At 49.2% G+C, this 69,715-nt stretch overlaps 4 protein-coding genes and 3 long non-coding RNA genes across 7 annotated transcripts; 3 read left to right on the top strand and 4 right to left on the bottom strand.

Moving 5' to 3' along the window:
• Positions 1–10,129: 10,129 nt before the first annotated feature.
• LOC130188200 (collagen alpha-1(I) chain-like) lies at positions 10,130–29,896 on the top strand. The gene is made up of 49 exons (XM_056406409.1): positions 10,130–10,311; positions 12,202–12,393; positions 12,816–12,838; positions 13,244–13,279; positions 14,181–14,273; positions 15,731–15,802; positions 15,895–15,939; positions 16,538–16,591; positions 16,674–16,727; positions 16,830–16,883; positions 16,980–17,033; positions 17,127–17,180; positions 17,822–17,866; positions 17,953–18,006; positions 18,098–18,142; positions 18,281–18,334; positions 19,222–19,320; positions 19,449–19,493; positions 19,612–19,710; positions 19,997–20,050; positions 20,470–20,577; positions 21,525–21,578; positions 21,677–21,775; positions 21,857–21,910; positions 22,007–22,105; positions 22,227–22,280; positions 22,374–22,427; positions 22,525–22,632; positions 22,719–22,763; positions 23,035–23,133; positions 23,254–23,361; positions 23,486–23,647; positions 23,737–23,790; positions 23,908–24,015; positions 24,116–24,169; positions 24,448–24,501; positions 24,592–24,753; positions 24,988–25,095; positions 25,388–25,495; positions 25,594–25,647; positions 26,046–26,153; positions 26,289–26,342; positions 26,439–26,546; positions 26,638–26,691; positions 26,814–26,921; positions 27,064–27,343; positions 27,460–27,650; positions 27,780–28,022; positions 28,291–29,896. Exons 1-49 carry the CDS (start codon positions 10,230–10,232, stop codon positions 28,435–28,437), a joined length of 4,347 nt encoding a protein of 1,448 aa, XP_056262384.1. The 5' UTR covers positions 10,130–10,229; the 3' UTR covers positions 28,438–29,896.
• A 3,593-nt stretch (positions 29,897–33,489) lies between these two features.
• Positions 33,490–36,595, top strand: LOC130188767 (uncharacterized). The gene is made up of 2 exons (XR_008830648.1): positions 33,490–33,768; positions 35,631–36,595. It is a non-coding gene; the product is annotated as an uncharacterized LOC130188767 (long non-coding RNA).
• LOC130188768 (uncharacterized) lies at positions 36,309–37,648 on the bottom strand. Its single transcript, XR_008830649.1, has 2 exons — positions 37,022–37,648; positions 36,309–36,517 (listed from the first exon to the last, which is right to left on the bottom strand). It is a non-coding gene; the product is annotated as an uncharacterized LOC130188768 (long non-coding RNA).
• Positions 37,649–38,735: 1,087 nt separating this feature from the next.
• Positions 38,736–42,147, bottom strand: LOC130189228 (uncharacterized). Its single transcript, XR_008830731.1, has 4 exons — positions 41,970–42,147; positions 40,951–41,028; positions 40,570–40,668; positions 38,736–39,363 (listed from the first exon to the last, which is right to left on the bottom strand). It is a non-coding gene; the product is annotated as an uncharacterized LOC130189228 (long non-coding RNA).
• Positions 42,148–42,154: 7 nt separating this feature from the next.
• On the top strand, positions 42,155–46,087 carry LOC130189227 (trichohyalin-like). Its single transcript, XM_056407973.1, has one exon. It carries the CDS (start codon positions 44,172–44,174, stop codon positions 45,933–45,935), a length of 1,764 nt encoding a protein of 587 aa, XP_056263948.1. The 5' UTR covers positions 42,155–44,171; the 3' UTR covers positions 45,936–46,087.
• A 24-nt stretch (positions 46,088–46,111) lies between these two features.
• On the bottom strand, positions 46,112–51,275 carry LOC130188638 (uncharacterized). The gene is made up of 3 exons (XM_056407047.1): positions 51,262–51,275; positions 47,239–48,037; positions 46,112–47,149 (listed from the first exon to the last, which is right to left on the bottom strand). The coding sequence occupies exons 1-3, from the start codon at positions 51,273–51,275 to the stop codon at positions 46,112–46,114; spliced, it is 1,851 nt and encodes a 616-aa protein (XP_056263022.1).
• Positions 51,276–58,739: 7,464 nt separating this feature from the next.
• LOC130188637 (insulin-like growth factor-binding protein complex acid labile subunit) lies at positions 58,740–69,143 on the bottom strand. The gene is made up of 4 exons (XM_056407046.1): positions 69,005–69,143; positions 66,836–67,214; positions 61,247–61,392; positions 58,740–58,794 (listed from the first exon to the last, which is right to left on the bottom strand). Exons 2-4 carry the CDS (start codon positions 67,139–67,141, stop codon positions 58,740–58,742), a joined length of 507 nt encoding a protein of 168 aa, XP_056263021.1. The 5' UTR covers positions 67,142–67,214; positions 69,005–69,143.
• Positions 69,144–69,715: the final 572 nt, after the last annotated feature.

Raw genomic sequence — 69,715 nt, 5'->3', positions numbered from 1 at the left:
AAGTTGTTGATGTCATAATGCATGGCTAGACTGGATATATTGTATACCTGTTTAACACTTCATGACTAAAATGTTGTGTTCTAATTGTTCCATTACCCAGGTTTACCAATACTGGTATCGGTTTTATTAATAATTAATCCATTTTGTATTACTATTCATCATAATGATCATAATCACAACTCTAATTTTTAAGTTGTTGGTGTCATATTGTGACTGTTTGTATACCTGTTTAACACTTTTTTTTGGTATTCGTCAATAAAGCCTTCTGAATTGTCCTTGTATTCATTAGTGATTTGTTTCAAATATATAATACTTGATTAAACAAATTAGGTTTATGTAAAATGTCCCCTTAACTTTATATGTAATAATACATAAGGTTTATGTATGAATTTGCATCAATTTAATTTAATCAAATCTCATAAGGATTATTCAATTTATTCAGACTGACTCAATGGGATAGAAAAGCATAATGTTTAATTAGATGCTTTACATTGAACTTATGTAATGAAATTACATGGAAAATTTACATGTAATTGAAATACTTAAAGTCAAGGTTTTTTGGATAATTATTTTTTTGTGTGTGTGTGTGTGTGTGTGTTTAAGATGCTTATTAGCGAAGATGCTTATCAGGTAAGTATATACCCACCTTTAGTGATAATCTTCTGCATTTCTCCAAATGTCAGATGAATCACACAATAATTTGAAGTCCTTCTGTAAGACTTTAAACTGTAAAGATAATTAAATTAAAGTCGAGGTCGAAATTCCAAGAAAACAAGACATAATATTCAGAATACAGCGATTTAGATAGTGGCTAATTCGAGACTGTATGACTAAAGTCGTGATAATATAAACGTTTTGCCCTCAAAGGTCATAGGTCACGTTCTTTAAACCCAGTGTTATTAGGATCAGGCGACACCCACATTACGAGGATCATACTTTATTTAACTTTTCCATAACGCCAGAAGATCAACAGGTGTTGATTCAATACTCACAACATGTTCCTCAGTATTCAGCTTCAGTCCACATGTGTTGGTGTACGGGAATGTTCTGGACCAGGTCCAGGGACAGGTTAATGAGAGGAAGAGGACCGGCTTGGACCCACAAAACACCCTCAATGAAGTCTGCAGTAATGTTCTCATTCATGAAGTCCTGACCGAGGCCCTGGATGGGATGCGTACCGACTCCATCCACGCAGATGTTAAAATACATCCTGATATTAATAATAACAAGTATATAAACTACCTAAATACATTTACATGTTACAAAAGTCACAATAACACAAACACGGGTCTCCTGGGTGAAGGTCCTGTGGTCAAGGGCTCAGCGGTCAGAAGCGATCGCTTTATTAACGGGAGTTTACTCGCTGGACTGTTATTGTCATTCGCGCCTTATAGAGGGCGGGGCTTATCTCTGTGTCTTTACTCCGTGGAAACAGTCATCATCTCCTTCATCCGCCATGAAGAACTAACCACTAGTTCTGCTTCATACGTGTTGAGGACATCACACACACGTCTGGACATCTAACGCCCTCGTGTTTGGGTCCATAACATTAATATATATATATATTTATATATAAATATATATATATTTATATATATATGTATATTTATATATATATATATATATGTATATTTATATATATATATTTATGTATATATATTTATATATGTATATATCTATAAATATATATATGTATATTTATATATATACATATATATATATAGATGTGTATATATGTATATATATTAGTGCTGTGAAAAATAACGCATTAACTCAGTTAATTAAATTACAGGTTTAACTAGTTATTTATTTTTAACGCATTTAACGCATGCGCAGAATGAGCTTCCAATCCGTCTGTTGTTGGTCGTCTCTCCAGCAGCATGTCATTCTGTCTCTACGTGTCGCGTTAACACGACTCCGATCTCCGTCTCGCGCGCCGCAGAGCTCGGATGCCGGCGTGTGCGCGCACATTGGGCCGAAAAAAAGTCACTTGCACCCCCCCGTCAACAACTCTTCTCGGATCTCTTGCCTGTCTTGAGAACCCTGTAAATGTATATATGTGATTAATCATGATTAATCCACAGAAACCTGTGATTAACCTGATAAAAAAATGTTGGCGTTTCACAGCCCTAATATATATATATATTTATATATGTATGTATACATATATATAAATATATATGTATTTATATATATATGTATGTATACATATATATAAATATATATGTATTTATATATATATATAAATATTTCTACATGACATCACCCGTAGGCTCACACAGCTCGGTGACTTTACCTCTAGTCTCTCTCTTCCAGGGTAGGAAATGTAAACAAAAATTAAAGGGCAATGTTTTTCCCACCGACTGAAATCCAGGGGCACTTAGAAATAAAGAATATTTGGAGGCACTTTTTGAAACTTGTGAAATAATATTTAACCTTCATTTAAAAATAATTACTATACTTATTTAGGCTGAAAGGATATGAGCAATGTTCATAAAAAGGGCAATAATAAGACTATTAGGCAGTAGTCTATGATAAAAACAGAAAACATAAGTCAGACAATCATATTCAATTGTACACTTATTTTGTTGTGTGTATTTATTGTTTTAATTCGTTTTAAATAATTATAAATTATGTATTTGTTTTTTTACAATTCAAAATGATATGTCTTGATGTTCTAGTTTGTACCTATAGGCAGATATAGGACACACACAACAAAGAACAACAACTAAAAACACTCTTCAGCTATCAGAAGTATCAGAGGACGTTATGGCCGTTGTTTACCTCACCTCGTGACATCAGGGGCCACATGATACTTCTTAGGGGCCGTTCTGCCCTTTGCCCCGGTGTGTTTCTGACGCTGGTCTCTTCAGCTCCACTCGAGCAGTGAGATTCACCAACGGAGCAGCAGCTCAACTCTGATTGGCTGTCACCACTCGTGTCGGGCGGATTTTTTGGCAAAGTTGAAGACGAAAAATGGCGTCGATCGCAAGCCACTCGCGTCTGTACGGTGACGTTCATGAGATTCAGTTTTTCAATTCAATTCAGTTTATTTGTAGAGCCCATTTTCACAAATTATACATTTGTCTCAGAGTGCTTTACAATCTGTACACATAGACATCCCTGACCTTTGACCTTTGACCTCACATCGGATCAGGAACAACTCCCAAACAACCCTTCAGGGGGGGAAAAGGTAAGAACCCTTCAGGAGAGCAACAGAGGAGGATCCCTCTCCAGGATGGACAGAACAATAGAGGTCATAGGGTCCGATGACCCTCTGAGACGTGAAGTCAAAAGGACTCCGTGGAGAAAGCAGAGTTAGTAATGTGCAATAGAGTAAAATATTCGCAACACTTTTGGTGTGAACGCAGCTTGAGGTGAGAAAAGATGCAAAGCCCCTTTAATATGATTATTTATTCTTATTAATTCACCGTCACTCGGTCCTGGTCCACTCTTTGGTGATGCCCGGTGTGCAGGATGCTAACGCCCAGTAGCGAGTACATCTGACCTTCTGACCTTCTGACCTTCATCCATCATTTGACACACAACAACATATCCTTCCCCGACCTTAACCAAATGCTCCCGTAGTTTAAGGAGAAAGGGGAAGATCTCATGCACTGAAAGACAGGAGACCTGCAGCCCCGGTGTCACCGCCTCGTGAAGACCAACAGGGGAGACCATCGAGTGAAGAGCCGCCTGTACATCCACTTATCTGTGTTCCACCAGGGGGGGTAAACCAACAGGAACAGTACGGAGTAATATGAGGCCTCGCAGCGCAAAGCCATTCATTTGACTGGTGTTAGCACCAGTAAATATGTAAAGCATCCCGCATGCTAACATAACAACATGTAGGGATGGTGGGGGTCAAGGGTCGAGACATTGTGGCCTCCTCCGTCCTCAGTCGGTCTGAGTGGCGGCGCTGTGGCTTCACGCAGCTTCTGTATCAGACTGACAAGAAATGAGGGACAACATATATATTTTTTAATGCTTTTCCTTTTGCCAACTTCCTGAATTGTGATTTCAAAAAGCCCAAAGGTCGACTGCTTTATTCCGAATCAAGACAATGCCATCAACGATGTCATCTCCTCAGCCGTCAACCAAGACAGAGACACACCGACGCACCGAAAATCAGGCCAACTTACAAACAGCCATCCTGAAAGAGCCCAGCTCCTCACAGTGGACCCCAGGAAGATTAGCGGTCGCTAAGGCGTCAGCTAATGGGGATCCAATAAATAAACAAATAAACAAATAAACAGCTGGAGGCCTCGGGGAGACCGAGTGGTCCCGTCCTTCAAAGGCCGGGGAGAGGGTTTGAACCTGGTTTTAAGGTCCTCTTTAGAGCCAGGTTCATCTTCAGGGTCAGGTTGTGAGGGTTTAAACCTGGTTTTAAGGTCCTCTTTAGAGCCAGGTTCATCTTCAGGGTCAGGTTGTGAGGATTTGAACCTGGTTTTAAGGTCCTCTTTAGAGCCAGGTTCATCTTCAGGGTCAGGTTGTGAGGGTTTAAACCTGGTTTTAAGGTCCTCTTTAGAGCCAGGTTCATCTTCAGGGTCAGGTTGTGAGGGTTTAAACCTGGTTTTAAGGTCCTCTTTAGAGCCAGGTTCATCTTCAGGGTCAGGTTGTGAGGGTTTATACCTGGTTTTAAGGTCCTCTTTAGAGCCAGGTTCATCTTCAGGGTCAGGTTGTGAGGGTTTAAACCTGGTTTTAAGGTCCTCTTCAGAACCAGGTTCATCTTCAGGGTCAGGTTGTGAGGGTTTAAACCTGGTTTTAAGGTCCTCTTCAGAACCAGGTTCATCTTCAGGGTCAGGTTGTGAGGGTTTAAACCTGGTTTTAAGGTCCTCTTTAGAGCCAGGTTCATCTTCAGGGTCAGGTTGTGAGGGTTTAAACCTGGTTTTAAGGTCCTCTTTAGAGCCAGGTTCATCTTCAGGGTCAGGTTGTGAGGGTTTAAACCTGGTTTTAAGGTCCTCTTTAGAGCCAGGTTCATCTTCAGGGTCAGGTTGTGAGGGTTTATACCTGGTTTTAAGGTCCTCTTTAGAACCAGGTTCATCTTCAGGGTCAGGTTGTGAGGGTTTAAACCTGGTTTGAAAGTCCTCTTCAGAACCAGGTTCATCTTCAGGGTCAGGTTGTGAGGGTTTAAACCTGGTTTTAAGGTCCTCTTTAGAGCCAGGTTCATCTTCAGGGTCAGGTTGTGAGGGTTTAAACCTGGTTTTAAGGTCCTCTTTAGAGCCAGGTTCATCTTCAGGGTCAGGTTGTGAGGGTTTAAACCTGATTTGAAAGTCCTCTTCAGAACCAGGTTCATCTTCGGGGTCAGGTTGTGAGGGTTTAAGCTGCAAGAGAACGCATGAAGCCAAAATCTGTCCTCACAAGGATGGAAGCACGCGGCGGTGTGTTGACGTCGAGGTGTCAAGCGTATCGACAGGAACACGTGAAACAATCTTCACAGCTGGTTGACGGTCGTCTCTCGGCCTCTTCGTCACACGTCCACCGCAACTCTGGACTGTGAACTCACCGTGAGAACAGAACCGTCGGAGTCAGTCCAACGGTCATTAGCTCCCTGGTTGGTCCATGTCGGGTCTTTAGCTCCCTGGTTGGTCCATGTAGAGTCTTTAGCTCCCTGGTTGGTCCATGTAGAGTCTTTAGCTCCCTGGTTGGTCCATGTAGAGTCTTTAGCTCCCTGGTTGGTCCATGTAGAGTCCTTAGCTCCCTGGTTGGTCCATGTAGAGTCTTTAGCTCCCTGGTTGGTCCATGTAGAGTCTTTAGCTCCCTGGTTGGTCCATGTAGAGTCCTTAACTCCCTGGTTGGTCCATGTAGGGTCTTTAGCTCCCTGGTTGGTCCATGTAGAGTCTTTAGCTCCCTAGTTGGTCCATGTATGGTCTTTAGCTCCCTGTTTGGTCCATGTAGGGTCTTTAGCTCCCTGGTTGGTCCATGTAGAGTCTTTAGCTCCCTGGTTGGTCCATGTAGAGTCCTTAACTCCCTGGTTGGTCCATGTAGGGTCTTTAGCTCCCTGGTTGGTCCATGTAGAGTCTTTAGCTCCCTGGTTGGTCCATGTAGAGTCTTTAGCTCCCTGGTTGGTCCATGTAGAGTCCTTAGCTCCCTGGTTGGTCCATGAAGAGTCTTTAGCTCCCTGGTTGGTCCATGTAGAGTCTTTAGCTCCCTGGTTGGTCCATGTAGAGTCCTTAGCTCCCTGGTTGGTCCATGTAGGGTCTTTAGCTCCCTGGTTGGTCCATGTAGAGTCCTTAGCTCCCTGGTTGGTCCATGTAGAGTCCTTAGCTCCCTGGTTGGTCCATGTAGGGTCTTTAGCTCCCTGGTTGGTCCATGTAGAGTCTTTAGCTCCCTGGTTGGTCCATGTAGAGTCTTTAGCTCCCTGGTTGGTCCATGTAGAGTCCTTAGCTCCCTGGTTGGTCCATGTAGGGTCTTTAGCTCCCTGGTTGGTCCATGTAGAGTCCTTAACTCCCTGGTTGGTCCATGTAGAATCTTTAGCTCCCTGGTTGGTCCATGTAGAGTCTTTAGCTCCCTGGTCGGTCCATGAAGAGTCCTTAACTCCCTGGTTGGTCCATGTAGTCTTTAGCTCCCTGGTTGGTCCATGAAGAGTCCTTAACTCCCTGGTTGGTCCATGTAGTCTTTAGCTCCCTGGTTGGTCCATGAAGAGTCCTTAACTCCCTGGTTGGTCCATGTAGGGTCTTTAGCTCCCTGGTTGGTCCATGTAGAGTCCTTAACTCCCTGGTTGGTCCATGTAGAATCTTTAGCTCCCTGGTTGGTCCATGTAGAGTCTTTAGCTCCCTGGTTGGTCCATGTAGAGTCTTTAGCTCCCTGGTTGGTCCATGTAGAGTCCTTAGCTCCCTGGTTGGTCCATGTAGAGTCCTTAGCTCCCTGGTTGGTCCATGTAGAGTCTTTAGCTCCCTGGTTGGTCCATGTAGAATCTTTAGCTCCCTGGTTGGTCCATGTAGAGTCTTTAGCTCCCTGGTCGGTCCATGAAGAGTCCTTAACTCCCTGGTTGGTCCATGTAGAGTCCTTAGCTCCCTGGTTGGTCCATGTAGAGTCTTTAGCTCCCTGGTTGGTCCATGTAGAGTCCTTAGCTCCCTGGTTGGTCCATGGTCCATGTGGAGTCCCCTCTGCTCTGCTCTCATTGGTTTAACCCTGTCACATGTTTCGCCTCGAGACGTGGTTTCAGTTTCGGTTCATGAAATGAAAAGCCTCTTTTCAAAATGAATTTAAAGATTTATCTCACTACAGGGAACAGCGTTAAGAGAAAACTCCAACGGCTTTGCAATGTGCTTTTATTTGATCACAATTATATGTGTGTGTGTGTATGTGTGTGTATGTGTGTGTGTGATGCTCACAATCCTGTACTCTTTAATTCAGTTAATGACTCAATCATCAGCTCCACGACATTTACTTTACACAGAAGGGAAAACTGTTTTCACCAGTTTATTCAACTGCAGCTCAACACGACAGATAGTTATGTCATCAAACCCAGTTCACTCAAACCCAGTTTACTCAAACCCAGAGAGGAGGGGAGAGGAGGAGAGGAGAGAGGAGAGGAGAGAGGAGAGGAGGGGAGGAGAGGAGAGGAGGAGAGGAGGGGAGAGGAGGGGAGAGGAGAGGAGAGGAGGGAGGAGGAGAGGAGGGAGAGGAGGAGGAGGAGGAGAGGAGGAGGAGAGGAGAGGAGAGGAGAGGAGGGAGGGGAGGAGAGGGAGGAGAGGAGGAGGAGGGAGGAGGAGAGGAGGGAGGAGAAGAGAGGAGGAGGAGGAGGAGGGAGGAGGAGGAGAGGAGGAGGAGGAGAGGAGGGAGGAGGAGAGAGGAGGAAGGAGAGAGGAGGAGGAGGAGAGGAGAGGAGGAGGAGAGGAGGAGAGGAGGGAGGGGAGGAGGAGGAGAGGAGGGAGGGGAGGAGAGGAGAGGAGAGGAGGAGGAGAGGAGGAGAGAGGAGGAGAGGAGAGAGGAGAAGGGAGGAGGAGAGGAGGGAGAGGAGAGGAGGGGGGAGAGAGGAGAGAGAGGAAAGGAGAGGAGAGGAGAGGAGAGGAGAGGATGAGGGGAGGAGGGGAGAGGAGAGGAGAGGAGAGGAGGGGAGAGGAGGGGAGAGGAGGAGAGGAGGGGAGAGGAGGAGAGGAGAGGAGGAGAGGAGTTGAAAGTTGCATGTAAGTTTTCAGACTTATAAAATCACCATTTTAAAAACTATTTTCTCACATCAGATAAATAAGAACATAAACAAACCACAACAAGGTCTCGTGTTTCTCTTCAGAAATGGAAATGGACGTTCTGATCAGGAAATGATGAGGTGGCGCTTTTCTCCCTTTCTTCTTCCCTTTCTTCGTCTTCGTCTTCTTCTTCTTCCCTTTCTTCGTCTTCGTCTTCTTCTTCCCTTTCTTCGTCTTCTTCTTCTTCTTTCTCCGCCTCGCTTTCCTCCTGAAATACAGATTGCATTCCACCCTGTAAAAAAAAGAAAGAAAAAAAAGGAACATGCAGACACATGGATAATGTGAAGGTATCTGCAAGCGTGTGTGTGTGTGCGTGTGTGTGTGTGTGTGTGTGTGTGTGTGTGTGTGTGTGTGTGTGTGTGTGTGTGTGTGTGTGTGTGTGTGTGTGTGTGTGTGTGTGTGAGGAGGAGTGGATTAGAGGCCTGCTTGGCGAGCTTCAGACTGCAACGTGTCGGCTGTGATAGCCGAGCGCCGCTCTGCCGCTCTGCGCTCGGCTGCTTTGGGCTTAATTACAGCTCACAGCTCACCTGCAGCCCGGCCGGCGCTGGGGGGGGGGGGGGGGGCATGTCAAACCTTTATTTGGACTGTGGGTGGGGACACACACACACACACACACACACACGCTGAAATAGGGCTTTTATTATTTAGAGCCAATAACAACCATAATGTTTGCAAACCCCACAATTGTGAAGGTATTTTCAAAACAGACAGTTTATTTTTGTCCGGCTCGCTTTAAAAGAATGCTCCGACATCTGGTCCCCGGTTCTCCCCCAGGTGTCCATGTGACCGTCTATGAATATATGTGATTACGCGGAGCGCCCTAAAGTAACGTAGTTTTGTGCATTTCCTTGAAATCGATCTCAATCGGGGGGGCGTGGCGTTCTGGGGGCGTGGCGTTCTGGACCTTTGCACACGTCACTAGAACAAACTCAACGTCGGGAACGCGTGTCGCACATCTCAGTGAGCGGGAACACCTCCAACGGGACGGCGTCACGTGTGAGGCCCGGTAATCTCGAGGCTATACGTTAGCCGCTGCTAGCGTAGCACATACGCACCTCCGACCGAACGGCCGAGGTGCATTGTGGGTAGTAATGTAGGAGGATGGAGAAGCGATCGGAGTAAAAAAGACTGAATCGGTGGAGCCACGATACTCATGTTGCTGTTGGAGGAGGACGATGGTGATGATGATGGTGGTGATGATGATGATGATGGTGAAGATGAAGTGAAGGGGGTCGGCCGACGATGGTTATTTGGCCCTTTATTGAAGTGGCCTGACCCCCTGCTGAGAGAACGGTTTGACCTGCGTCCTTCAGGCCGGTTGGTTTGAGGAAGCTCCCGTCACGCCGGGTCCGATAATCCCCAGAATGCAAAGCGTCGGCCTCTCCTCTCGGGTCCACATGGACCCGAAGAAGACGTGTTACAGACTCTGGTGCTGAGGTCGGAACACGATGACGACCCCGGACCAGAGGTCACGCCTCCACTCAGACCCACTGGAGCTGCACAGGAACTACGACTAACACTCAAAGATCTTAATGTTCTGCACGTTGTGTCAGGAAGTGGACCAGAACCAGGAATAAAAACTGAACCTGTGTCTGCTGGAGGAGGAGATCCTCCTCCGATGCTCTTCTGGATCAGGTTTCCTTTCTGCCCCCCTCCTCCTCCTCCTCCTCCGATCCCAACTCCAACTCCTTCTGCTGCTTTTCTCTCTGTTTTCTACTGTTTTTTTCTTCTTCTTCCTTTTCTTCCTCTCTCTTTGAAGGAGGGGTCCATTCTCGTCTTCCCCCTAAACGTGCAGCGGTGGCGGTGTAATGAGGGTGCGTCCCCAGTCCGTCCAGCCCCCCCCCCCCCCGGCACCTCCCAGTTCTCCAGGCTCCCATATAAAAGCCCCGGCAGAACGTGAGTGTGGCAGTAGGGAGTTTTCGGCTGGGGTCAGGAGGACAGAGAGCAGAGAGCGGACCCGAAACACAAGAGAACCCCCCAGCTTCTACCTGTTCCTCACTCGCCTCAGAGAGTCTACATGTCTGGTGGCATCTAGTCATGTTCAGCTTTGTGGATTTGCGGCTGGCGCTGCTGCTCGGCGCGGCGGTGCTGGTGGTCCGGGCGCAGGGCGAGGACGACCGTAAGTCTGGAGCTTTGTCTTCTTCTGCAAACTGGGCTTTTTTGGAAAAGTGGATTTTCTCTCTTGGCGAGCGAAACGGCCGGCGAGGTCTTAGACGGGGACGAGAAGAGGGGGATGGGGGGGGGGGCGGGTAGAGTATGAGTGGAGAACTTTGATGCGTGCTCCACCTTTTGTTAGAACAGATGTGATGGAGGAACTCCTGCAGCAGGATAACAGTTACAGGGCGTAATGCACCCTCGCTCGCTCGCTCTCTCTCTCTGGTGTTTGTCTCTGTCTCTCTGCCCCCCCCCCCCCACCCCCCACCCCCTCCACCCCCATGCATGATGCAGAGCGAGTCGCTGCAGGTTTACAGGCTGTTCCTCCAGGCGAGGCTTTCTCCAATAGCAAAAAAATGCATGCCCCCCCCCCCCTCCGGCCCCCCACTCCTCCCACCCTGACAAAAAAGAACTTATATTTCCAGGAAAGCATCTGCTTTTCCTTCAGACTGGGCAAAGCCAGAATGTCTCTTGTGATCCCCGGCCCCCGAGAGCTGAAGAGCTGGTCACCTCGACGGTGTGGAGGGGACCAGAAAATGCTTCTTTTTTTCTTCTTCTTTGGAACAACCCCCCCCCCCCCTTTCAGAGATGTAGTGAGGGCTAGTAGAGATTCCCTCGGGCCTCGTCTATGTGGCAGAGTAAGTCAGGTGAGAGAATGGGAGAGTCACATAGAGAGAGAGAGAGAGTTGGGCCACCGGAAACATTTGACCTTCATACGAGAGTTTACAAAAGCTCTGATGTCATCCAAAAGACAGTTGGGGGTCAGTGAAGTGCAGGTGTGTGTGTGTGTGTGTGTGTGTGTGTGTGTGTGGTGTGTGTGTGTGGTGGGTGTGTGTGGGGGGGGGGTGCACCGAGGCCTCTGTCGAGACACAAACCTTCCCCCTTCAAGACAAAGAAGTCAGCTCTGGAAACCCAAAGTCTCGGAGCTGAACTTCTACTTTCCAGATGTTTTTGTTCTGGAAGGGACCGGGCGCCGTGTGACCCGGTGAGCGGTCTCACAGCGCCACCCAGAGGCTCCGCTCCGCACAGGCGGACACATCTGGCCGCCACGTCCTCTCCACCCCTCCTCCTCCTCCTCCTCCTCCTCCTCCTCTTCTTCTTTCCACTCTTTTTTTCCTCCTTGGTTTCCTCTAATTACAAACACATGCGGGCCGAGTTTCCACCAGCTGCTGCCAAAGTGTGCAGCAGCGTCTGCAGCGTGGCTCTCCCCCTGGCAGCTCGGCCCGTTGGCTCCCTGTCGGGGCCCCCGGAGTCCCAACAGGGGGCCAACGGGCCCCCCCATCGGGGTCAGGCGAAAAGGTGGATCGACCTCTGCTGTGATTGTTGTTGACGGGAAAGCGAAGGACTTCCTGTCATCGGAGCGTCTGCTGAAGGACACGACGTCGTCACTCGGGGACACGTTGGCCTCGTTCTGCCGAGGCCGCTTCGCCGCCGCTCTATTGGTCGCCTCGTTCGGCCCTCTCTCTCTACCCGGTCCTGTCAGAACCGTTCAGAACGCGCGGTTCTCCCGCTGGATGTTTTCTCTCCATGTAACTGTCTAAAAACTTGTAATGAATGTTTAGAGTTCTACACTGAACAACAATACGGCCTCGAGTAAAGCACGACTTCTATATACACACTAAGTATCCATTCTTCATATTTAAGGATATTTAAGGATGGGTATGCGTATTTTTATAAATTAATGAAATGTGTTAAAACACCACTATAAGTTAGTGGAAAAGAACATTGTGCTATTTTAATATATATTTCTCTTATGCAACAACAAATTATTCAAATCAGCAATTTTTTAAACTTTCAAATGCGCCTGATTGTGTCCAGCTGTGTCACCCGGCTCGCTCTCTGTCGCCCCCTTCAGGCACCGGCGGGAGCTGCACCCTGGACGGACAAGTGTTTGCGGACCGGGACGTGTGGAAGCCCGAGCCGTGCCAGATCTGTGTGTGCGACAGCGGCACGGTGATGTGCGACGAGGTCATCTGCGAGGACACAACGGACTGCCCCAACCCCATCATCCCCCACGACGAGTGCTGCCCCATCTGCCCCGACGACGGTACTGCCCCCCCCCCCCCCTTGTTCCCCTTTTTTACTCACTATAAAGGCTAATCCAAAATAATGAGACACTTCTGAACTCCAAACATATGCACACACACACACACACACACGCACACACACACAACCTTGTACCTCGGTCTTTGTGAGGACACTCGTGGATGCTAAGCTAAAGCTAATTCCAACCTGAACCCTCAACAGGCCTTCCCATCCCAGAGTGAGGACTGTCCTCTGAAGGACTACAACTCAAATTGGTCCTCACAAAGATCACGGTCCTCACACAGATAGCTGTACAAACACACACACACACCCACACACACTCATTCCCAGTCTCTGGCTATAACAACATCTGCCTCTTCTACTTTTGCTTGTGTTTTGTTTCATAATCCGTCTCTCTCTCTCTCTCTCTCTCTCTCTCTGCAGGCTTCATGGAGCCTCAGGTCGAGGTAAATATTGATTATTGCATTGATCAACCATTTAACGATCACTCTAAATTTAAAATAATATATTACAAAATATATCATCACACAAAAACTATATTTCAGTGAAAAATAAATACTTTATACTAAATACAGTTTAATTTACATATTTAAAACATACACATATATATATATGTATATATATATATGTATATATATGATATATTTATATATGTATATATATATGGTTGTAGTTGTAATTCTTCAATCTTTAGACAGTTAATTGGCCGATAGCAGAGACAGTTAGTTGATCATTACCTGTGTTACATCACTGATCAGATACATATATAATCATGTGCATCATATTCAGATACACCAGTTACATAATTCAGTTTGATCACACTTTTTAAAAATTGTTTTCTTTCCTCGAAGGGACCCAAGGGAGACCGTGGACCCAAGGGAGAGAGGGTAGGTTCACTCGCTGGTCAATCCTTGTGATTTGTGGTTTCACGGCGTGGTGCGTTCACTGCCTGACACGCCCGTGGGTTTATGTACGACTCCGTTTTCATTTCAAGTCCCATGTAGAAACAGGATGAGGAATTCAAAACAGGAATGTGTTCAGGAGGTCTGGTGTGGACATGAAGCTGTGCTATTACATTTAAAAAGATTGCCTGGAAGGGAATAATAAATTAGGAATAATTTAAAAGCAATAGGACAGTAAATAGCTGATATACATCCTTAACCCTTTGTTGGGCGCTCAGTGAAAATCTAAACATCAACACTGCATTGCTATTGGAGGACATAACAATAATGTTTGACTGTTGTGACATTACAAAAGAAATATGTTTTTTAAAGTATAAAATCAACATTAAAGCAATTACCATATTTGGTTCCTCGCCCGATTAAAGGGGTACAACCGCTTTGACTTCTCACGCCTGAATGATGTCAACGTGTCTGGTCTCCATGACGATGGATGAGGGGAATGAGATTGTAAGGGTTCCTCATTGGGGAAAAGATCAGTGACATAAATATTACAGACATGTAATATCCACACAAAAAAATATTCTGAGAACAAATAATAATAAAGCTGCGTTTGGGACTCGTCTACATTGACAACACATTTTAATTGAATTCTTTAATTCCTGTTGTTTAGTTTCTTTTAGATTTGATTGCATTTTTATTTATATGGTCAACATCTTTGGTTTGCTTCAGGTTAGCTCACCTACAGCAAATACCCATTTGTTATTATAATATTATACATATTATATCATGTGATTGGGGGTTGAACTGTTGATGTTTACCCTCTATTCTGAATCCAGAGCCTGACCCCTTCTCTCGTTCTCTCTTTCTCTCTTCCCCCGCTCTGCAGGGTATGTCCGGTCCTGCTGGTAACGATGGTAACCCCGGCCAGCCCGGTTATCCCGGACCTCCCGGCCCCCCTGGACCCCCCGGCCTCGGTGGAGTAAGTTGTAGATTTTAGTTTTATTGTTTGTGTTTTTACTCCTTCAGGGTCCAAACGGACCCGTTCTAAAGCGACTAACGGCCGAGAGCAACCGTCACAAGACTCGTGCATGTAGCTCGTATCGTATCAACTAGCTGATGTCGTTAGCCGCCACTTCCTCTGTGCTGCTTCATCAGAAACAAGTTAGTCCCAGTTGGGCTCTCCTCATCCGCCCAGCCCTCAGACCCCCGACCCATAACCTCTACTGGTTCCTTTAGTGGGTCGGATCGCATGCCTCCACCGCCTCAGTGCCTCTGTGATAACAGGGTTCCCAAATGGACCAGTCTAAACCAACATGGTGGCTGTGCACTCGGCCTCTGGGAGGGCGGGACAAGCGGGACTGAACTCAGGCTTCTCATTGACGCTTCGGTTTGGGCTTCAACATGTCGCCTCCCACTTGAAGTCTGCTTTTCAGTCTAGGGTCACAAGGTCAGAAGTTAATTCGGGTAGATTCTCAAGAAAAGGGAAGTGGAGACGTCCCGGATTCATGTTTGATCTATTAGTTGATTAGTTTATTGTAGAGTGAACACATTTAACCTTCTATACTAATTATGTACAGGTTTATCAAGACTTCTTTTATTACATCTGAGCATGCAAAGCCAACATACCCAGAGCCTTACAATCAAATTGATGTATTATACTAAACGAACATGCCCACTGACTCTCATTATCCTTTAGTAGAAACACACATTTACATGTCCATCGACTTCCATTTCATTTTAGAATATGAGCTCACATTCCCAGGCTATTTTGGATACCAATGTAGAATGTGTTAGTGCCTCACATGCTAATTCGCGAGGCTAAGTGATCTAATGTTTATGTGGAATATATTATTGACCAACAAGCTGCTTTGCAATCTAACTTTGCATTCACTTTACCATTGACTTCTATCCTAAATTAGCATTTCTCTCTATGATGTTTCACTGACTCACAAGCTAATTCACCAAGCTAAATTAATCTGACATACCATCACAGTCTAATTGAGCATTATTGTGTATAATTTAGCACTTATTTACCACAAATAGTTTTTTAAGTATCAAATTAAGCATGCTATGATTCAGTTTGCTATTGACTGCTACCCAACTTTAGAATACCAACTGACACAATATATCAGCAACAACCGTCAATTCTAAATAACCAAGCTAAGCTAACACCGACAGTAGCCTTGATTAGCCTCATACTGGACTTGTGAAGCAGCCTCTGTGGTCAGATAGAAGAAGCAGCATCCAAACAGACTCCATTGAGGTTAAAGGTCGGGGGATGGGAAAGGGACCAACATGACGGGACATGATATCGCAAAGTAGGAATCAGGCGACTGAGTTGGACTTTTATACCTGTGGGCGGAGCAAACTGCTCCCTGATTGTGTGGATGTTCATTTCCAGGAATATTTATAGCTCTGTTTTTTGTTTTTTTCCAGAACTTCTCCCCTCAGATGTCTGGTGGCTACCACGATAAGTCTGGATCTTCCATGCCAGTTCCTGGCCCAATGGTAAAACAAACAAACACACGCACACACACACAATCATTTCAGCTTCAAGCATGGAAATGCAGTATCTGACGTAGCCTCCGTTTGATTGACAGGGCCCAATGGGACCCCGCGGAGCCCCCGGGTCTCCCGGATCAAGCGTAAGTACGCCGCTTCCTTCTTCCACGCAACATGTTTTACACTCGAAGCTGGGAGGTTGGAGGAGGAGATGGGACGCACCTCCATCACACACCATGACGTCACCTAAGCCATCCCTACCCTCTCCTTGGTTCCCCGTAGGCACTAAGCTCTTATCGCACTGGAGTTGAAAACTACAATAACTCAAAACGTAGTGGTTCAATATGTTCTAATCTGGACAGGAATAGCCTCCAGGTGAAACACTTTTGACAGCACCTTGCTGTCACTAACAATGTGTCTCCACCGGGAAGGATCATTCAAACCGTGAAGCTAGTCGTTAGCTTGAGGCTTTGGAGATCCATCCCGGGACATCTGTGCCAGGAGGAACCTGCCCTACAAGCAGAGCGTTCCGCTATTCCCTTCACAACTGCATTTAGAAAAATGATGCTACTGTGAGAGCAGCCATGACACAAGAGCCCCCTCCCCCACTGAGACACACCCATCTGCATATCTTGACAATAACTTACGCCTCATAGAGATTGTTGTCATTTGACTGGTGCTACGTGGGCGGTGCAAGTCCGGCGGTGACGGTGCTTGATGGTGTTTGATCTGTGTCTGCAGGGACCTCAGGGATTCACCGGCCCACCTGGTGAGCCTGGAGAGGCTGGAGCTGCTGTGAGTATGAGGAACATATTGAAACAGGTGCACCTCGGTAGCCGGCGGTCATTCTCACCTCGCGGTGTGTCTTTCTCTTCAGGGTTCCTTGGGTCCCCGTGGCGCCGCCGGCCCCTCTGGAAAGAACGGAGAAGATGTAAGTCCACTGGATCTGCTCATCTGCACCATCTCCGAGCTCCACGCTTCAACTTGAACAAGCTCGACTTACTCAATGTGTCCGCTTTGCTCTTTCTTTCAGGGCGAGTCTGGCAAACCTGGTCGTGGTGGTGAGCGTGGACCTTCCGGCCCACAGGTAAGTCGCAGTGGCGGTGTGATTCCTATTCCTGGTGACAAAAGAAAACAAGGCCGTGAGAGACGGATACATTCAAATCCGTTTTCTTTCCCTCAGGGAGCTCGTGGTTTCCCAGGAACCCCCGGTCTGCCCGGCATCAAGGGACACAGAGTGAGTCAGAGCTCTTCACCACATGGTCAACACATGATGGCGTCTGCTAGAACTGTGGGCCGAATCTGTTGCTTTGTCTCTCCATCTCTGTAGGGATTCAGTGGACTGGATGGTGCCAAGGGAGACAATGGCCCCTCCGGCCCCAAGGTGACTGCCCCTCTTTGCTGCCTCGCTCCTCACTGGAGAACAATCCAGATTGTTCAGCACAAACGGCGGCGGTAGTGGTAGAAGTCGTAGTTGTGAAGGAGTTGCAACAGCAATGGGAAAAGTAGTGGGAAGTAATCGCTGTAGTGGCCCGTTAATGTTGTCCTGTGATATTCAGAAGATCATAGAAATGGAAACTACAGAAGCTAACACATCCAAACTTTAGCATATACTATTGGCTCGCCCTATTTGTCCTATAATGCAACCAGTTCAACTTTTCTTTAGACCTGCCAACTCCACGTACCCAGTAAGTTTGTAGTCACAGTGGTGTTAGCGGCGGCGACTGTGGGTCAGAGGTTAGCAGGCCCGTCTTTCAATCAGGGGGTTGGAGGTTCAATCCCCGCCCTAGTCGATGTGTCCTTGAGCAAGACACTTAACCCTGAATTGCTCCCTGTAGCTGCTCTACGGTGTCTGAATGTAACAGGATTGTAAGTCGCTAAATGACATGACATGTAATGTTAGAACTAGCGGCAGCAGCCATGTTGGCTAGTTACTGGCTAGCAGTAGCCATATAGTCGCGTTGATATTGACAAAGCATGCTTCAGTTCATCCCTCATCCTGCCTGTGTGTCCATGCATGTTCAGGGAGAGTCTGGTGCCTCCGGTGAGAATGGAACCCCAGGCGTCATGGTGAGTAAAACAAGCACACCCTGCTCTCGGCCTTGTGTCGTTGCATCTTGCGTCCCGGATGTCTGACTGACTCGTCTCGGTTTCAGGGACCACGCGGTCTGCCCGGCGAGAGAGGTCGCAACGGAGCTTCTGGAACTGCTGTGAGTCCGAACACCACCACACCCACCCACACTCACTTTACTCCACCACGAACACGTCAGCCAATCAATCCTGTGTGTCTGTGTGCTGCAGGGAGCTCGTGGTAACGATGGTTCCGCTGGTTCCGCCGGACCTCCCGTGAGTATTTCATGTTATAGAACCACCATATCTGTCTTTCGGTAGACATTTTTGAATTTACTACTTCCTAGTTGTTTAAAACCCCAGGGAGATTCTCCGATTGGCTGTGACTGAACCTGTTTGTCTGGTTCCTCCCAGGGTCCCTCTGGCCCCGCTGGACCTTCCGGATTCCCCGGTGGCCCAGGATCAAAGGTACGACGACCGCCATGGTCCACAGCAATGATCTGAAACAGTCTCCATTTAAAAAATAGTCTACATCTTCAACGTTCTCCTTAATCTTTCACAGCTTCACCATCCAAAAAACCAGCAGACGTTTCTTATTTCCTCGACTTTGTCTCTTAACATGCGTGACCTTTGATGTGACCTTTGAACAGTGGTACACAGGGTGGGGGTCATACAAGAGCGAATTGTGTTCCACGTCCCTGTTTCATACTCCATACTCAGTCCAAGCATCTTAAGGTTTTGTAGTTGCGTGTGAAAAGTGATGTAATAATGATAACTGATGGCTTAGTATTAGTCATGAATATTCCACACGGAAACTTTGTGTTTGTTAGCTTATATTTCTTGTATGAACTTTAAAAGTAGTAGTATTATTATATTATTATTATATATATATATTACAATATTGTATATTGTAATACAGTAGTGTTACAGTATACAATATGGAGTTACTGTGTACAGAGATTGGCTCCAGGAGCCTTATGGAATCAGTCAATCAATTAATCAACTTCAATACATATAATATATATAATAAATAATACTTCAATACATATAATTATTCAATACAGTACTTTTGCATTGAAAAGTGTTTTTCAAATGATTGAGCAGAAGAAAAATGGAGACTAATACGCATTTATAGGCCTTTATATAATAAGTGAAGTACAAATAAATACAGTATCGTAAAACACAACTAAAACATTGTTTAAAGTATTATTAGTACGACTCTGAACACAACATTCAGCCTCCCCATCATAAGGAACTTCTCATCCCTCTACGAGTCGAGCACCGCCATGTCATCACAGCCTCAGTGTTGCTCTGGACTCTGATTGGCCGGTCTGCTCTTTGTTCCCTCCCCCCAGGGTGAAGCTGGACCTCAGGGTTCACGTGGATCCGAAGGACCCGCTGGATCCCGTGGTGAGTCCGGTAACCCCGGACCCGCCGGCCCCGCAGGAGCCACAGTAAGTACCAACAGGAACCCCTTCACGGCGGACCGCTCGGGGCCCCGATAAGATCGCCTGATCGATGACATCATGGTGAGCACATTCCGGTCCTTAAACACACCGTCCCTTCTCCTCTCTCCTCTCAGGGAAACTCTGGGTCTGATGGAGCAGCCGGAGTCAAGGGAACCCCCGTGAGTAGCTCCGCCCCCACGCCGGCCTCCTGGCCACCGAGAGGCTCTCCGGTTTCCTCGTGGCAGCTTCGGCCCGTGGCGTGACCTTGCTGCCGCTGTGTTATTCCGCCCCCTGCAGGGCTCTGCCGGAGTTGCTGGCGCTCCCGGTTTCCCCGGACCACGCGGACCCCCAGGACCTCAGGGAGCCGGCGGTGCATCCGGAGCCAAGGGAAACACTGTGAGTACAGAGAGAGGCCCCGCGCCGGGCCCTCAGCCAGGTGGAGGGGTCAAGCTGGAGCACAGTAGACACGGCTGGCTTCAGGGGTTGCTTTGTTGTTGTTGTATTATTATTATTATTATTTATTAATAAATAAAAGTATCTATTTTTTGTTGACAACAAAGTTATTGATTGTTTTTTGTTGTTTGTTTGATTTTGACGACTGGTGTTGAATTGTTGGTGGTGTTGTTTGTTTATGTTTGTTATAGTTTGTTATTGTTTGTTAATTTGCTCGTTTCGCCCTCAGGGTGATCTCGGAGCCCCAGGAGCCAAGGGAGAGGCCGGTGCCAAGGGAGAGGCTGTAAGTTGAAGTTATAGCTCCGTACTACACACCTGTGTATAAGTACACACCTGTATATAAGTACACACCTGTGTATGAATACACACCTGTGTATAAGTACACGGCTGTGTATAAATACACACTTGTGTATAAATACACACCTGTGTATAAGTACACACCTGTGTATAAGTACACGGCTGTGTATAAGTACACACCTGTGTATAAGTACACGGCTGTGTATAAATACACACTTGTGTATAAATACACACCTGTGTATAAGTACACACCTGTGTATAAGTACACGGCTGTGTATAAATACACACTTGTGTATAAATACACACCTGTGTATAAGTACACACCTGTGTATAAGTACACGGCTGTGTATAAGTACACACCTGTGTATAAGTACACGCCTCTTACCCCCTGGCCGTGTACTCCAGGGCGTCGCCGGAGTTCTCGGAGCCCCAGGATCATCTGGTGAGGAAGGCAAGCGAGGATCCAGAGGAGAGCCCGGTGTGGCAGGAGGCCGAGGAGCTCCCGGAGAGAGGGTGAGCGCCTCCCTGTTCCCTGAGATATACTTATGAATATGAGTTCATATGAAGTGTAACTGGTGATAACTTATGAATATGAGTTCATATGAAGTGTAACTGGTGATAACTTATGAATATGAGTTCATATGATGTGTAACTGGTGATAACTTATGAATATGAGTTCATATGAAGTGTAACTGGTGATAACTTATGAATATGAGTTCATATGAAGTGTAACTGGTGATAACTTATGAATATGAGTTCATATGAAGTGTAACTGGTGATAACTTATGAATATGAGTTCATATGAAGTGTAACTGGTGATAACTTATGAATATGAGTTCATATGAAGTGTAACTGGTGATAACTTATGAATATGAGTTCATATGAAGTGTAACTGGTGATAACTTATGAATATGAGTTCATATGAAGTATAACTGGTGATAACTTATGAATATGAGTTCATATGAAGTGTAACTGGTGATAACTTATGAATATGAGTTCATATGAAGTGTAACTGGTGATAACTTATGAATATGAGTTCATATGAAGTGTAACTGGTGATAACTTATGAATACAATAACAAGAGGGAGGTCCTCATATGATCGAGCCATACAACACAAGGAACCAGCGTAGGCCACGCCCTTCAGCATCACTGGAGCCTCTCAACAGCCTCTGGCGCCCCCTGCTGGCCACACACATGAACTGTAATGCAGGAACAGCATCGTGTCCAGATATTTGGAAACATTATTACCATCATAACATTTGACATGTATTGCGCATAGAAGGCGACCGCAGCTGCCACCAGTGGGCGCCAAGCTCATGATCTGGCCCACAATGCATCACACCTCACAGTGAAGAGAAACTGACATCTTGATCATCGTTGAACTAACATATTGTCGACATGGGACGGCCGTGTTGAGTAGTGCGTGGCCCTTCCTGTCTAACATGTGGTCCCTCTGCAGGGGGGCCCCGGAGGTCGTGGATTCCCTGGATCTGATGGCCCCGCTGGAGCCAAAGTGAGTCACAAACCTCAGTTCCTCTTACAGTCATAGCGACGCTTCAGATGAGAGGCGATTGAACTAACCTTTGCCCTCCGACCTCCGTCCGGTCGCAGGGAGCCAACGGAGAGCGCGGTGCCCCTGGTGCTCTTGGACCTAAAGGTTCAACCGGCGAGTCTGGCCGCACTGGTGAGGCTGGTTTGCCCGGAGCTAAGGTGAGATTCCCTACGATCTGCCCGTCGCATCATTATATCCGCAGCACAGGCGGTCCTCTGACCTCTGACCTTTGTTCCTAGGGTATGACCGGTAGCCCCGGCAGCCCTGGACCTGATGGCAAGCTCGGACCCGCTGTAAGTTCCCGCTCAGGACAAAACATCTTTATCCCATCACAACATAGACGTGTTGCGTTTTAACGAGATGCATCCTTCATTCGTCGTCCTCGACAGGGAGCCACTGGACAAGATGGCCGCCCCGGACCCCCTGGTGTTGTTGGAGCTAGAGGCCAGCCTGGAGTCATGGGATTCCCCGGACCCAAGGGAGCTGCTGTGAGTAACGGCTCTCGACTGACGACTCCAAAGCCTCGTGGGCCGTCTGTGACTCTGTGAGTCGGCAGACTGCCGGGGTCCGGCCTCCTTCCTCATCGTGCTCTTCTTCTCCTGTCCGTAGGGTGAGGGTGGAAAGTCTGGCGAGAGAGGAGTCATGGGACCCACTGGCCCACTTGTGAGTGGTCTACACTTTGCTCCCCTTTGAATCCACTGGACTCGACTGTGTTCTGAAGCTGTGTCTCTAAAAGCCTACCCTCTCTGTATGCAGGGCGCCCCTGGAAAGGACGGTGACGTTGGCGCTCAAGGCTCCTCTGGACCTGCCGTACGTAACACACATAGCTGCAGTACGGCGGTACCCACGGCGTCACTCCTGGACATATTCTGTGAGCTCTGACAGGCCTTCTCCTGCTCTACCTCAGGGTCCTTCTGGTGAGAGAGGAGAACAAGGACCTGGCGGACCTCCTGGATTCCAGGGTCTCCCAGGACCCCAGGGTTCCCATGGTGAGAGCGGCAAGCCCGGAGAGCAGGTACTGATGAGATGATTTTAATACCTTCATCAACGGGAAGCATCGGACTGTGAGTTCACAGATTAAATGCCGCTCTCTCTTTCTAGGGTGTGCCTGGTGAGGCTGGAGTATCTGGACCTGCTGGGAATAGAGTAAGTCCCTTGTTGTCATGTTACCAGTTCATCTGCTGCTCACAGCATCCATCAATGATTCATAAGTAAATTGTTACCAACCAAACTACAGACAAAGCTGCGTGTTCTTGCTCTAATTTGAATCAGCATTGATGATGATGCTAATGTGCTAACTGTAGCTAGTAACAGCCTTATGCTGGCGGGGTAGGACTAATCATTGATGACTGAAGACTTCTTTGACCGCTCTTGGAGTTCCTCATTCTCTAACTCATTGCCGTCCCTTCCCCCTCAGGGTGACAGAGGATTCCCCGGTGAGCGCGGTTCATCTGGTGCCGTTGGACCTGCTGGAGTCCGTGGATCCATCGGATCTGCTGGAAATGAAGGCGCTAAGGTAAAGCTTGGGAGAAAACAACTAGGATTGCCTGTGGAGTTCTCATTGACTTGTTGAGTAACCCTCCTGTTATGTCCTCTACCCATCCCTCCCCCTCCTCCTCCTCCTCCTCATCCCCAGGGAGATTCTGGAGCACCCGGTTCTTCCGGAGCCCAGGGTCCTCCTGGACTGCAGGGAATGCCCGGTGAGCGTGGAGCTGCCGGCCTTCCAGGACTGAGGGGAGGCAGAGTGAGTCGCCACAACACTACACAGGACTAGTCCCTACTGGAGGACCCTTATATGGGGCAACACCATCCACAGGAGCTTCCCAGTGTATGCATTCCTCACTCCTCCTCTCCATCCAATAACCAAGGGTGACCAAGGAGGCAAGGGTGGTGGTGGAGCTCCTGGTAAGGATGGCCCCCGTGGTTTGACTGGACCAATTGGACTTCCCGGATCCGCTGGTTCCACCGGAGACAAGGGAGAGTCTGGCCCCGGCGGAACTGTCGGCGCTGCCGGAGCTCGCGGAGGCCCTGTAAGTACCTGCCCATGTATTCTTCTCAAGAGCAGCAGAGGAAGCTGCTTGAATCTTGAGGTCACTGACTGGCTCTTCTTCTTCCTCAGGGTGAGCGTGGAGAGTCTGGCCCACCTGGACCTGCTGGATTCGCTGGACCTCCCGTAAGTCACTTCTTCACCAATGTTCTGGCTCGTCCGACTGACTGTTTTTCTTTAGCTTGAAGCTTCAACACGAACTGTACTGAGCCTCTCTCCCCATCCACCATCACTCCACCACAGGGTGCTGATGGACAGCCTGGTGCCAAGGGAGAGTCTGGAGATAACGGTGCTAAGGGAGATGCTGGTCAAGCCGGCGTTGGTGGACCCACTGGTGCCCCTGGACCTCAGGTTTGTAAATATTCACACCTCCTTCAACATAAAAAGCTGAGGCTACCTTGCCTGGTACTGGTTCTCCCATGTTGAATGACCACTCCTTGTGTCCGTTCAGGGTCCCAATGGAAACACTGGCCCCAAGGGAGTCCGCGGAGCCGCTGGACCTGCTGTGAGTCACCACTCACGTATACATTTACATTTATGCTGACGTCACCTTCAGGAGCATCATGAGCAGTAGCGTAATGGTCAGAGGCGACAGTTCCCATGGCCATAGCAGAGAGAGTTCTGGAGTCAATCCACTGTCCAGACATGTGACCTTACAGATGTAATACTTGTATTGCATGGAGCCCATTGTTTATCATTCATCCCTATTTTTTATTGATTGCTCGATCGTGACACAGCCATTTTTCCAGCCCAGTCAGCTAATTGCCCTCTTTCTGTCTCCAGGGTGCTACTGGCTTCCCTGGAGCTGCTGGCAGAGTCGGACCTCCCGGCCCCTCTGTGAGTCTTCCTCTCATCAGTCCTTCTGGTTCCTGTGGCAGGGCCCAACGTCTTCAATGGTTTTCAGCAATGTTGAATTCTTCCCTATAGGGCAACTCTGGACCTCCCGGACCCTCTGGACCAGCTGGCAAAGAGGGACTCAAGGGAAACCGTGGTGAGACCGGATCTTCTGGTCGCTCTGGTGAGATGGGTGTTGCTGGAGTCCCAGGACCTGCTGGAGAGAAGGGTGGTGCCGGTAACGAGGGACCTTCCGTAAGTTGTTGTTATCAAAAGAAACTGGAGCCCCTTTCATCCCAATCCATCACACAACTAAAGGATTGCTTGTGACTGTGATTTGATTCAAACTAAATGATCCTCTTTATGTCATAGCGTTGAATTTATAAGGTTTTAACATTTCCACTGACAACACGTTGGACATTATTTCAGATCCTGATGTATAATCTCAATAACCTCTTTTCCTGTGTCCTTCCCTGTCCACCTGTGCAGGGAGCTCCTGGTATTTCCGGCCCTTCAGGTATTTCTGGACAGCGTGGTATTGTTGGTCTGCCTGGACAGAGAGGAGAGAGAGGTTTCCCTGGCATGTCCGGACCTTCCGTAAGTTCATGTCATTACTCTTCAAACTCTACTTTACACAAACTGCACCCAACCAGAACGGAACCAGAATACCCAATAGTGTTTTGTAAGCTGATATGATGATTAGAATGAAACAACTCTCCAAATCCAGAAATATGAAGTGATCAAAAATGTCATGAAAACGCTTCATTCATCTGGCTCCACTAACAGCACCTTGCTGGCCTGCTGCATTAAGACCCATATGAACGTGAATCTATTAGAAAAGTAACTGTAGTTGTTAGGACTGGGCTGACTGTGCCTGTGTCACCTGCAGGGAGAGGTTGGAAAGTCTGGAGCATCTGGCCCCGGTGGTGAGCGTGGACCTCCCGGACCCAGTGGACCCCCTGGACTGGGTGGAGCCCCTGGTGAGGCTGGACGTGAGGTATGAAGAAACAATTGCAACTTGATATTAACTATTTGTCTGACTTTTGTTTATTGGTGTCGGTGTTTTCTAACCGGTTAGCCTGCTTTGTGTTTTAGGGAAGCCCCGGAAATGAGGGATCTTCTGGTCGCGATGGACCTGCTGGACCCAAGGTGAGTTCAAATGACATCATTGCATCATTAGTAAACAGGCCAACTGGGCACAGGCCCTGGGGCCCGGAGTGTCAGAGGCCCCCCTGGCCTTCAACTACTACAAAGAGACCCAAACTACTACCAAGAGACCCAAACTTCTACCAAGAGACCCAAACTACTGCAAAGAGACCCAAACTACTACAAACAGATGCAAAACAGCTGCAGCATCACCACTAAGACACAACAGGGATACAAAGAGAACCAGGACTTCTACAAAGAGATACACATTAATGCAAATACAATCCCAACTACCAGAGACACAACCCTACAGGGATACCTAACAGCTACACGTGTCTCATGGTCCGCTTGTAAGGAAATATGTGAGATTAAAATAACATTATTTTGTGTTTGCGTTTTAGGGAGGCCGTGGTGAGAGTGGCCCATCTGGAGCCTCCGGTGCCCCTGGACCCTCTGGTGCCCCTGGACCCGTTGGACCCGCTGGAAAGAACGGTGACCGTGGAGAGACTGTGAGTTCAATCAGTGTGCTCTCGTGAACATCTCTTCAGTTTACAGTACATGTTAATGGAAAATAGCCAAATAAGTGAGAGGACCGATTGCGTTTCAACCATCCTTTACATCAATCTGTTTGATGTGTGCTTCAGGGACCTGGTGGCCCTGCTGGCTCTGCTGGCCCTGCTGGACCTCGTGGCCCTGGGGTAAGTAACAACATTAGCACCAATGGTAAAAACAAAAAATAAATTAGATGGAACTGCATTCAAATGAAGGCTAACCGACGCTCTTCATCTGATCAGGGAGCTCCTGGACTTCGTGGAGACAAGGGAGAGAGTGGTGAGGCTGGAGAGAGAGGCATGAAGGGACACAGAGGATTCACCGGCATGCAGGGATCTCCTGGAGCACCTGTACGTCGCTCTACACTCACATCCACTCATATACAACAGAAACAACACACGCACTTTAACTCTAACCACGGTTTTTGTTCTGAACCCACAGGGATCGAACGGAGAACAAGGACCCGCTGGCTCTGCTGGACCCGCTGGACCTAGGGTGAGTTCACACACCACACAGTCTTTGAGTGCTTGGAGCAGTTGCCGGGGTTTTGCATTTAAATATTTAGCTCTGTGTGTGGAGGGACTTTTGTAGTGACTTTCCCTTTGTGCCGTTGACAGGGCCCCTCTGGATCTGCTGGATCCACTGGTAAGGACGGTATGACTGGCCTGCCTGGACCCAGTGGACCTCCTGGACCTCGTGGTCGTTCTGGAGAGATGGGACCTGCTGTAAGTCTAGCTGTCTACCTGTCCATCCACTCCTCTGTCTGAGGGGAAATAGAGGTTGTGGTTTGCTAGGAGCACCACACTCTACGAACACTGAAATAACCAACTTCTTGATCTTCCTCCTCTTGCCCTTCTTTTCTCTCAGGGTCCTCCCGGTCTTACCGGACCTGCTGGAGCACCTGGTGCCCCCGGTGGCGGCTTTGACCTTGGCTTCATTTCCCAGCCTCGTGAGAAGGCCCCGGATCCCTTCCGTATGTTCCGCGCTGATGACGCTAACGTTCTCCGCGACCGCGACCTGGAGGTGGACGGCACCCTGAAGAGCCTGAGCCAGCAGATCGAGCAGATCCGCAGCCCTGACGGAACCCGCAAGAATCCTGCCAGAACCTGCCGCGACCTCAAGATGTGCCACCCTGAATGGAAGAGCGGTGAGTTTTCACCCCAACAGTGGCGGATCAGTCCAAGTGTGGAGGAGGATTGGAGAATCTCAACGAGTATACTCGATCGTTCTGAACGTTTCCTCTCCTGACTCCTTGTTCTCCAGGCCAGTACTGGATCGACCCAGACCAGGGCTGCACTCATGACGCCATCAAGGTCTACTGCAACATGGAGACCGGAGAGACCTGCGTAACAGCAACTCAGCCCGAGGTCGCCAACAAGAACTGGTACACAAGCAAGAACATCAAGGAGAAGAAGCACGTCTGGTTCGGAGAGGCAATGGCTGATGGCTTCCAGGTAAATATGCTGAACCAACCAACCAGAGAACTTCTTCACTACCCATCCCTACCTGCCTTCTCTTAGGTGCTCTTCTATCCCTCCACTTCTTATCCCTCAGTGAGTAATATCTCCCCCTTTCCTACACAGTTCGAGTACGGAAGCGAGGGCTCCAAACCAGAGGATGTCAACATCCAGCTGACCTTCCTGCGTCTTATGTCCACTGAGGCGACCCAGAACATCACCTACCACTGCAAGAACAGCATCGCCTACATGGACGCCACCGTCGGCAACCTCAAGAAGGCCCTGCTCCTCCAGGGCTCCAACGAGATCGAGATCAGAGCTGAGGGCAACAGCCGATTCACCTACAGTGTCCTGGAAGACGGATGCACGGTGAGAACAACTTGACACGTTCACACCATGCCACTGACAGCTGTGTGAGCTTCACATGCTAAACCTTTAATGACCACTAGGTTCAGCAAGCTTGAAATGGTATGCACTAGTTTTAAGTCAGATAGCAAAGACCCTAATTCCAACATGCTACTGTATCTAGTCTTGCTGTTCATGGGATTTGAACAAAGTCCATGCAGAATGTATTTGTATGTCCAGGGTTAACCATGAATGATGACCCTAACTGCCCTTTCTTCTTCCCTCCCTCCAGTCACACACCGGTACATGGGGCAAGACAGTCATCGACTACAAGACATCGAAAACATCTCGCCTGCCCATCATTGACATCGCTCCTATGGACGTTGGTGCTCCAGACCAAGAGTTTGGCCTTGAAGTTGGACCCGTCTGTTTCTTGTAAAAAGATAAATCTGGACTTGAAATTGTTGTTGTATGTGTGTGTGTGTTTTTTATTTTTTTTCTAGCAGTCATCTCTCTCAAAAAAAAAAAAGCCCACCAAAACATTTCTCTAATGCCATTTTTTCTGAAAAATCTGACCCCTTCGCTCCCGATTCTTCCGAATTTCCATTCGGCCATTGTTCCGATGGTCCACTTTGCCTAAAACCTGCACTTCAACAAGATGCCGACGATTCGGCGGAATCTGCATCGTCGCGTTTGGGACCACTACTTTTTTTTGTTCTTCATTTCTGACTTGGTTTTTTTCCGTTTTGTTTTTACCATCACCAACACCAAAGGATCCTGTCGAGAAGACATTTTGTTTCACTGGCAACAAGAAAATAATATATGCTTCTGTAAAGTGTAAAAAAAAAAATTTGACTCCCACTCTTCATGCAGCCATACCAGGCCTCTCTGGAGTTTACAGAAACACACAGATGACTTTTGTATTTTGAGACACCACTGTGGCACGAGGAATGAACGGACAGTCCCCAACAGACACAACCCGATTGCTTTGTACCACGTTTCAGGTGTTGATGAATAAACGGTGAAACTGACAGCCATGTTTGTCTCTGTTGTTCTGCCCCCTACCCTCAACCTACAGACAACACTGACAGTTCCCCACTCCTCGTCCGCTGATTGCTTGGCTGTTGTGATTTGTTTGTTGTTGCTTTCTTGTTTGTTCCTTTCTATTACTCCTTTTTTTTTTTTTTTTTTTGGAAAGAAAGAAAAAAGTCACATTAAAACCACCAGCAGAGAAACATGGGTTCCAACCTCTTTTTTGAAGAAAAAACAAAACAATCCTATGGCTACCTCAGAAATGCAAGGAGTATCAGCTTCACATAGAATACAAGGGGGCCCAGTGTTTGTGAAGGGGAGCCTCGGGGAGGGGGGGGAGTCCACTTTTACCAACGCTTTAGCAGAAGCAGCTCAGACTTCAGGTGCTCTTGTTTCTTTGAGGTGTCCGGCTGTCGGCGGTGCAGTGTGACGGTCAGGGGGGCCTCTTGGTGCTAGAACAAAAGCACCGGTTGTTTCTTCTCTCTTGGGGCCCAGAATGAGACTTCATCTTCTCTCTGAGTTCAAAGTGAAGTGTGGATCCACGTCTCTTCTTTTCTAACTTTTTGGTTCATTGTTTTTAAATCCCCACCTCCACCTCTCCTCCCCCTTTCATTCACACGTCTGTCGTTTCTTGTTTTCATGTGCGACGGGTGAATTTTCACAAAAGATGCCAAATTGGAGATTTGAGTTCATTTGTTCAAACGATGCCCAGAAAGAGAGCCGTCAGGAAGGAGTTTGTGACATAATGCAGACAGAGACACCCATGGGGGACACGCCACAACCATCTGTACCTATTTTGTATATGTATAATAAATTGAGATGTTTTTAATTATTTTGAATGCTGAAATAAAGCACGTGGTCTGACATTTGAGTTATGCCTAATTCTCTCACTCACTGCCCCATTCGGTCTTGAATTAAAGCATTTTAGTCCTTTTTTACCGATTCATGCAAGGATTTGATCTGGGAGATTAATGCCAAAACTCTCAGAAATTCTTGCTCCGTGTCTTGGAAGGTTTGAAGTGAGAGTGTGAGTGTGTGTGGACGAGAAAGAAATGCAACTGAGAGGGTCTTTGCTTTGGTTTCAGGGCTCAATCAGGTCTCAATCAGGTCTTTGGGAGTCCCCGTATGCTTCAAAGCTCAGGAATACGTTGACATGGACATTTTGCCTGAAATCTGAAAAATCTCTTAAATTAAATTGAATAAGAAACAAGGCCTCCTCCAACGTGGTCTGAAGACACACGCCGCGCCAGAAACGATGAGTAACCGCGGCCTACCTCTCAGCTGGCGGGGATGCTGCGCTGTCGCCGGGCGACCCAGAAGAGCCGATGACGTTTCGTGCGGGCCAACGAATCCAATGAGAACATCCATGATCCGGCCAAGACACGCTGATAATCCAGTATGGAAGACAAAGATTTGTCCAACAAGTATTCCAGTGGTTCCGCAGCGAGACCGACCGGTCTGCACGGCTCCGGCAGCCGGACTGCCGGGCGGACCTCGGCCTGTCGGCATCGGCTCGGCTTCACAAAGACACCGATTGTCCACCTTGAGGGAGTCTGCTTCTACGGGATAGGCTGCAGTCCCCGTGGGAAATCTGGATTATTCCTGCATAGAATTCAGGTCTTTATTTGAGGCCTGGGCAGAGGAATGCTGACCTCTCTGGTTTCAGACAGAGGGGGCCCTGTTGCTGAGAGGAAGCCCCTCGGCAGGCCAGAGGGACTCGGTGGACTTCACACTTGGGGTAAACATCAGAGGGATGTGGGCGGGGTGACGCCAGGTATACCATGACTTGAAAAAAGTGACTGAGATTTGTTGAAGCTCTTTACCAATAATGTCTCGTCATTCTTTTTGCCCCAAAAAGATAAAATGATATTCAGACACTGGGGCTGAGGTGGCTTCCTGATCCTTGGGGACGATCCCACGGACAAGCCAGCCTTTGTTCGTAACTCTTACTTTCTGTAGGACCATGAAGGCATAATTTAGAGCTGTCACCGTTATATGATGAACCCTGTGAGCTCAGTCATACACATGAAGGTCACACCGTTCTCCTTCTACATTGCTTCACCTTGTTGATAGTTATCTGATGAGATTGTGTTTTTACATTAGTATCTGTAAAGGACTCAGATGGTGATGACTCATTTTGGGATTGTTGAGGCAGAAGCTTTAAAGCCACCGTCACGTCTCCCTTTAAGGCCACCGTCACGTGCCCCTTTAAGGCCACCGTCACGTGCCCCTTTAAGGCCACCATCATGTCCCTTTAAGGCCACCGTCACGTGTCCCTTTAAGGCCACCGTCATCTGCCCCTTTAAGGGCACCGTCATGTCCCTTTAAGGCCACCGTCATGTGCCCCTTTAAGGCCACCGTCACGTATCCCTTTTAGGCCAACGTCACCTGCCCCTTTAAGGCCACCGTCATGTCCCTTTAAGGCCACCGTCATGTGTCCCTTTAAGGCCACCGTCACGTGCCCCTTTAAGGCCACCGGCACTTGCCCCTTTAAGGCCACCGTCCTGTGCCCCTTTAAGGCCACCGTCATGTCCCTTTAAGGCCACCGTCACGTGCCCCTTTAAGGCCACCGTCACGTGTCCCTTTAAGGCCACCGTCACGTGTCCCTTTAAGGCCACCGTCACGTGTCCCTTTAAGGCCACCGTCACGTGTCCCTTTAAGGCCACCGTCACGTGTCCCTTTAAGGCCACCGTCATGTCCCTTTAAGGCCACCGTCATGTCCCTTTAAGGCCACCGTCATGTCCCTTTAAGGCCACCGTCATGTCCCTTTAAGGCCACCGTCACGTGCCCCTTTAAGGCCACCGTCACTTGCCCCTTTAAGGCCACCGTCACGTGCCCCTTTAAGGCCATCATCATGTGCCCCTTTAAGGCCACCGTCACATGCCCCTTTAAGGCCATCATCATGTGCCCCTTTAAGGCCACCGTCACATGCCCCTTTAAGGCCACCGTCACTTGCCCCTTTAAGGCCATCATCATGTGCCCCTTTAAGGCCACCGTCACATGCCCCTTTAAGGCCACCGTCACTTGCCCCTTTAAGGCCATCATCATGTGCCCCTTTAAGGCCACCGTCACATGCCCCTTTAAGGCCACCGTCACTTGCCCCTTTAAGGCCACCGTCACGTGCCCCTTTAAGGCCACCGTCATGTGCCCCTTTAAGGCCATCATCATGTGCCCCTTTAAGGCCACCGTCACATGCCCCTTTAAGGCCACCGTCACTTGCCCCTTTAAGGCCACCGCCACTTGCCCCTTTAAGGCCACCGTCACGTGCCCCTTTAAGGCCACCGTCACTTGCCCCTTTAAGGCCACCGTCACTTGCCCCTTTAAGGCCACGTCACGTGTCCCTTTAAGGCCACCGTCACTTGCCCCTTTAAGGCCACCGTCACGTGCCCCTTTAAGGCCACCGTCACTTGCCCCTTTAAGGCCACCGTCACTTGCCCCTTTAAGGCCAAGTCACGTGTCCCTTTAAGGCCACCGTCACGTGTCCCTTTAAGGCCACCGTCACGTGCCCCTTTAAGGCCACCGTCACGTGCCCCTTTAAGGCCACCGTCACGTGCCCCTTTAAGGCCACCGTCATGTCCCTTTAAGGCCACCGTCACTTGCCCCTTTAAGGCCACCGTCACGTGTCCCTTTAAGGCCACCGTCACGTGCCCCTTTAAGGCCACCGTCATGTCCCTTTAAGGCCACCGTCACTTGCCCCTTTAAGGCCACCGTCACGTGTCCCTTTAAGGCCACCGTCACTTGCCCCTTTAAGGCCACCGTCACGTGCCCCTTTAAGGCCACCGTCACGTGCCCCTTTAAGGCCACCGTCATGTCCCTTTAAGGCCACCGTCACTTGCCCCTTTAAGGCCACCGTCATGTCCCTTTAAGGCCACCGTCACTTGCCCCTTTAAGGCCACGTCACGTGTCCCTTTAAGGCCACCGTCACGTGTCCCTTTAAGGCCACCGTCACTTGTCCCTTTAAGGCCACCGTCACGTGTCCCTTTAAGGCCACCGTCACTTGCCCCTTTAAGGCCACCGTCACGTGTCCCTTTAAGGCCACCGTCACTTGCCCCTTTAAGGCCACCGTCACGTGTCCCTTTAAGGCCACCGTCACTTGCCCCTTTAAGGCCACCGTCACTTGCCCCTTTAAGGCCACCGTCATGTGCCCCTTTAAGGCCACGTCACGTGTCCCTTTAAGGCCACCGTCACGTGTCCCTTTAAGGCCACCGTCATGTCCCTTTAAGGCCACCGTCACGTGCCCCTTTAAGGCCATAACAATGAGTTGCTGCCTGTATTCAGTCAGAGACTCACGGGACAACAGAGAGAGCTAGTGATGGTGAAATGAAGCCTCCGGAAGCTTTCCATCCAGTTGGTTCACTCATGGGCCGAAGCTTTACGCGCTTCGTTTGCTCGACTGCGCCATCCAGTGGACAAGACATGTAAAATAGGCAGAGTGATTATAATGACGCCGTGACTGTGGCTGTGTCTACTACCGCGCACTTGAGCACTTCGAGCACTGACTTTCAGTGTTCGAAGTGCGCCACTGAAAAAACCAGCAGAATTCAGTGCACTGAAAGTACCCGGATGGTGCACTGCAAACAGGCAAAAAATGTAAAACGATGGACACTACTCGCTCTAAGCGGCCGCCATCTTGGCGACGTAGCGGAAGAGGAGGAGCCCTTTCGCCAGCTTTTCATTTTATTTCTAAAACAATGGCGGACAGCACAAGCGGTAGACCACGAAGCTACAGACCGTAAATGTAAGTATCAGCGGTAATTACACATTGTACTGGTATTACAATGTACTACTAACATGCCATTCTCAGATTAGTTAGCATACCTAGGTAGCATTAGATGCCATTGGATCTGCATGGCAGTTATGATAAGCTAGCTGGCTAATCCACCACCCGGCCAGTCCGACGAAGGTGCACTTTTATCGGACACTTTTCGCTTGACGAGCGGGGCAGGTCGGCTCCAGGCGCTTGCTCCAGCGGCAAGTCCGACGACAGATAGCTATGTCAGTCATCGGACAGTGTTAAACAACGGCTGTTCTGTTAAACAATCTAATAGCAATTTTAATAATGGATTAACAATGGATATGCTCAGTTTAATAACGGGTTAACATGACACCACGAACGTTTGCACACACGCCGCCAGATAATTAATACCGTTACGATAGCTATCTAAGCTTGTCCTTCTAGAAATAATCGTAGCTTTCAATCATCGTTGTGTGTTGTTTTTTTAATGTGTATGTATTAGTGCTGTGAAAAATAACGCGTTAACTCAGTTAATTCGATTACAGGTTTAACTAGTTGTTGTTTTTTTACGCATTTAACGCATGCGCAGAATGAGCTTCCAATCCGTCTGTTGTTGGTCGTCAGGACGAAAGAAAAGTCACTTGCAAAATGAGCTTCCAATCCACCACTTCAATCTGAACTCTGTCCGCTCTCATGCAGACGGTCTGTTCATCGGTAATGATCCTTCCGCAGGTTCACCTCCGGAAACCTTGTTACGACTTTTACTTCCTGTAGATCAGGGTCTCAACACGTCGATCGCGACCTGCCAGTCGATCGCGGCGTAGTGTTGGTAGATCGCATGACATTAAAGAGATTGGCCTGCCCCCTGACATGTTCTCTATAGCACGTCTTTGTTCTTTTATTAAACTAAACGTCTGTTGTTGATCGTATCTCCACAGCAGCATGTCATTTCTGTCTCTTCGCGTTGCGTTAACACTTATCGATCTCCGTCTCGCGCGCCACAGAGCTCCGTGCGCGCGCATCGGGACCGAGCAAAAAAAGTCACTTGTCAATCTGTCCACCTGTCCGGGCCGGTGAGGTTTCAGCTTTGCAGCGGTGTCCCCGCCGTCCCTTTCATCACGGCCCAGTTCATGAAGAAAACCCACACAGTCAGTTTGCCTCAGCAGCTGCTAGAGGAAGACTAGAGGCCTTTAGATTGTGTCATGGTGGAGTTAATGGTTGACAAACAAGAGACAAATGCTCTGTTTAACCCTCCTGTTACCTTTACATTTACTAACATATTTTACCCTCGGGGTCAATTTGACCCCAGTAATTAAAACCTCCAGAAAATTATTAGAATTAATATTGCTTCCCAAGTTTAAGTGTGAGGTACTTTATGTTTGTTTGTTGACTACCTAAATAGCCCTTTAAATAAATAAAAAAGTTGATATTTCTTATATGTTTGACACAGTGAAAAACAGCCTGGGGTCAAATTGACCCCAAAGAACACCGACATTAAACATTGAATGGGGTCAAATTGACCCGAAAGGTAACAGGAGGGTTAAACATTCTGTTTAGGATGAAGATGTATTAATGTTCCATATGGAAGAAAACTGCTAAATAACTGCTGAGTTGCAGCACCATTGTATAGAAGAATGTATCAATGTATATATCCGTCTTTTGTCATAAATCTCTATGTTCTCACAAAATATACCGAGAATATCGGTAATATGTGATTAATCATGATTAATCCACAAAAACCTGTGATTAACCCGATTAAAATTTTTTATCGTTTCACAGCCCTAGTATGTATGGATTAATTTAAATGTAATCGTGGTCTGGGACATAGCACTGAATGGCTATCCTATTTCTGTTTTCTGCCCCAGAGACGTTTCCTGGAGGTGCTGGTGCTGGTCCTCTGCTGCCCTCCCGACATCTGCATCTGGCTCCAATGACCTCTGGCACCTCACATCCACCTCCAGGGCCTTTAAGAAGATGGACCGCCATCGCGTTTTCAGTATCCCGAAGGACCTCTCCACAACACAACACCCCTCGCCTTTGACAGGCAGCAGTTGTAGCTTGGAGGTGGACAGGCTGCCTGAAGCGGGTCATGAGGCAGATGGGTTGGGACAGGCAGGGGGAGCCACCATCCCCAAGGATACAGTATCCTGGTGGAGGGTATGACTGCTCATAGAAGATGGGGCTGTTATTCAGGACCCTGGCATCATGAACTGAGTCTGGGTAGCCCACACACACATCTATGAATTTGCATTTATCATCACAGATGGCCTGCAGCTGGATGGAATGAAAAAGCTTCCTGTTAAAATAGCAGGCAGCATCCTCCGCTGGGGGCTTCACTCTGACGTGGCAGCCATCAATAGCCCCCACCACTCTGCTGAAGGCTGCCGACCCAGCTAGACGGGCGAAGCGGGCACCTCGGCGTGGGAGTTCCTCTCCTGTAGGGTGGCGGACAACGGTGGACAGGAGCGATCTGCCCACTCATCCTGTGCACCAGCCGGTGAACGGTGGCCTGTCGAAGGCCCTGGCCACCACCCGATAGGAGGTGGCGCTGGCAAGCCAAAAAATAAAAACTAGACAGGAGATCTCGGGGCCCCAACCGTGGTCAGTCAGTGCCCAGCACAGCCATGAGGGCGTTGAATGACTCTCGGGTGAGCCTGAAGTCCACCCTCATGTCACTGTGGCCATCACAATACAACGCCAGCAGTGGCATTGCAGCATTGATACGGCAGCGCCGCCTGGGACTGGGTGGCTGCTGTAGAGTGTGGGGAGGGGAGGGGAAGGGAAGATTATATTAATATGCGTCATTTTATCAATAAAATGTTGTCATTGAGGTTTTGTAGTCTTCTATTGCATTTTCTGATTTATATTAGAATTGCTGCATGTTTGTAACAATAATTAATATGCCTGTGTGTTCAATTGCTAATTGATTCCTGTATCAGGGTGAACTTCACATCAACAGAGATGTGTATAAAAGTACAGTCAGTCAAAGTAGGCCTATTACTGTGTGAATTCAAGCAGATGATGCCTATCATTTCAGTGGATAATTCTTAAAACTAATTGGAATCTAGGGACAAACATGTACAGATTTGTCATGTTTTATTTCCATATGGTGTGTATGTGGATTGCAAAGAAGAAGGCTACTTCTGACAAAGATAATTGAGAATTTAGCATACCTAGCGAGAAGAATTTAATTGCAACTACTACATGAAGCTATGCTGTGAAGGTAAGGCAAAATCACAATTACATTTACATATACCATCTCGACTTCAGCCAGAAGGCGGAGGCTCCTGCCGCGATTGTGGAGGTATCTTTTTCCACATGGGGTGGAGAAAGGTAAACAAGGGACAACAAGAGGGCAAGAAGTGCATTCATTTGGTCACTTTAACGCTTGTGTTGCCTTCGGGTCATTTTGACCCGATTCAATATGTAACCCTCCTGTCGCCTTCGGGTCAATTTGACCCGATTCAATGTTTAATGTCGGTGTTCTTTCGGGAGTCAACAAACAAACATAAAGTACCTCACACTTAAACTTGGAAAACAATATTAATTCTAATAATTTTCTGGAGATTTTAATAGCTGGGGTCATATTGACCTCAAGGGTAAAATATGTTAGTAAATATAAAGGTGACAGGAGGGTGAAACATTGAATCGGGTCAAATTGACCCGAAGGCAACACAAGGGTTAAGGGGTATCGCAAGTAGATTTGCGTACGTCACTCCCGGTTTAATTTCACGGGTGCCGTGAACAGATTTGCGTCCGTCACTTCCGCCAAGTGGTTAACGTAAGTGTTCCATTTGAGACAGCACTTATCAGCGACGCAGTGCACTGCAATACAGTGCACTGAATTGTAGTGCACTGTATTGCAGTGTACTTCGTAAAGTGTGCGGTAGTAGACACAGCCTGTGTGAAGCTTTGAGTTGAATAAATGAGCGAATGATGTTTGTAATGCTCACAATTCGCATCGCTTTGGTGTGAACGCACCTTTATTGTAAAAAAAGAACAATTGATACAACTTGCAAGTCTTGTTTTTCCTAATTTGAGCATTTTAGAGCACGGTAAAAAGGTTTGTCTTATTTAAACGTGAAATGACTGAATTCCAAAAATTATATATTTGTACTGTTTTTCTTGTATTGTGAGAATAAATAAATATATAAAAAGTAAGATAATAAGATATGCCTCGTGTTAGTACATTTTTGCTTCGGAATTTGAATTAAATCAAATAGTAATATGAATTATCTTTAATGTCTGTGTATTTTTATGTGTGGGGTTAAAACAAAGATGTGTAAGTTAACATGGGAAATTAAGAATTTTCATTTTGTTGAATGAACTTAACATTGAAAGTAAGACGAAGTCCTTAAAAATTAACCTGGCTGCTTAAAAAAGATAAGTTGATTCAGCAGGATGCTGAGTGGAGTCAACTTGTATTACTATGTTTGCATGACTAAAAATTATAAATGTATTCAACAAGAACATTTAGTTCAAACTACAAATATGTTCATGTTTGGACAGCTCAGAATATCAGTAATATTTTGTTGTCTCAACTCAGATTTAAGTTTGTCCAACTTAAAATGTATTGTTGGTAGTACTAAAAAACCCAGTTGATTACCATTTAATTTTCAAGTTGATAGGACTATTTTTAATCTTTTCTGTTGTGAGCCCAACTTAGTTCTTAGTTTAATTAACTCTAATTGAAGTTCAGACAACTTAAGTTTCTGAGCTTGTCTAGCCCAGTCATGTGACCCTTCTCTCTCCAACAGAACTCTTTGACAGAACATGTATGATGTTGATGGTCATGTCGTCAGTTGACTCACGAGTTTATGTATCTTGAGTTTGTTACACCATGATGGTCAACAGAGATCTGAAGAACAGAGCAGTTAGTTCTCCATGTTTCATCAGTGATGAAATGCATTTAGATTTTATAAAAGTTGAGGATGTCAAGAATAAAACAATATTGGTAACAATGTTACAAGTTCAGTTCAATTCAGTTTATTTAGTATAACCCATTTTCACAAATTACAAATTCCCCTCAGAGGGCTTTACAATCTGTACACACAGACATCCCTGACCTTTGACCTCAAGATGCACCATCAGTGCAAACAAGGACACACACGTGGACCCAGGGTAGGAAATGCACATCTTGTTTAGGGGGAAACTTTTGCCCCCAGTGACTGAAATCCAAGGGCATTTAAAAAGAAATTGGGGGGCACTTTTTGAAATTAAATATACTTGTTTAGGCTTACAGTATATGAGCAATTGTCATAAAAAGGTCAATTATAAGACTATTAGGCAGTACTCCACATATTAATGTTTTCTTAGATTATTTTTAACACAAAACAAAAACACGTTATTCTTATTTCTTTGTGGTTATTTATTGTTATTACATTTCTTAAACAACTATTGACAATTATAACTTATTTCTTTCTTTTTTAAATAATGTAACATTATATTTATTGATTTTTGTGTGTGTACAGTACAGGCAATACAGATAGGACACACACAACAAAGAACAAAAACAAAAGGCAATTCCTGAGTTCAGGAGGTCAGTGAAGGTCTCATGCCCTCTGTGTGGCTGTGAAACCTGTCAATCATCCTGGCTACCTGTGGGGGCGGGACACATGAGCTACTTGTGATTGGCAGAGCGTGTGAAGGGGGATGTTGTTGTTTGCGTTACTTGTGTGTGAAGCGAGTCGTAAGCTGTTTCTCAGTACAGCACTTTGGAGTCTGGACTTGGGAGTCCAGACTTGAAGGTCAGAGGAGAGGATGGAGACGGGAGGACGGGAGGACGAGAGGACGGGAGGACGAGAAGACGGGAGGACGAGAAGACGAGAGGACGGGAGGACGAGAGGACGGGAGGACGAGAGGACGGGAGGACGAGAGGACGAGAGGACGAGGAGACGGGAGGACGAGGGGACGAGAGGACGAGAAGACGGGAGGACGGGAAGACGGGAGGACGGGAGGACGAGAGGACGGGAGGACGAGAGGACGGGAGGACGGGAGGACGAGAGGAGGGGAGGACGAGAGGACGAGAGGACGAGAGGACGGGAGGACGAGAGGACGGGAGGACGAGAAGACGGGAGGACGAGAAGACGGGAGGACGAGAAGACGGGAGGACGAGAAGACGGGAGGACGGGAGGACGAGAGGACGGGAGGACGAGAAGACGGGAGGACGGGAGGACGAGAAGACGGGAGGACGAGAAGACGGGAGGACGAGAGGACGGGAGGACGGGAAGACGGGAGGACGAGAGGACGGGAGGACGAGAGGACGGGAGGACGAGAGGACGGGAGGACGAGAGGACGGGAGGACGGGAGGACGAGAGGACGAGAAGACGAGAAGACGGGAGGACGGGAGGACGAGAGGACGAGAGGGCTACAAATACTTAACTACAAAGTACAAATGCGTGTTTGATACTTTTTTTGCATTAAATCAGACGGGAATGTTTAATGAAATCTATTGGATGACACTACCAAAGAAAAACTCCACCAGTCGCCACTGTATGTATATATATATATACATATATATATATATGTGTGTGTATATATGTGTATATATACATATAACCTGAGGGACAGTGAATGACACACACTCTTTCAGTATGGTTGTTTCTGTTTTATTATTATCCATATGAATTGTATTTTTTTATTTTAATTTATCTTGATGCTTTGGCAATACTGTTATTGCAACATTCATGCCAATAAAGCAAATTGAAGCGAGAGAGAGAGAGACTATATACTGTAGAGTTACCATGTTGAAGCAGTGTGCCATGGTCCCAATGAGTGTGGGTACCACAGTGCATGGTCACATACCGTCATGGCTGACCCGATGCTCCTTGAAGGAAGAGTCGGGGTCTCATGGAGGTCCACGAGGCTCCTCAGGGTGCACTCCCTCCCGGTTGTGATGTCACACTGAAACAGGGCCGACAAATCAAGAAACAAGTTAAATGTGGTTGTGGTGGTCCAGGGCGGGAGCAGGTTGTCCGAAGTTCAGGGTTATATCCGTTTAACCCTTCATGCTCCAACAAGCTCTTGCCTTGCAAGAATTTCATAATTGTAAACACTGGAAAGCATTTTGGATGAAAACACGATACAAGTAGGCGAAATGCAATTCATCAAATGTGTTGAAATGAGCAGTTATGGACGAGAACATATTACAAGAACCTGATGCAGGGGAAAGGATGTTCCACGCACCGGATCATGGAGCGCCAGGACATCCTTGATCCGTTTCCCCTGCACACCTCCTGCTGCGGAAAATCTGTCCCAGCTCGTCTGAGGAGTGTAAAACATGTAAGGAGGACGAGCCCATTCAAATTGCAATTGTGCAGCCATTAATAATCTAAATGGTCCACACACACACACACACACTTCACTCTGCTGGAACAAGGCAGGCCATCTGTTTGTGAACTCCCCTCTCATGGGCTTGACGATCTCTTGTCGTTTTTGCATTCCTCACCACTTCATTATCCCTTTTTTTCCCAGTTCCGACAGTGATGCAATCCTCCCGTTCTCCACGCTTTCTGTCGCTCCACCTTTTGGGTGCAGCGGAAGGTCGATCGCTTCAGCCTGTCTTGGTTCCTTGATGTTGGCTCAGCTTCGCCTCGTGATAGTTTTGCATTTTAAACTTAAGTGACTGTTTCCATCCCCCAAATCCTGTCTTGGATGCCAACTGCCCCAAACGAGGATGGGCCCTTGTTAATGTGCTGCTACTTCTTCACACTGATAGTCTTCAGGGTACTTTGTGTGTCTTATCATTTCTTGGGCTAGCCCATCAGGGAGGATTCCTTTCAGCTTTAGAGCAGGGCTAAATAATGCCCCGTGTGTCTCCACCTCCATATGCCTTGGTTACAGCTCAAATTCAGCCTTGTAGATAAATTTAGGGCCCACAAAAACGCTGAGCCATGATGGGGACCGAGGACCTGGGCATGACCGTGGGGTGGAAGTGTGCAGCGCATCATCACCACAGGATGAAGCTGTTGATGGAGTAGGGTTTGAGGCTCTGGGCCAGTGCTCACTGAGGTCTCATCAGATGGGTCTACTGTGTTCAAAGTAACGAAGGGCTCCACATGTGACAATATAGGAGACTAAATGACTTTCAGTGTGCTCTTATGTTCAATTTCAGACACCGAAGTAAGGTTCATGAACTCGTTAAAGTCAGCATCCATGTATTGCCAACGGAAGGCCTCTTCCAATTGAAAGAAGGTCTTTATTACCATATGCAGCTCTTCCGCTGTTGCTGGAATTCCAAATAGAATCCTCAGAAGAGCCGGACCTCCATGATGAAACACCTTTAATCTAGAGCAGGAGCAAGAGAGAAGAGAAACCCAAGTGTTGTATTTCAGACAATAATAGTTTTTGAGGTGTTGTCAGACTCTTTGACAGAACGATGAGACAAACCTTTAACGATGACGAATCTGTTCAGCATTGCCATGCACAAACCTCCAGCCACGTGCTCCACAGGGGGGCGTGGTCCACCCAGTCACCAGGCTCCATTAGGGCAAGCTCTCCAGTGACTGAGGCAGAGAGCTCAAATCCACCATAATGCTCCCGATACCATGAACATACAGCTTTAGCGAGAAAACCTGTCTTGTTGTTAAGAAAGCACAGTTGAATGATTTCATCAAATGTAGGCAGTCCATCTTCAGATCTGTGTACAATAGGCAAACCCTCACGGTAACCTCTACCAGTGCAAGAGCCCTTCACCATATGAACCTGTCACATCTGGGTCCCTCTTCCTCAGAGGAGACTCCCTCACTGAGGACAGCAACTCTGAGGGAGACATGTGTGACCTCCAAGGACGACTTGAGACTGAAGGGATGTGTGGCAGGCAAGCATGAATTAATACCAATTGTTAACTACTAACCTAGCTATCTCACTACTTACCTGTCTAACTACTAACCTAGCTATCTAACTACTTACCTACCTGTCTAACTACTAACCTAGCTATCTAACTACTTACATATCTGTCTAACTACTTAAGTACCTGTCTAAGTACTAACCTAACTATCTAACTACTAACCTAGCTATCTCACTACTTACCTGTCTAACTACTAACCTAGCTATCTAACTACTTACCTACCTGTCTAACTACTAACCTAGCTATCTAACTACTTACATACCTGTCTAACTACTTAAGTACCTGTCTAAGTACTAACCTAACTATCTAACTACTAACCTAGCTATCTAACTACTTACCTGTCTAACTACTAACCTAGCTATCTAACTACTTACCTACCTGTCTAACTACTTACATATCTGTCTAACTACTTACCTACCTGTCTAACTATTTAAGTACCTGTCTAACTACTAACCTAGCTATCTAACTACTAACCTAGATACCTAACTACTTACATATCTGTCTAACTACTTAAGTACCTGTCTAACTACTAACCTACCTGTCTAACTACTTAAGTACCTGTCTAACTACTAACCTAGCTATCTAACTACTAACCTAGCTTTCTAAATACTTACCTACCTGTCTAACTACTTAAGTAACTGTCTAACTACTGCTTCTTCTACGCTGAGGCGCCAGGCGAGTCAAGTCCGTTTTTATTTTTATTTTGCTATGTCAGACCGCCAACATGGAAGAGGATTATATTTCTGACCTTAAACATGTCTCAAAACTGGACTTTCAGTCAAAAGTGGACGTGATGAACACAGGTAGACCAACGCCGGAGCTAAAAGGTTTGCTTCAAACTTGTTCTTACCTTTACATATCTGTAATGTGTACCGTGTGCGTGTGTGCGCGTGTGTGTTGTGTGGAGAATGCTGATGAGACATGAAATAACCAGGATCCAAGTGAATAAGCCCCTTTTGGGTTTATATATTTGTAAATCTGACACTAAAGGAGTCAGTGCCTCACCAACCATGAACCTCACCGCACGTCACTGCTCTTTACCTGTCTTAACTACTTACCTCGCCCTCATTTTCCCAACGACGCTGCCACTGTTAAAGTTGCGCAATTCGCGGAGGGTTACACAGACAGAAATCCGCCGAGTACGGTCGGCAAACGCTCCGCCATGTTGTCTCTCTAGTGAGTCAGCGCTTAGTAGCCCCGCCCCCTTGTAGCCCCGCACCTACAAGGGCGAAGCAGAGAGCGCGCTTTGATCACGCGCAATTTGAATGAAGTATCGATATTAAAAATATGCAAAACCGTATCGTTTTTAACGTATGTTTTTAACGCTTTGTAGTATCAATACACCGTGCTACCTTACAGCAGTAGCGGGCTGACATTCAAGCTAACCCGAATGAAGACGCTGGAGACATCTCGATGCTGATTGGCCAATACTCGACACCTGATATCAAAGCTGTTGTATTATGAAGGTCACCACGTCACATTTTCTAGACTAGAAGTCTCCATATAGGCTGCTCAGCTTCTCATCGGATTTCTTTGTACATTTACATTTACTTTTACGATGGGCATAAAATACAGCACGCAAAAGCAAGCTGCCGATCCTCAAGAGCATTCAGAAGAGGAAGATCTGACTATTGATCAGGAGCAATCGGACGAGGAAGATTTTAAAAATGCTCAGGAAAATTTAGAAGAGGAAGATCTGACAACTTCTCAGGAGCAATCAAGCGAGGAAGATTTTAAAGATGCTCAGGAAAATTTAGAAGAGGAAGATCTGACAACTTCTCCGGAGCAATCAAGTGAGGAAGATTTTAAAAATGCTCAGGAAAATTTAGAAGAGGAAGATCTGACAACTTCTCCGGAGCAATCAAGTGAGGAAGATTTTAAAGATGCTCAGGAAAATTTAGAAGAGGAAGATCTGACAACTTCTGAGGAGCAATCAAGTGAGGAAGATTTTAAAAATGCTCAGGAAAATTTAGAAAAGGAAGATCTGACAACTTCTCAGGAGCAATCAAGCGAGGAAGATTTTAAAGATGCTCAGGAAAATTTAGAAGAGGAAGATCTGAGAACTTCTCAGGAGCAATCAAGCGAGGAAGATTTTAAAAATGCTCAGGAAAATTTAGAAGAGGAAGATCTGACAACTTCTCCGGAGCAATCAAGTGAGGAAGATTTTAAAAATGCTCAGGAAAATTTAGAAGAGGAAGATCTGACAACTTCTCCGCAGCAATCAAGTGAGGAAGATTTTAAAAATGCTCAGGATCAACAGTCAAATTTACAAAGCCTGACAAGGAACTTCAGCAACAGGGAGAAATATCAAAGAGAATTAGAGCCAGGTCATTGGAATTTCTTGACGTGTACTGAAGGTGACGCAGAAACACAAAAGATGCGCAAGATCACGGTCAGGAAATTGAGGCGTCTTGACGGGATGCGACGGATCCAATACGAGAATGTCATCAAGGAGAACAAGGATTTGACTCGACAAAACAAGGAGCTGCATCAGGAGAACGCTGAGATGCATCAGGAGAACGCTGAGATGCATCAGGAGAACGCTGAGCTGCGTCAGGAGAACGCTGAGATGCATCAGGAGAACGCTGAGCTGCATCAGGAGAAGGCTGAGCTGCATCAGGAGAAGGCTGAGCTGCGTCAGGAGAACGTTGAGATGCATCAGGAGAACGCTGAGATGCATCAGGAGAACGCTGAGCTGCGTCAGGAGGAAGGTAAACTACTCCAGCATAATAAGGCCCTGAAGGCTCAAATCAACTCGCTGTTAAAGAAGGCAGCCGAGGACCAGATGGAGGTGACAGGGTGGAGGAGCAAATACAATACCTGTCAGAAAAAGATTGACAGTCTGGAGGAGAAACATAGAAAGAGCATGCAGTATCTGGACAAGGAACATAAATATAGCATGCAGTTACTGGAGAAGGATCACACATCTGTCCTGCAGTTTCTGGTGGAGGATCACAAAAATAACCTGGAGGAGGAACGGAAAGAGTGCCAGCAGGCTCTGGATGTAAAGTGTGCCTCTCTGGGGGAGGAACATACAAAGGACCTGCAGTTGCTGGATTCAAAGTTTAGGAACGAGCTAAAAGTAAATGTAAAGTTGCAGGAAGAATGCACGCTCCTGGAGGACGTGTGTCTCCAGTTGAAGAAGAAGAGTCGAGGTGTCTTTGGCAGGAGGATGCAGGAGAGACAGGTCGAGTTGGAAAAAATGAAAAGAAAAATGCAAGAGACGGAGGCGACTCCTTCCAGCAGGATGTTCCGCAGGACGGCACACAATGGAGTCAGGCCCCCCACCCCCACCCCCATCCTCCCAGGTGAATCACCTTGAGGACCTCCACTAATATCTCCTTCTGCCTCCCGGACTGCTTACTTACCCCCAGTTGCTTCCCGGGCGCATCACCGCAGCCCACTGCTCCTTAATAACTAAGGATGGGTTAAATGCAGAGAACTAATTTCCCCTTGGGGATTAATAAAAGTATATATTCTATTCTATTCTGCCCTGCCTTATTTCCCTCCTTCGGCCCCCCCGTGTCCAGCCGCCCCCCCCCCCGCCGGTCTGGTCCCCCGTGTCCAGCCCCCCCACCGCCCAGCCCCCGCCGGCCTGGTCCCCGTGTCCAGTCGCCCCCCCGCCAGCCTGGTCCCCGTGTCCAGCCGGCCCCCGCCCCGGCCTCCCGTGTCCAGCCGCCCCGCCAGCCTGGTCCCCGTGTCCAGCCGGCCCCCGCCAGCCTGGTCCCCCGTGTCCAGCCGGCCCCCCCCCGCCGGCCCGGCCTCCCGTGTCCAGCCGCCCCCCCGCCGGCCCGGTCCCCCGTGTCCAGCCGCCCCGCCAGCCTGGTCCCCGTGTCCAGCCGGCCCCCGCCAGCCTGGTCCCCGTGTCCAGCCGGCCCCCCCCGGCCCGGCCCCCCGTGTCCAGCCGCCCCGCCCGGCCTGGTCCCCGTGTCCAGCCGCCCCCGCCAGCCGGCCTCCGTGTCCAGCCGCCCCGCCAGCCTGGTCCCCGTGTCCAGCCGCCCCGCCAGCCTGGTCCCCGTGTCCAGCCGGCCCCCGCCGCCCGGTCCCCGTGTCCAGCCGCCCCGCCAGCCTGGTCCCCGTGTCCAGCCGCCCCGCCAGCCTGGTCCCCCGTGTCCAGCCGGCCCCCCCCCGCCCGGTCGGCCTCCCGTGTCCCGCCGCCCCCCCCGCCTGGTCCCCGTGTCCAGCCGCCCCCGCCAGCCTGGTCCCCGTGTCCAGCCGCCCCCGCCAGCCGGCCTCCCGTGTCCAGCCGCCCCCCCGCCGGCCCGGTCCCCCGTGTCCAGCCGCCCCGCCAGCCTGGTCCCCGTGTCCAGCCGGCCCCCGCCAGCCCGGCCTCCGTGTCCAGCCGCCCCGCCGGCCCGGCCCCGTGTCCAGCCGCCCCGCCAGCCTGGTCCCCGTGTCCAGCCGCCCCCGCCAGCCTGGTCCCCGTGTCCAGCCCCCCCCTTGCCCGGCCTCCGTGTCCAGCCGCCCCGCCGCCCGGTCCCCGTGTCCAGCCGCCCCGCCAGCCTGGTCCCCCGTGTCCAGCCGGCCCCCGCCAGCCTGGTCCCCGTGTCCAGCCGCCCCCCCGCCCGGCCTCCGTGTCCAGCCGCCCCGCCAGCCTGGTCCCCGTGTCCAGCCGCCCCGCCAGCCTGGTCCCCGTGTCCAGCCGCCCCCGCCGCCCGGCCCCCGTGTCCAGCCGCCCCCGCCAGCCCGGTCCCCGTGTCCAGCCGCCCCCCGCCAGCCTGGTCCCCGTGTCCAGCCGCCCCCCGCCCGGCCTCCCCGTGTCCAGCCGCCCCCCGCCCGGTCCCCATGTCCAGCCGCCCCGCCAGCCTGGTCCCCGTGTCCAGCCGCCCCCCCGCCGGCCCGGTCCCCCGTGTCCAGCCGCCCCCGCCAGCCTGGTCCCCGTGTCCAGCCGCCCCCCAGCCTGGTCCCCGTGTCCAGCCGCCCCGCCGCCCGGTCCCCGTGTCCAGCCGCCCCCGCCAGCCTGGTCCCCGTGTCCAGCTGCCCCCGCCGCCCGGCCTCCGTGTCCAGCCGCCCCGCCGCCCGGTCCCCATGTCCAGCCGCCCCCCCGCCGGCCCGGTCCCCCGTGTCCAGCCGCCCCCCCGCCGGGCCCCCGTGTCCAGCCGCCCCGCCGCCTGGTCCCCGTGTCCAGCCGCCCCGCCAGCCTGGTCCCCGTGTCCAGCCGCCCCCCCGCCGGCCCGGTCCCCCGTGTCCAGCCGCCCCCGCCCGGTCCCCGTGTCCAGCCGCCCCGCCAGCCTGGTCCCCGTGTCCAGCCGCCCCGCCGGCCCGGCCTCCCGTGTCCAGCCGCCCCCCCGCCGGCCCGGTCCCCCGTGTCCAGCCGCCCCCCCGCCGGCCCGGTCCCCCGTGTCCAGCCGCCCCGCCGGCCTGGCCTCCGTGTCCAGCCCCACGGCCCGGTCACAGGGGGCCTCCCAGATGACAGGGTTTTTCCTGCATAGAGAACATTTGGGCGCGCGCCTAAACCGTTATCCCGAGCGCCTAAGGCAAAAAAAGTCCGGGATGGAAAAAAAAAACAAAAAAACAACTGTGTTCATCACGTGCACGTCAGCGAATATGTTCTCAATAGTATGTTTCAAGTCGGCTACAGCCGAACACTCATTCTGTTTGGATCAATAGTAATCGAGTTGATAAGCGTGTCTTCTTGTCTGATCAATACTGTGAGGTGAATGGACAGAGCGGCCAGCTGCTGGTCACTCAACAGCCCGACCTGCACCAATACACCTGGACTATTGTCAATAGGGATGCACCGATCTGATCGGCGCCGATCCATATCGGCCGATATTCACATTATCGGTTTTGATCGGCGTTCTCAAAACGGCCGATCAGATGACATAAAATCTGCGAGAAAAACTATCAGAGACATTTCAATCGCGGCGCATCGCAACGGAGACAATGCGAGCGAGAGGTGAGAGGTCAGAGGGAGGGATCCTCACCACCGGCGTCCCCCGAGTTGAATCTCTGGGTCGATTCAGCCGACTCTCACATGTCTGCCCCTAGAGACTGATGCTCACGCTAAACACGTTCGATCGGGAGCTAAGAGGGTTTTGATAAAGTTAGCGGAAGGATTTACGTGACAACATCCGGTTTTGCAAAGTTAGCGGAAAGAACCACGTGAAACAACATCCGTTTATCAAAATAAGATGTCGACAAATCATACACGAACATATAGAAGTAAACAATGAACAGATTTTGTATCTTTAGAGATCGTTTCTGAGATTTAGCTTAAATTATGCTCACATTAAAACATTTTTACTGGAACAAGGAAGAGTTTATAAAAATAAGTCAGACTTTTGTATGTTAAGAAAAGTCCTGTATATAGATTTCCCCAAGAGTTCCAGGAAATGAATGATGCAGATGTGTTCCATACATATCGGAAATCCCCTACAATAGCAATCAAACACTTTTAATGTATCAATTAGGACATTTTTCAAAGTAAAAGTCCTAAATGTTTTACAGAAATCGGTCATTTTTTAAATGTTTGAGGCGCTCTAGATATGTATTTCCTCTGAGTCCCAGGCAACGACTGATGCAGATGTGTTCAGGACTATGGAGGACTTAAAATGACTTAAGTATAAATAAATAAATAAATAAATGCATGAATAAATACAAGAATAAATAAATAAATGCTTAAATAAATGTATAAATAAATAAATAAATACAGGAATGAATAAATAAATGCTTAAATAAATGTATAAATAAATAAATACAAGAATAAATGTATAAATACAGAAATTAATAAATATAAGTTATAACTCAACAGGACATCATTAAATAAATGTATTTCTACATTTCTTCATTTATTTATATCTCTATTTATGTGTCCACGCGTATTTCTTCATTTATTTATGTGTGACATTTACGTGTCCGTATATTCAAATGAGCTGGGCGGTCCGAACCTCATTGTTGAACAGGATTGGTCAGGTCGGAGAGCAAGACAGAAGCAATCGATCCCTAGCACTTGGATCTGTAGACGAACAGCGTTTATTATGTATTCTTGTCTGTACATTCTAAATACTACTGTTGTTGAGTCACGGAATGTAATTTAAGGATGTTTTCAGCCGAGAAGTTAGTAGTTTAAGCATCAAATCTGTGGTCGGTTTATCGAGATTCAGCCTAATAAGGATATGAGACGGAGATTTGAGGTCCTGCTCGCGGGACCTCTGAGCTCCGGGCGGTCAGCGCTGTGTGGCCGCCGAGAAGCCTGATCTCGGCAGGACTTTTTGAAATGCTCCGCTGGCTCTGACATCTCCGTAGCGGCTAAACATGAGATATAATTAGGTTTTGGAGGATCTAAAGAGCACAACAAGTTTATTATTTATTAAAAGATAACATTACGTCAATTTGACTGAGGGTTAAGATTCATAACTTCATATTGTAGCGACCCTGGGTCAGGAAAGCTACAAGACGTTTTATAGTTATTACCATTTATTCATAGCCTACGCCAAACAGTGAACACCGCAACACATTCTACTCCACTGTAAAGTATTTTACAGTGAATAATTGGAGGAAATTCATGAGCAAGAACAGTTGATGTGGTGACGTCACACGACCAGAAAGACCGTCCTGCGTCCCCGAGAGTCTGGACTCCCAAGACCAGATTCCAAGAAAACACGAGTCTGTACTCAGTGTTCTTGGAAATGATAAACGGCTGAAGTCAAAAAGCTGTCTAGGCTAACTTCTGCTAACGGTTAGCTGAGCGAGCCAACTTCAGCGTCATGGGCCAGGCAGAAGTAGTAGAGCACAACACACCAGGTGCATCACACTCCTGTGACCAATCATGCTTTAGACAGGTTCGGACCGCCCAGCTCATTTGAATATACGCACACGTAAATGTCACACATAAATAAATGAAGAAATACGTGTGGACACATAAATAGAGAAATAAATAAACGAAGAAATACAGAAATGTAGAGATATATTTATTTAATGATGTCCTGTTGATTTATATTTATTAATTCCTATATTTATTTAAGCATTTATTTATTTATTTAAGCATTTATTGAAGCATTTATTTATTTATTCCTATATTTATTCATGCATTTATTTATTTATTTATACTTTAGTCATTTTGAGTCCTCCATACAGGACGTCCCTGACTTCCCCTAGACTGGCAATCAAACAAATTTACTGTCGCAATTAAGAGATTTTTCAAATTAAAAGTCCTAAATGTTGAAAGAAATCTGTAATTTCTATAATGTTTGAGGTGCTTTATATATGTATTTCCTCATAGTCCTAGGCAATAATGCTACACAATAAATAGAATGCTTCAATTGACACCGTGATCGGTGATCGGTTTTATCGGATCGGCAGATACTGATTTCGGTGATCGGCACCAAAAAACCTGATCGGAGCATCTCTATTTACTGATAATTTATTGACATCGAACCACAACTTTAGCTTGCTCAATTCTGCCGTGACAACCTCCAGCAGCTGCTGAAGGTTCTCCCAAGCACAGAATACATTAGTGTCATCAGCAAAAATAACATAATTCAGTATTTTATAAACATTGCATATGTCATTGATGTACAGTACAAATAATTTCGGTCCAAGAATTGACCCCTGCGGAACACCACATATAATATCTAAGAGAGGAGACCTAGTTACACCCATCTGAACAAACTGTTTTCTTAACTTTTTAACCAATTTAGCCCTACCCCTCTAATCCCATACCTTTCCAGTTTATGTATTAAAATTCCATGATCAATTGTATCAAACGCTTTCTTTAGATCGACAAAAACACCTACTGTTACTTGTTAATTCTTCGACTAAATCCATTAAAGCCATTGCAGTTGATCTGTTCGTTCTAAAACCATATCGTCTGTATACGCAACTCATATTTGTAACAACAAAGAGCTTTTCAAGAATTTTAGAGCCCTGGGAGAGCAGTGAAACGGGCCTGTAGTTAGTAAATAGGTGTTTTCTCCAGCTTTGTGTCATGGGATCACTTTAGCCGTTTTCATTTTACTGGGAAAGCATCCCAAGTCGAACGATAGATTGCAGATGTAAGTTAGAGGGTCGACTATAGTGTCAATTACTTGTTTTATTAGAGTCATGTCGATACCATTCCAATCCAGAGATGTTTTGTTCTTAAACTTGTGAATAACGTCAATATTTTCATTTTTATCTGTACCTCTCAAATAGATAGTATCTGGATTTCTTTCTCTTGTCTCCACCCTCTTGTCTCCACCCTGGTGACTCCACCCTGTGTCTCCACCCTCTTGTCTCCACCCTCTTGTCTCCACCCTGTGTCTCCACCCTCTTGTCTCCACCCTGTGTCTCCACCCTGTGTCTCCACCCTGTGTCTCCACCCTCTTGTCTCCACCCTCTTGTCTCCACCCTGTGTCTCCACCCTGTGTCTCCACCCTCTTGTCTCCACCCTGTGTCTCCACCCTCTTGTCGCCACCCTCTTGTCTCCACCCTGTGTCTCCACCCTGTGTCTCCACCCTCTTGTCTCCACCCTGTGTCTCCACCCTCTTGTCTCCACCCTGTGTCTCCACCCTCTTGTCTCCACCCTGTGTCTCCACCCTGTGTCTCCACCCTCTTGTCTCCACCCTGTGTCTCCACCCTCTTGTCTCCACCCTGTGTCTCCACCCTGTGTCTCCACCCTCTTGTCTCCACCCTGTGTCTCCACCCTCTTGTCTCCACCCTGTGTCTCCACCCTCTTGTCTCCACCCTGTGTCTCCACCCTGTGTCTCCACCCTCTTGTCTCCACCCTGTGTCTCCACCCTCTTGTCTCCACCCTGTGTCTCCACCCTGTGTCTCCACCCTCTTGTCTCCACCCTGTGTCTCCACCCTCTTGTCGCCACCCTCTTGTCTCCACCCTGTGTCTCCACCCTCTTGTCTCCACCCTGTGTCTCCACCCTGTGTCTCCACCCTGTGTCTCCACCCTGTGTCGCCACCCTCTTGTCGCCACCCTCTTGTCTCCACCCTGTGTCTCCACCCTCTTGTCTCCACCCTGTGTCTCCACCCCGTGTCTCCACCCTGTGTCTCCACCCTCTTGTCTCCACCCTGTGTCTCCACCCTCTTGTCTCCACCCTGTGTCTCCACCCTCTTGTCTCCACCCTGTGTCTCCACCCCGTGTCTCCACCCTCGTGTCAGGCGTTGGTTTGATTCTGCGACTCGGCGTCCCAGTTCTTCCCGCTGTTCCTCTTGCGGTTCCTCTCCGCCATCACGAGGGCGGCGGCCACGGTGACCAGCACGGTGCCGGTGATGACGAGCACGGCGGCGGTCTCCGCGACGCACAGCCGGCCGTCCACCGCGGCCAGCGAGGCCCCGGCCAGCGGCGGCGGGCCCCGGCACGCCACGTCGCGGTAGTCGTCGACGTGCAGGTGGCGGACGTGCAGGATCTTGCTGAACACGCGGTGCAGGTCACAGTCGCAGCGCCACGGGTTACCTGGGGGCGCAACCGCAGAGGTGAGGGGGGCCCGGAGGGGGAGGAGCCACTGGGGACATGCTCACATGTAAATATATATATATGTATATATATATATGTGTATATATATATATATGTATGTATATATATATATGTGTATATATATATATGTATGTATATCTCTCTCTCTCTCTCTCTCTGGAGGCGTGTCACCTGCCAGCTGCATGTGCGTGGCGGCGCTCTGGAGGCCGCTGAAGCTCTTGAAGCTGAGCGTCTGCAGCTCGTTGTTGTCCAGGGTGAGCAGCGCCAGGCTGCCCAGAGGGGCCAGGGCCCCGCTGGGCACCGCACCGATGCTGTTGTTGCTCAGCAGGAGCACCTGGTCAGACAGACAGGTAGGCAGACAGACGGGTAGACAGAGAGACGGGTAGACAGAGAGAGACAGGTAGTCAGACAGACGAGTAGACAGAGAAACGGGAAGACAGAGAGACGGGTAGACAGAGAGAGACAGGTAGGCAGACAGACGGGTAGACAGAGAGAGACAGGTAGTCAGACAGACGAGTAGACAGAGAAACGGGAAGACAGAGAGACGGGTAGACAGAGAGAGACGGGTAGACAGAGAGAGACAGGTAGTCAGACAAACGAGTAGACAGAGAGACGGGTAGACAGAGAGAGACGGGTAGACAGAGAGACGGGTAGACAGAGAGAGACAGGTAGTCAGACAGACGAGTAGACAGAGAGACGGGTAGACAGAGAGAGACAGGTAGTCAGACAGACGAGTAGACAGAGAGACGGGTAGACAGAGAGAGACAGGTAGGCAGACAGACGGGTAGTCAGAGAGAGACAGGTAGGCAGACAGACGGGTAGACAGAGAGAGACAGGTAGTCAGACAGACGAGTAGACAGAGAGAGACAGGTAGGCAGACAGACGAGTAGACAGAGAAACGGGAAGACAGAGAGACGGGTAGACAGAGAGAGACGGGTAGACAGAGAGACGGGTAGACAGAGAGAGACGGGTAGACAGAGAGACGGGTAGACAGAGAGAGACGGGTAGACAGAGAGACGGGTAGACAGAGAGAGACGGGTAGACAGAGAGACGGGTAGACAGAGAGAGACGGGTAGACAGAGAGACGGGTAGACAGAGAGAGACAGGTAGTCAGACAGACGAGTAGACAGAGAGAGACGGGTAGACAGAGAGAGACAGGTAGGCAGACAGACGGGTAGTCAGAGAGAGACAGGTAGGCAGACAGACAGGTAGACAGAGAGAGACAGGTAGTCAGACAGACGGGTAGTCAGAGAGAGACAGGTAGGCAGACAGACGGGTAGACAGAGAGAGACAGGTAGGCAGACAGACAGGTAGACAGAGAGAGACAGGTAGTCAGACAGACGGGTAGTCAGAGAGAGACAGGTAGGCAGACAGACGGGTAGACAGAGAGAGACAGGTAGGCAGACAGACGGGTAGACAGAGAGAGACAGGTAGTCAGACAGACGAGTAGACAGAGAGAGACAGGTAGGCAGACAGACGGGTAGACAGAGAGAGACAGGTAGGCAGACAGACGGGTAGACAGAGAGAGACAGGTAGTCAGACAGACGGGTAGACAGAGAGAGACAGGTAGGCAGACAGACGGGTAGACAGAGAGAGACAGGTAGTCAGACAGACGAGTAGACAGAGAGAGACAGGTAGTCAGACAGACGGGTAGACAGAGAGAGACAGGTAGTCAGACAGACGAGTAGACAGAGAGAGACAGGTAGGCAGACAGACGGGTAGTCAGAGAGAGACAGGTAGTCAGACAGACGGGTAGTCAGAGAGACGGGTAGACAGACAGACGGGTAGACAGAGAGAGACAGGTAGGCAGACAGACGAGTAGTCAGAGAGAGACAGGTAGGCAGACAGACGGGTAGACAGAGAGAGACAGGTAGGCAGACAGACGAGTAGACAGAGAGAGACAGGTAGGCAGACAGACGGGTAGTCAGAGAGACGGAGTAGGAGAGACAGGCGGTAGACAGAGAGAGACAGGTAGGCAGACAGACGAGTAGACAGAGAGAGACAGGTAGTCAGAGAGACGGGTAGACAGACAGACGGGTAGAGAGAGAGAGACAGGTAGGCAGACAGACGGGTAGACAGAGAGAGACAGGTAGTCAGAGAGACGGGTAGACAGACAGGACAGGTAGACAGAGAGGCGGGTAGACAGAGAGACGGGTAGACAGAGAGAGAGACAGGTAGTCAGACAGACGGGTAGTCAGAGAGAGACAGGTAGACAGAGAGAGACAGGTAGTCAGACAGGCGGGTAGACAGAGAGAGACAGGTAGACAGACAGGCGGGTAGACAGAGAGAGACAGGTAGTCAGACAGAGACGAGGTAGACAGAGAGAGACAGGTAGTCAGACAGAGACAGGTAGACAGAGAGGCGGGTAGACAGAGAGAGACAGGTAGGCAGACAGACGGGTAGACAGAGAGACAGGTAGGCAGACAGGCGGGTAGACAGAGAGAGACAGGTAGTCAGACAGGCGGTAGACAGAGAGAGACAGGTAGGCAGACAGACGGGTAGACAGAGAGAGACAGGTAGTCAGACAGGCGGGTAGACAGAGAGACAGGGTAGACAGAGAGACAGGTAGCAGACAGACGGGTAGACAGAGAGAGACAGGTAGGCAGACAGACGGGTAGACAGAGGCAGGTAGTCAGACAGGCGGGTAGACAGAGAGAGACAGGTAGGCAGACAGGCGGGTAGACAGAGAGAGACAGGTAGGCAGACAGGCGGGTAGACAGAGAGAGACAGGTAGTCAGACAGGCGGGTAGACAGAGAGACAGGTAGACAGGTAGACAGAGAGAGACGGGTAGACAGAGAGAGACAGGTAGCAGACAGGCGGGTAGACAGAGAGAGACAGGTAGTCAGACAGGCGGTAGACAGAGAGAGACAGGTAGGCAGACAGGCGGGTAGACAGAGAGAGACAGGTAGTCAGACAGGCGGGTAGACAGAGAGAGACAGGTAGTCAGACAGGCGGGTAGACAGAGAGACAGGTAGGCAGACGGGTAGACAGAGAGAGACAGGTAGGCAGACAGACGGGTAGACAGAGAGAGACAGGTAGTCAGACAGACGAGTAGACAGAGAGAGACAGGTAGGCAGACAGACGGGTAGACAGAGAGAGACAGGTAGGCAGACAGACGGGTAGACAGAGAGAGACAGGTAGGCAGACAGACAGAGAGAGACAGGTAGGCAGACAGACGGGTAGACAGAGAGAGACAGGTAGGCAGACAGACGGGTAGACAGAGAGAGACAGGTAGTCAGACAGACGAGTAGACAGAGAGAGACAGGTAGGCAGACAGACGGGTAGACAGAGAGAGACAGGTAGGCAGACAGACGGGTAGACAGAGAGAGACAGGTAGTCAGACAGACGGGTAGACAGAGAGAGACAGGTAGGCAGACAGACGGGTAGTCAGAGAGAGACAGGTAGGCAGACAGACGAGTAGACAGAGAGAGACAGGTAGGCAGACAGACGAGTAGACAGAGAGAGACAGGTAGGCAGACAGACGGGTAGACAGAGAGAGACAGGTAGTCAGACAGACGAGTAGACAGAGAGAGACAGGTAGTCAGACAGACGGGTAGACAGAGAGAGACAGGTAGGCAGACAGACGGGTAGACAGAGAGAGACAGGTAGGCAGACAGACGGGTAGACAGAGAGAGACAGGTAGGCAGACAGACGGGTAGACAGAGAGACGGGTAGACAGAGAGAGACAGGTAGGCAGACAGACGAGTAGACAGAGAAAGACAGGTAGGCAGACAGACGAGTAGACAGAGAGAGACAGGTAGGCAGACAGACGAGTAGACAGAGAGAGACAGGTAGGCAGACAGACGGTAGACAGAGAGACAGGTGCAGACAGGCGAGTAGACAGAGAGACAGGTAGTCAGACAGCGAGTAGACAGAGAGACAGGTAGGCAGACAGACGGGTAGACAGAGAGACAGGTAGTCAGACAGGCAGTAGACAGAGAGACAGGTAGGCAGACAGACGGGTAGACAGAGAGAGACAGGTAGGCAGACAGGCGGTAGACAGAGAGAGACAGGTAGTCAGACAGACGGTAGACAGAGAGAGACAGGTAGTCAGACAGACGGGTAGACAGAGAGACAGGTAGTCAGACAGGCGGGTAGACAGAGACAGACGGGTAGGCAGACAGACGGGTAGACAGAGAGAGACAGGTAGTCAGACAGACGAGTAGACAGAGAGAGACAGGTAGGCAGACAGATGGGTAGTCAGAGAGAGACAGGTAGGCAGACAGACGGGTAGACAGAGAGAGACAGGTAGGCAGACAGACAGAGAGAGACAGGTAGGCAGACAGACGGGTAGACAGAGAGAGACAGGTAGTCAGACAGACGGGTAGTCAGAGAGAGACAGGTAGGCAGACAGGCGGTAGACAGAGAGAGACAGGTAGGCAGACAGGCAGACGGTAGACAGAGAGACAGGTAGGCAGACAGGCGGGTAGACAGAGAGAGACAGGTGGGCAGACAGACGGGTAGACAGAGAGAGACAGGCAGGGAGACAGGCAGGGAGACAGACAGAGAGAGACAGGTAGGCAGACAGACGAGTAGACAGAGAGAGACAGGTAGGCAGACAGACGGTAGACAGAGAGAGACAGGTAGGCAGACAGACGGGTAGACAGAGAGAGACAGGTAGGCAGACAGGCGGTAGACAGAGAGAGACAGGTAGGCAGACAGACGGGTAGACAGAGAGAGACAGGTAGGCAGACAGACGGGTAGACAGAGAGAGACAGGTAGGCAGACAGACGGGTAGACAGAGAGAGACAGGTAGGCAGACAGACAGAGAGAGACAGGTAGGCAGACAGACAGAGGGAGACAGGTAGCCAGACAGGCGGGTAGACAGAGAGAGACAGGTAGGCAGACAGGCGGGTAGACAGAGAGAGACAGGTAGGCAGACAGGCGGGTAGACAGAGAGACAGGTAGGCAGAGACAGAGAGAGGCAGACAGACGGGTAGACAGAGAGAGACAGGTAGGCAGACAGACGGGTAGACAGAGAGAGACAGGTAGGCAGACAGACGGGTAGACAGAGAGACGGGTAGACAGAGAGAGACAGGTAGGCAGACAGACGGGTAGACAGAGAGAGACAGGTAGGCAGACAGACGAGTAGACAGAGAGAGACAGGTAGGCAGACAGGCGGGTAGACAGAGAGAGACAGGTAGGCAGACAGGCGGGTAGACAGAGAGAGACAGGTAGGCAGACAGACGGGTAGACAGAGAGAGACAGGTAGGCAGACAGACGGGTAGACAGAGAGAGACAGGTAGGCAGACAGACGGGTAGACAGAGAGAGACAGGTAGGCAGACAGGCGGGTAGACAGAGAGAGACAGGTAGGCAGACAGGCGGGTAGACAGAGAGAGACAGGTAGGCAGACAGGCGGGTAGACAGAGAGAGACAGGTAGGCAGACAGGCGGGTAGACAGAGAGAGACAGGTAGGCAGACAGGCGGTAGACAGAGAGAGACAGGTAGGCAGACAGACGGGTAGACAGAGAGAGACAGGTAGGCAGACAGACGGGTAGACAGAGAGAGACAGGTAGGCAGACAGACGGGTAGACAGAGAGACAGGTAGTCAGACAGGCGGGTAGACAGAGAGAGAGCAGACAGGTAGTCAGACAGGCGGTAGACAGAGAGACAGGTAGGCAGACAGACGGGTAGACAGAGAGAGACAGGTAGTCAGACAGACGGGTAGACAGAGAGACGAGTAGTCAGAGAGACGAGTAGTCAGAGAGACGGGTAGTCAGACAGACGGGTAGTCAGACAGCAGCTTCTCCAGGTGGTCCAGATGCTGGAAGCTGAGGGGAGGAGAGGTCACAGGGAGGAGAGGTCACGGGGAGGAGAGGTCACAGGGAGGAGAGGTCACAGGGAGGTCAGGTCAGGAGGAGGTCAGGAGAGGTCAAGGGGAGGAGAGGTCACGGGGAGGAGGTCACGGGGAGGAGAGGTCATGGGGAGGAGAGGTCACGGGGTCAGGGGAGGAGAGGTCAAGGGGAGGAGAGGTCACGGAGGGAGAGGAGGCGGGGAGAGAGGTCACGAGGTCAGGTCAGGGAGGAGGTCACGGGAGGAGAGGTCACGAGAGAGGTCACGGAGAGGAGAGGTCACGGGGAGGAGAGGTCACGGGGAGGAGAGGTCACGGGGAGGAGGTCACGGGGAGGAGAGGTCACGGGGAGGAGAGGTCACGGGGTCAGGGGAGGAGGTCACGGGGAGGAGAGGTCACGGGGAGGAGGTCACGGGGAGGAGAGGTCACGGGGAGGAGAGGAGAGGTCACGGGGAGGAGAGGTCACGGGGAGGAGAGGTCACGGGGAGGAGAGGTCAGGGGAGGAGGTCACGGGGTCAGGGGAGGAGAGGTCACGGGGAGGAGAGGTCAAGGGGAGGAGAGGTCACGGGGAGGAGGTCACGGGGAGGAGAGGTCACGGGGAGGAGAGGTCACGGGGAGGAGAGGTCACGGAGAGGAGAGGTCACGGGGAGGAGAGGTCACGGGGAGGAGAGGTCACGGGGAGCAGAGGTCACAGGGTCAGGGGAGGAGAGGTCACGGGGAGGAGAGGTCACGGGGTCAGGGGAGGAGGTCACGGGGTCAGGGGAGGAGAGGTCACGGGGAGGAGGTCACGGGGTCAGGGGAGGAGAGGTCACGGGGAGGAGAGGTCACGGGGTCAAGGGGAGGAGAGGTCACGGGGAGGAGAGGTCACGGGGTCAAGGGGAGGAGAGGTCACGGGGAGGAGGTCACGGGGAGGAGAGGTCACGGGGAGGAGAGGTCACGGGGAGGAGAGGTCAGGGGAGGAGGTCACGGGGAGGAGAGGTCACGGGGAGGAGAGGTCACGGGGAGGAGAGGTCACGGGGTCAGGGGAGGAGGTCAAGGGGAGGAGAGGTCACGGGGAGGAGAGGTCACAGGGAGGAGAGGTCACGGGGAGGAGAGGTCACAGGGAGGAGAGGTCACGGGGTCAGGGGAGGAGGTCACGGGGAGGAGAGGTCACGGGGAGGAGAGGTCACAGGGTCAGGGAGGAGAGGCTGGGAGTGTGGATCAGTTTCATCTCGATTGGCCATTTAAAAATCCAAGATGGCGGCTGTTTCATCTCTCTCTGATGTCGTGGCCTTGGCGTCTCCTCCTCTGTTTCATCTCTCTCTGATGTCGTGGCCTTGGCGTCTCCTCCTCTGTTTCATCTCTCTCTGATGTCGTGGCCTTGGCGTCTCCTCCTCTGTTTCATCTCTCTCTGATGTCGTGGCCTTGGCGTCTCCTCCTCTGTTTCATCTCTCTGATGTCGTGGCCTTGGCGTCTCCTCCTCTGTTTCATCTCTCTCTGATGTCGTGGCCTTGGCGTCTCCTCCTCTGTTTCATCTCTCTCTGATGTCGTGGCCTGCGTCTCCTCCTCTGTTTCATCTCTCTCTGATGTCGTGGCCTTGCCTCCTCTCTGTTTCATCTCTCTCTGATCCTCTCTGATGCGTCTCCTCCTCTGTTTCATCTCTCTCTGATGTCGTGGCCTGGCGTCTCCTCCTCTGTTTCATCTCTCTCTGATGTCGTGGTGGCGTCTCCTCCTCTGTTTCATCTCTCTCTGATGTCGTGGCCTTGGCGCTCCTCCTCTGTTTCATCTCTCTCTGATGTCGTGGGCCTGGCGTCTCCTCCTCTGTTTCATCTCTCTCTGATGTCGTGGCCTTGGCGTCTCCTCTGTTTCATCTCTCTGATGTCGTGGCCTTGGCGTCTCCTCCTCTGTTTCATCTCTCTCTGATGTCGTGGCCTTGGCGTCTCCTCCTCTGTTTCATCTCTCTCTGATGTCGTGGCCTTGGCGTCTCCTCCTCTGTTTCATCTCTCTCTGATGTCGTGGCCTTGGCGTCTCCTCCTCTGTTTCATCTCTCTCTGATGTCGTGGCCTTGGCGTCTCCTCCTCTGTTTCATCTCTCTCTGATGTCGTGGCCTTGGCGTCTCCTCCTCTGTTTCATCTCTCTCTGATGTCGTGGCCTTGGCGTCTCCTCCTCTGTTTCATCTCTCTCTGATGTCGTGGCCTTGGCGTCTCCTCCTCTGTTTCTAAGCTCTCTGGGGCTAAATGTGCTCCTTCATAAGACTTCTGACAACAATGTTGCTCCATTTTCAAAATGTTGAACAATTTTTAGGATTTAAAGAAGAACAAAAAAAGCCGCCATCTTGGATCTTCGAATGGCCAATGGGCCCGGTCTGACCGAGGAGCCTCTGGAGGGCCCCCCCACGCCGCCCTCATCTGGCCTGGAAGGAGGCCTCAGGGGCCAGAGGCAAAGAGACGTACCTGCTGCCGGAGACGCGCTGCAGCCGGTTGTGGTCGAGCCGCAGCTCCCTGAGGGCCGGGAGGCCGTTGGAGAGGTCGTCCGGCAGCGCCGCCAGCCGGTTCCAGCTCAGGTCCAGCTGCTCCAGGACGGGCAGCGAGAGGAAGGCCTGAGGGAACAGAGACGTGAAGCTCCTCGCCGCCGCCTCCCTCGCTCCGTGACCCCGCGTGACCCCGGCCTCCTCCAGGTCAACGCTTCCGGTTTTAAATGTCTCCTCCGCTGCTTTCGGAGTCCACGCTGACCTTGTTTAGCCTTGTTTTTTTATTTGTATGCGCCTTCTGTGATTGGCTAACGAGTGGACAGCAGACATTCATCCCGTGATGCATCTCCACGACGAGCAGCTGGTCGTCAGACGGTCAGCACGTCTCGTCTCTCTTCTTTTGATTGGCTGTTCTTTTAGTTTCCCACAGGCTGGGGAGTGCTTTGGCTCCTCCCCTTTTTTAAACACAACGTGCATTTGGGGGAGCAGACATGTCTGTCGTGTAGGGCGGGAAAGTCCAGTCCAATCACAAGCGGTCGCTCGAGGTGCAGGGGGAGGGGCCTCACCGGGACTCTGAACCCCTGCTGTCCAGACCTCCACTGTGTTCAGTCAGACAGACGGGTAGACAGACAGACGGGTAGACAGGCGGGTAGTCAGACAGACGGGTAGTCAGAGAGACGGGTAGACAGGCGGGTAGTCAGACAGACGGGTAGTCAGAGAGACGGGTAGACAGACAGACGGGTAGTCAGACAGGCGGGTAGTCAGAGAGACGGGTAGACAGACAGGCGGGTAGTCAGAGAGACAGGTAGACAGACAGACGGGTAGACAGACAGATGGGTAGTTAGATAGACGGGTAGTTAGATAGACGGGTAGTCAGATAGACGGGTAGTTAGATAGACGGGTAGACAGACAGATGGGTAGTTAGATAGACGGGTAGTTAGATAGACGGGTAGTTAGATAGACGGGTAGTTAGATAGACGGGTAGTTAGAGAGATGGGTAGACAGGCGGGTAGTCAGACAGACGGGTAGTCAGAGAGACGGGTAGACAGACAGGCGGGTAGTTAGATAGACGGGTAGTTAGATAGACGGGTAGTTAGATAGACGGGTAGACAGACGGGTAGTCAGACAGACGGGTAGTCAGACAGGCGGGTAGTCAGAGAGACAGGTAGTTAGATAGACGGGTAGACAGGCGGGTAGTCAGACAGACGGGTAGTCAGACAGGCGGGTAGTCAGAGAGACGGGTAGTTAGAGAGACGGGTAGTCAGAGAGACGGGTAGTTAGAGAGACGGGTAGACAGACAGACGGGTAGTCAGATAGACGGGTAGTTAGAGAGACGGGTAGACAGACAGATGGGTAGTTAGATAGACGGGTAGTTAGATAGACGGGTAGACAGACAGACGGGTAGACAGGCGGGTAGTCAGACAGACGGGTAGTCACTTGCACAGCTTCTGGGAGATGGCGCGGCTGTGTCCAGTCGCCGTCGCGGCAGCTCCGCGGAGATTGTGCGCTCTTTTAGTTTTTGTGTTTATTTTTAATATTTTCTTTGCCACAAACACATCGGCACTAACAACATACGACCGCAGCACACTTTTGGACATAAACTTTTGCGCAAAACAAGGGTTTTTGTCCACTTTTTCCATCGATCCAGCGTGGCCGGCAGAGATCGTACGAGCGAACCGCAACAACAACAGTGGAGCCGCTACTACGGGAGACGACGAAAACATCGAGGGAAGCGGAGCGGAATTCGGAACAGACTGAGAGTTCAAGCCCACCGTCCACCTCTGCCCAGCATCCTTCTTGCTAACGTCCAGTCTCTGGAAAATAAGATGGATGATTTTAGGGCAAGGATCAGATTCCAACGGGACATGCGGATTGTAACATCTTTTGTCTGACGGAAACTTGGCTGACCCGCTGGTGCGGATCGAGTCATATGCCCAACCGAGTCCTTCTCTGTTTTCCGTGCAGACAGAACGGAAGAGTCTGGTAAATCTAAGGGTGGAGGGTCTGCTTCATGATGAACAACATGTGGTGCGACCCCAAGAACATTAAGACTCTTTCTCGCTCCTGCTCGCGAACCTGGAACATCTGACGATCTCATGCCGTCCATTCTACCTTCCCGGGAGTTCAGCTCGGTCATCACCACAGCCGTCTACATTCCACCACAAGCGGACACCGACGTAGCACTATCGGACCTACATGATGTGTTATGTCGGCATCAGAACAAGTATCCCGGCGGCTGTGGTGGTGGCTGGGGACTTTAACAAGGCAAACCTAAAAAGTCATGCGAACTTTCACCAGCACATTACGTGTGCTACCAGAGGAAAGAACGTTGGACCACTGCTATACGCCATTCAAGAGAGGCTACAAGGCTGTCTCTCTCCCTCCGTTAGGAAATCAGACCATGCCGCCATTTTTCTGCTTCCGGAGTATAAACAAAGGATCGCGGAAGCGGTAGTGACGAGGAACGAATGCGGTGGTCTGACCAATCAGAGGCTGAGCTACAGGACGCTCTGAGTATTGTCGACTGGGACATGATCCAATCCAGTTCCAGTGTCGTCAGCGAGTTCTTGGAAGTAGCAATGAGCCTCATAGCAACGCTTAACGGACACCATCGTCCCCACGGTAAAAGTTAGGGACTTTCCTAACCAAAAGCCGTGGGTTGATAGATCCATCCGTGAAGCTGTGAACGCCCGTACTGCTGCCTATAACTCCGGTCTTGTATCCGGCAACATGGACGAGTACAAGGCAGCGGTCTATGGACTGAGGAGGCGGTGAAGAAGGCCAAGAGGAGGTACCGAGACAGAGTGGAATCACAGATGGAGCAGCGCGACACCAGGCGCCTATGGCAGGGGCTACGGACTATCACAAACTACCAGAGCAGACCCAGCGCAATGGTGAGTGCCGACGCATCCCTAGCGGACGACCTGAACTCATTTTATGCACGGTTTGAGGCTAGCAACAACAGCGCTAGCTCGCCGCTAACAACAACACCGTTAAGCGTGGCGAGGTGAGTTCTACCGCTGGGGATGAACACACACTCTCTGTGACCGAGCACAGTGTGAGGAGGGCTCTGTTGAGGGTGAACACCAGGAAAGCTGCAGGTCCAGATGGCATATCTGGGCGAGTACTGAAGACCTGTGCTAACCAGCTAGCTCCAGTGTTCACCACAATATTCACCCTCGCGCTGGCGGAGTCCGTGGTCCCCGCCTGCTTCAAGAGATCCACTATTGTCCCTGTGTCCAAGAATGCTTCTCCAGCATGTATGAATGACTACCGACCGTGGCCCTCACCTCGGTGGTCATGAAATGCTTTGAGAGGCTGATAAAGGACTACATCTGCGCCTTCCTCCCTTCCTCCATGGACCCGCTGCAGTTTGCTTATCGCCCAAACAGATCCACGGATGATGCTGTCTCCCAGGTACTGCACACCACACTCTCTCATCTGGACAGCCAGAGGGGGCTATGTGAGACTGCTGTTCATTGATTATAGTTCAGCTTTCAACACCATAGTCCCTCCAGACTGGCCGGCAAGCTGATTGAGCTGGGACTGAACACCCCTGTGTGCTTGGATCCTGGACTTCCTGACCGCCAGGCCACAGGTGGTCAGGGTGGGCAGACACACCTCCAAATCCCTCACCCTGAACACAGGATCCCCAGGGTTGCGTCCTCAGCCCCCTACTGTACTCCCTGTACACACATGACTGTGTGGCCAGGTTCAGCTCCAACACCATCATCAAGTTTGCGGATGACACAGTGGTGGTGGGCCTGATCTCCGACAACGACGAGAAGGCCTACCTGGAGGAAGTTGCTGATCTGTCACTCTGGTGCCAGGACAACAGCCTCATCATGAATGTCACCAAAACTAAGGAGCTGATTGTGGACTTTAGGAGGGTACAACAACAGAGGACGTACTCACCACTGGGGATTAACGGGACTACTGTGGAGAGGGTGAGCGGTATAAATACCTGGGAGTCCACATCACCGAGGATCTGACATGGTCAACAAACACAGACACTCTGGTGAGAAAGGCAAGGCAGCGCCTCTACCACCTCAGGCAGCTGAGGAAATTTAAAGTTTCCCAGAGGATCCTTCAGTCCTTCTACTCTGGAGCTGTAGAGAGCGTCCTGACAGGAAGCATCACAGCCTGGTTTGGCAACTGCTCCGCTCAGGACAGGAAGGCTCTGCAGAGAGTAGTGCGTTCGGCTGAGCGCACTATTGGAACTACACTCCCACCCTGCAGGACTTGTACACCAGGAGGTGCAGAACCAGAGCCGGCAGGATCATGAAGGATCCTCACCACCCCAACAACAGACTGTTTCAGCTGCTGCGGTCAGGCAGGCGCCTCCGTAGTCACGCTGCAAGAACAGAGAGACTGAGACGGAGTTTCTTTCCTCAGGCCATCAGGACTGTGAACTCCGACCTCACCAGGACCCCCACATAGACCCACACAACTGCCCCTCTTAGGCACACACACACACACACACACACACACTTACTGTAAATATTGTGTTGTTTTTTATTTGTAAATAGTGTGTACTTGTTGCCCTTGCACATTCCTGCTGAGCATTGCCACTTTCATTTCACTGCACACCCTGTGTGTGTATGTGACAAATAAAACATCTTGAATCTTGAATCTTGAATCAGAGAGACGGGTAGACAGACAGATGGGTAGTTAGATAGACGGGTAGTCAGATAGACGGGTAGACAGACAGATGGGTAGTTAGATAGACGGGTAGTCAGAGAGACGGGTAGACAGACAGATGGGTAGTTAGATAGACGGGTAGTTAGATAGACGGGTAGTCAGATAGACGGGTAGACAGACAGATGGGTAGTCAGAGAGACGGGTAGTCAGAGAGACGCGTAGTCAGAGAGACGGGTAGTCAGACAGACGGGTAGTCAGAGAGATGGGTAGTCAGACAGACGGGTAGTCAGAGAGACGGGTAGACAGACAGACGGGTAGTCAGAGAGACGGGTAGACAGACAGACGGGTAGTCAGACAGACGGGTAGTCAGAGAGACGGGTAGTCAGAGAGACGGGTAGACAGACAGACGGGTAGTCAGAGAGACGGGTAGTCAGACAGACGGGTAGTCAGAGAGACGGGTAGTCAGACAGACGGGTAGTCAGAGAGACGGGTAGACAGACAGACGGGTAGTCAGAGAGACGGGTAGTCAGACAGACGGGTAGTCAGAGAGACGGGTAGTCAGACAGACGGGTAGTCAGAGAGACGGGTAGACAGACAGACGGGTAGTCAGAGAGACGGGTAGACAGACAGACGGGTAGTCAGAGAGACGGGTAGTCAGACAGACGGGTAGTCAGAGAGACGGGTAGACAGACAGACGGGTAGTCAGAGAGACGGGTGGTCAGAGAGACGGGTAGTCAGACAGACAGGTAGTCAGAGAGACGGGTAGACAGACAGACGGGTAGTCAGAGAGACGGGTAGTCAGACAGACGGGTAGACAGACAGACGGGTAGTCAGAGAGACGGGTAGTCAGACAGACGGGTAGTCATAACCTTAGCATTCCCCAGATGTGCTCACCTTCTGCCTCTGATAACCGGAAGTGAGCCGTGCCTACCTGCGGCTGCAGGTCCCGGATGCGGCTGTCCGTGAGCACCAGGACCCTCAGGGACCACAGGCCGGCGAAGGCCCCGCCGGCGATGTGGCTCAGGTTGTTCCCGCCCAGCTCCATCAGCCAGGTGCCGCGCGGGACGCCGGCGGGCACGCGCTGCAGCGCGCGGTCGCGGCAGTCCACCAGGTCGGCGTGCTCGTAACAGGCGCAGCGCGGCGGACACGGGGGCGAGCAGCCGGCGGTCGGGAGAAGAGACGGCGGGGAGTGGAGGGCGAGGAGGGAGACGAGGAGGGCCGGGAGCCGGGGACACATGTCCCCCCGGAGGAGGGGGGCGGCCGGGGGGAAGCCGGGTGGAGCTCGGTAGTCCGCAGTCCCTGGAGTCAGCCTGGTCATCAAGAAAACAGAGCTCAGACTTTATTATATTATTATACAATATATCTATAGAATATTATTTATATATCTATTATTAGATATATGTATATTATACATATATAGGTATGTTATAGAATATATAATTTATATATATATAGATTATATATATATATATAGATATTATTATATATTATACATTTAGATAGAATTATTAATATATATTATTATATATGTATATTATATAATATATGTATAATATATATAGATATTATTATATATTATACATTTAGATAGAATTATTTATATATATCTTATTTATATATATTATTATATATGTATATTATATAATATATGTATAATATATATCGAGATATTATATATATAACTATAAATATATTATTATAAATGTATATTATTTTATAATATATATCATATTTTGTATTATTATATACATACATGTATATTATAATCTATATATATTATATACAAGTTATTTATATATATTAATTATATACATATATGTATTATTATATATATGTATATTATTATATAATATATATAATACAGTGTATGTATATATATATATATATATATATATATATATATATATATATATATATATATATAGCTCACTTTCACATCGGCCTCCACATTTGGGGACCTGGTGACAATTCCAATACACTTGTTGAGTTGATATTCATTTACTACCTTTTGTTTTTCATACATGGTTTAGGAATGCACTAAACCGTTAAACCAAAAGAAACGCTCAATCGTTCACCTCTTTATTGATCACAAGCAACATTATTACGGCTGATATTACTTACTTTTAATACAATGTATTACTTGTATTTAACGTGCTGTACTGTAGCTTTGCATTGTGTGTGTTGTGTGTTCTTATCCTGGACTGTTTGTTATTGTTTTATGGTTATTATGGTCTGTCAATAGACTGCAGATGTGAATTAGCTGAAGCTACAATCTGGCACAGCATCACATGGTGATATTTATGTTTTAACTGGCCATGCTACCTTTTAAATAAATGTAATTATTAGTTAGTTTTTTAAACAATCAAACGCCTGAATCTTTCATAACTGCAGCAGCAGGCCCTCAAACAGAGGACGTTCATCCCTTCACCCAAAGTGATGACATCATCACCGCCATCAGGAGCAGGGCGGATTACATCCAGCCGGAGGTCATGAACACGGATGCGACCCGCCATGATGGATTGTTCCTCTCGCTCAGCAGCTCATAGAAAGCAGCTGTGAACCCGATGTTCTTCTCTTCCTCACAACTCACCCCATCAATGACAATTAGTATATTTATTTCTAATAAAACTATTTTTAAGAAACAGTACATGATTTATTTTTTCATTTTTCACACTGATAAAAGGTGGAAAAGACTTTCAAGTATATATAATAGATATATATTATATCTTATATATATACTATTTATATATATAGAATATATATAAAATATATATTCTATATATATATAATATTTATATATATATTATATGTATAATATATACTGTATATATATTATATATATACTGTATATATAATATGATACATTATATATATTATACATATAATATATATATTATATATAAAAACTATTTATATATAATATATATACTATTTATATATAATATATATATATATTGTATGTATAATATATAGTGTATATATAATATATACATTATATATGTTATACATATAATATATATGTATAATATATATATGTATATACATACACTAGACTCAACATACACGGGACGGCGACGTGACCTTTGACCTCTCCACTCACCTCCTCTGCTGACGTCTCCGCGCTGCATCCTCGGCCCGGACACGCTCGTCTCTCACGCCACCGGACGGAAGACGAGAAGACGAACAAAGAGCCGCGGCGCCGATGGAGGTTCTCCAGCGGCGCCGTGTAATCCTCTCAGAGCCCGTCCAATCAGCAACTGTCCCTCTCATCCTCTAAACTCCTCTGGCGGTTAGGCCCCTCCCACTCCTCTCCTGCTAATACCACATCCAGCATCCATCTGTTCCACCGACTTTATTATTATATAAAGACTGTTCAGCTCGTGTGTGTGTGTGTGTGTGTGTGTGTGTGCATGTGTGCGTGTGTGCCTGGTGTCCCAGAAGAGGGCCAGCAGAACCAGCAGCTTCCCGCTGCTCTCTGTCCATGACCTGGTCTGGAGCACACGTGTTCTGCCAAAGACAAATGATATATATATAATATTATATTGGTATATATAACCCTAACCCGGATTATATATACCAATTTTATTTACCTTATACATGCTTCCTCTGGGCAATATTATCAGGAAACACTCCATAAACTTTCATTGCTATGCAGATGATACTCAACTATATCTATCGATAAAACCAGAGGAGAGCAACCAACTCGGTAAAATTCAAGCATGTCTTAAAGACATAAAAACATGGATGACCTGCAACTTCTTGATGTTAAACTCAGACAAAACCAAAGTAATTTTACTCTGAGCGCCTCAGA

The sequence above is a fragment of the Pseudoliparis swirei genome, chromosome 23, assembly GCF_029220125.1.
Source record: "Pseudoliparis swirei isolate HS2019 ecotype Mariana Trench chromosome 23, NWPU_hadal_v1, whole genome shotgun sequence".
NCBI lineage: Eukaryota > Metazoa > Chordata > Actinopteri > Perciformes > Liparidae > Pseudoliparis > Pseudoliparis swirei.
This window is presented reverse-complemented; position numbering and strand designations above follow the sequence as displayed.

Excerpts from the sequence above, each read along its gene's own strand:
- LOC130188200 (XM_056406409.1), top strand. The coding sequence starts at position 10,230 with ATGTTCAGCTTTGTGGATTTGCGGCTGGCGCTGCTGCTCGGCGCGGCG. Across the intron at positions 22,428-22,524 it reads AAGGCTCCTCTGGACCTGCC|GGTCCTTCTGGTGAGAGAGG; the intron begins GTACGTAACACA and ends GCTCTACCTCAG. Across the intron at positions 26,547-26,637 it reads AGGGATCTCCTGGAGCACCT|GGATCGAACGGAGAACAAGG; the intron begins GTACGTCGCTCT and ends CTGAACCCACAG.
- LOC130188637 (XM_056407046.1), bottom strand. The coding sequence starts at position 67,141 with ATGTGTCCCCGGCTCCCGGCCCTCCTCGTCTCCCTCCTCGCCCTCCAC. Across the intron at positions 61,393-66,835 it reads TCCGGGACCTGCAGCCGCAG|GCCTTCCTCTCGCTGCCCGT; the intron begins GTAGGCACGGCT and ends CTGTTCCCTCAG. Across the intron at positions 58,795-61,246 it reads CAGCGCGTCTCCGGCAGCAG|CTTCCAGCATCTGGACCACC; the intron begins GTACGTCTCTTT and ends TCCTCCCCTCAG.
- LOC130188638 (XM_056407047.1), bottom strand. Across the intron at positions 47,150-47,238 it reads CGGCTGGACACGGGGACCAG|GCTGGCGGGGGCCGGCTGGA; the intron begins GCTGGCGGGGCG and ends CACGGGGACCAG.
- LOC130189227 (XM_056407973.1), top strand. The coding sequence starts at position 44,172 with ATGGGCATAAAATACAGCACGCAAAAGCAAGCTGCCGATCCTCAAGAG.